The following is a 72,089-nucleotide window of genomic DNA, read 5'->3' on the forward strand; positions in this document are numbered from 1 at the left end:
TTAATAGTTGATTCGCATGAGTATAAGAATTGGTGGAATCCTGAGTCCTAGTATCTCTTGATCCTGTGACAATTTTGTATATATTTTTGTTTTTAAATCTATTTAAGTCCGAGCAACGAATCCGTATTTACCGCAAATTTAAGACTACAACAAAATGGCGCCGCCGACGCGGACTTGTATATAGATTTGTTTTTAGGTTTAATTTTTTTTTTTATTATTATTTATTATTATTTGTTCCTTTTTACGTTTCTTTTTGTGTCTTTGATTTACAGGTTCGAAGTGGAATACTAAGGACTTGGGAACAAAAAGCTTAAAGCTTAAAGATAAAAGCTAAAAGAGAAGAAAAAAAAAGACATAATTTTTTTTAGGATTTAATTTTTTTATTTTTTTTGTATAAAGCTTTTATTTATTTTTTTTTTAGAATTTGTAAATAGGCTTTATTTTTCATAATTTTTGTAATTTTTGGACTTTTTATTTGGACTTTATTCTGGACTTTTGGACAATTATTTTTTTTTTATTTTTAACCCTACGAAGGGTATTATAGAAAAAAAAATTATATAAACTGTGTGCAGGGAAGGACGACGATTACGATATCGTCTCGGCCCCTCGGGTTCGTACATGACATAGGAGTCGTGGCCCGAGTCGACTTCAGCGGTTCATCGCCCGTCTGGTACGGGAGGTAAGTCCAATCGAAACACCCGCGAATCTCCTGCAAGCGGGTTACTGTCTGCCTTAAGGTGATAATTGTTTGAGGACGAACCAGACTGTCTTTATTTTCCTAGTAAAGGGCAAGGCCTGGCCTAAAAAAGATAAGGGTTCGGATTTCATCACCGTTCCCTTCTTGCCCGCCTTAGGAAAACGAAACCTAACGCGAACCCAAGCTTAAAATTTGGAATAGAACGAGACCAATAGGGTAACGAGCTTAATAGGAAACTCGTTCGAAAAATATTGGTTGCTCTTTAAGCACATTTCAAAGTTCATGATGGTTTCTGTGAGTTGAATGCGTGACTGCGCCGCCTTGTGATAGCGGTGAGGCCTTGGGTATCAAAGCTCCCTGAGCTTCCCTCGCCTCGATTCAACTTACATTAGCTCGGATTGATTCCAGAGGGGTGTGCTCAAATTGTAACGAATTCCTTTTCGAAGGAATAGAAGCTGGTCTAGAAAACAATCTAAGTGGAGCCATCATGCTTTTTGTTTGCTAGATTCTATAGGTTTGATTTGGTCGAGTCGGACTTGTTTGTGATTGCGTAGAATTCCCCTGCAATTAAGAATGTCGAACTGGTATGATAGAAGCCAATACAATGAATATCGACCTGAATTTGATTATGGACATCATCAGTATTATGACCATAGTGAGAATAGTGACTGGGGACGCCAACCTTTTCAAGGTTATGGTTCATACCATGGTGAGCCCAATTACTATCCGCACGCGCATCAGTCATACGAGCAAGAAGATTATAGTACTAGTTCTTCGTCTTTAGAGGATACAATCAAACTATTGAAAGTAGTCCTTTTATGATCCTTCAGTTCCTATTCCTTCTCTAGAAGAGACTCTCAGGAATTTAGCTGAGTCATCACGTCAGTTAGCTGAATCGACGTATAAATTAGATGAGGTGAATAATGTAGTTATGGACGAAAGAACTGCAACAACAACTGAATCTGTAGAAGATATCCTCAATAGATTAACTCAAAACTTAGATCCTACACTAAGGGAACTTTCTTTGGAAGAGACCCTTGAGAGGATAGCTGAGTCGACACGTAGACTTGAGTTAGAGACGAACGAAAGTATTGCTCGAAATAACTTGAATTGCCAATATAGTGTATCCAATAATACCCTTGAGAATGAAGATACTTTTCACATAATCAAGATAACGAGGTTATAATTGGTAACACTACTTATTTAGATAAGGTTCAATCATCTTCGTACTATTATGATGATGAGGATAGTAGTGATGAAGAATCTGAAATATGTAGGCATAGTAATCAGGAATCTAGTAATCCAATTGAGCTTTATAGTGATTATATTATTTCTACTTCAAATCCAAATAATTTTTATGATTATTCACCTATTCAAAAGGACGAGGATTTGATTAGGGATACCACCGTTTTAGACGATGTAGTTTTTCCTTTTGATTACGAAGCCGATAGTGGTTTAGAGGAACGGGTTCATTTCGAAAATACTGTTTTAGAGTCTAGCGACTTAGAAACAATAGTCTTGGAAGAAGAAGATAGACCCGTAGAGATGAGTAAAGATGCACTACCTGATAATAACTTAGAAGAATCTCTTGAATATTTTAAGGACTCTGAAGATACGGAAATTCAAGAAATAATTAGAGGTCTATCTAGAGAAACTGAAAACTCTAAGTTTGGGGGTGATTATCACTTCCCTAGTGCCTTACCTTTAACTCTCAGAAAGTCCCCACACTTAGGACTTGACATCAATGCCTCAACCATTTTACAAGATTACTTTCATACTCGTTTTCCTGAACCTAGTGATGTCCATAAGGAAGTTCAGTTGTTAGAAACCCATCCTCTGGTTGATGAGGTTAGACCAGGCTATGATACTAAGATCGACTTTGTTTTCCCACCAAATATTTTTCAAACAATTGTGGGAACGTATAAATTTCAAATGTGTCAATTATTAAGTTCTGAGACTAAACCTAATTACTTTAGGATATTAGAATCGACACATTTTCTTAAGAATGACCACTACTCTCACTGTGGTCAATTATGTAAGTCAAACCTGATTGACTTAGAGGATCCAATTATTTAGGTTATTATTTTGTGCTTCTAAGTTCTTATTTAAGTATTTACAGACTCTAGACCTAATAATTCGGATCTCAATTTTGAGGAGTTGCAGCCTAAAGAAATATATTTAGACCCTTTATAGAACCTGACCTGAACCAAAATTAGATATAGATATCTTAATCAGGAAACTAGGTAAGGGCATGCTAGTCTTGTACATTTTCTTGGTTCACTGCAGTTTTCTTTTGTCAGCTCTTTTTGGTGTTAAAGACCCACAGTTATTCCGGCTACTGTTATACGGTTCGAGTTGACTAATACTTTTCTTAGTCTGGCTGAAGACTTTAAACTTAGCAATTCTTGGGAGGTAACCCAATCTCATGCAACCAGGTAATATCCTTCCGTAACTCTTTCACTTCAAATGGTAACAGTTTCTCCTTGTTCATGCTTTTTTTCATCTTTAGAACATTGAGGACAATGTTAGGTTTAAGTTTGGGGGTATGGGAGAAACTTTTTAGTTGCAGTATGAATAAATAAACTCCAAAGCCTAGAAATTTATGCTTATTTAGGATGGCACTAACCAATCTAAGTGGATGGAAGCATTTGATCGTAGGAGTTGAGGAACCAATCTGATTAGATGGAAACATCTAGAAGAGTCTATTCATAAAAGCACAGAGCTCAGGTGTTAGAAATAACATGATAGTTTCACCATATCTCGTTGAGTCCTTTTCACTTCTATTTTTATTTTATTTTGTTTTTAAATTATGTTTCTCTAAGTGATTAGGTGGGGCTCACGATTCAAGTTGTTACCAATGCTAGGGTGAATTAGAGTGATTGAGATACAAAAAAAAAAAAAAAAAAAAAAAAAGAAAGAAGAAAAAGTGAGAAAATATTGAGACCACACCATTTGACCAAAAGGAATAAATTCAATAAAGTCGACCACTGGTACCCTTGTATATGCCAGTTGTGTTGATCTAGAGTTAGGTTATCGACCACTGGTTCCCTTGTATATGCCAGTGTGTTGATATTAGTCAGACTAATATCCCAATCCATTAGGATAGGTTCATTTTGGCGGAGGCCTTCAGACAGATATGGGAAACGCCGTTCACTTAGTAAACATCAAAACCATCTATGTTTTTCTATATCCATCTCTTAATCTTTCCATGTGATTAGTTTGACTCCGAATATGATGTCCATAGTGCAACTATCTGAGTAGAGCTCTGTCACTTTATATGAATTTTAGTATGCTTGAGTGCAAACTCGTGTACAGCAATTGGAATTTCGCATCAGGGTACTTCTTCCTGTAGTCAATAAGTATGCCAACCAAGGAGATTCTTTAGTGCCTTACAAGGTTCGTTGTAGATAGATAGGGTTTGGAGTATAAATGTTTTGTGGGTATATCTCTAGTAAGCCCTCCCGAGACTATAACTCGGCCACTAGGGACACCTAGGGGTTTAAAGGCTTATTGCATACGCTAAATGCAATCGATGATGCCTGCGACAGTGAGTTAGGATTTTATTTTGTAGTTTTGATTTGCTCGAGGACTAGCAAATAATAAGTTTGGGGGTATTTGATAGACGCATTTATGTGTCTAATATATCTCAATTGTATATAGTGTTAGTGCTCGATTCTATACTTATTTGGTTATTTTATTTATTTGTAGGTGTTTTTAGAAGAATAAGGATTTGCGGCGAAATTGGCTGAAAATGCGGCGTTTGGACCTCCATTGATAGAGTGCCGGAAGCGCCCCAGAAGTGTACCGGAAGTACCCCAGAAATACCCTGGAGGAACCCCGAAAAAAGTGCGGAAAATGCCCCAGAGGACACTTGCTATACGACCCCTTATTTTGGATAAGGGGTAACCTAATTACTAAGGGGAACCCCATTTCAAGGCACATGCTAAAGGGACTCCCAGTCTGGTTAAGGGGACACCACATTCAAAGTTCAAATAATGGAATTTGGCGGGAAAACTAAAGTTCACGTCTGATAACTTGCTGTTGGATTTCTGGGCAGTTTTGAGGGAGATTAAATCCCTGAAATCAATTGGGCTAGGCCTGTTAAGACTAAACAGACCGTATGCAAGTGATTTTATCGATCAACTTGGGCTGGAATGGCTGGGAGAAGCGATCAAAGTCCAAACAGGATACGTATTGTTCTGTCCAGTTTCAAGGATTTGTATGAAAGATTTTGTGAGAGTTTTACGCTGGATAGTTACGTACTAGGTCCTGTTCAAGTCTTGATAAGAGTTTGGTGGAAAGTTTATAGCTAACAGACGCGTACGAATAACTTTGAGCAGTATTTTCCGAGACTTTGGAAGAAAGAAAAAATAGAGATTCTATCGGGATTTCTTTGAGATGTGAAGTATATAAGAGGTGGAGAGAAGTGAGAGAAGATTATCAAGAGTTATGGGTCGATTGGGAGGCCAGCAGAGAGGCACAGGAGGAGTTGCAGGAATTGTACCTGCTGCTGCTGCTGCCATTAACAAAGCTCGAAGAACACGAAGAACACACCTGCAAAGACAGTCGTTATTTGAATAGTGGAAAGACTAGCGGCCGTGGGTCTTAAAAGAAGGCGTCAATAACAGTCTTATTTTCGCAGCGTCAACAACAATGGTATTTTATCGTTCTTTTCTGGACGCCGTCTGTGGGTCGCATAATCACTGTTTTCATTCTTTTCACTCTTTTAATCAACTTTTTGAGCATCAAATATTTATTTTTAGAACATGATTATTATGAGTAGCTAAACCCCATTACTGGGATGATGGAGGAAACCATTCTTTATGCATGAGTAATTCTATTTAATTCTTTATGACTATTTGCACTATTATGAGTTGTTTTTATGATTTTTCTTGATTATTTGTGATTTTATCTGATGATGTATGCTTAGTCTAGGAACTCTTGATGCATCATGCTTATGATTTACATCTAATACTTTACAAAATCTGGTTTTGGCAAAGAAAAGAGTCGATATTTGTTATCATTATAAGCTATAATTGTCTAGAATTAATAGTTGATTCGCATGAGTATAACAACGGTACCTCATCCGGCTTTCTTCCTCGATATGGACCGACATTTAAGTTTCTAGTGTGTCGGGGAGGTTTGGAAGGAGGAGTGGGCATGTGTTTCTTGTCTTTCTTTTTACTACATTGGTAACATACACAAAAAAGGAACAAATAAGTTCAGTATTTCATGCTATCAGAACAAGGGTCGTCACCCTTTTGTTTAAAACAAAAAACGACTCTTATACCTAATAGAACGAGTCTAACTAATAATGTGACGACCCTATCAATTTTTTGGACAGTGAGTATTTTTGTTTCTGTACAAGGGTCGTCATCTGTTACTATATAGAGGTAACGACTCAAATCTAAACCAAAAGAATTCAATCACTACGCGCTTATATATAATGACGACCCTACCAATTTTTAAGACAGAGAAACTGTTCTTAGCAGAATTAGGGTCGTCAAGGGATTCGGTTACAGAGTTAACGAGCCAAATCTAGGACAAAAATTTGTAGTAGAAGAATTAGGGTCGTTCCCTATAACATCATACAAATTAACGATTTTTCATAGAGTATACATGTAGATATATGGTCGTTATGTTATAACATCATACAGATTAACGATCCAAATCTAGGGCAACAAATTGTAGTAGCATAATTAGGGTCGTTCACTAGAACATCATACAGTTTAACGATTTTTCATAGAGTATACATGCAGAAATAGGGTCGTTATGTTATAAAATAATACAGAGTAACGACCCATTCACTGTAACTGAAAAAAATCGGTTCGACAACTCAATTTCACAGTCAAAACTGAAGAAAATATCAAAACAAAAGTGGGTTTTGGTCACTTACTTTCTAATCGGCGCCATTTCTTCTTCTATTTCTTCCCGACTTGATATTTGCTTGGTTTTGAGATTAATCTTCAATTTGGGTTTCTCTACCAACTTAGGGTTAGCAAACTTTCCTTTGTACTCATTGGTTCGAGCCATGTTTGTAGAAGAAGTTAATTGTCGATTAAAGTTTTTCTTATCGACGATTACGACGATGAATCGACGAAGAAAAAAAATTGGGTCGTCAATGGTGGAGAGATGAGAGAACTCGGTTATGGAAGGAAAGGGGAGGGGAATGGTTTTTGATTTTTTTTTTAGAAACTGAATTGGGGGCCTTATATTTATGTTAATAGGTTTTTAAGTAGTAAGGGTAAAACAGTATTTTCGCCCTCTTTTTGGAACCCCTATAATGTTTGGTGTGGGTATAAATTGGTCAGGGACCCTAATCGTTTCTAGGAGCCCCCAATTAAACGAGGAAGTATAAATGCATTCCCCAAAATTCCTCGTTTATTTTCACATAAAGCCATTTATTTTATCTACTAGTTAATAAACATAAAATAAGTATGCGACATAACTGTACTATGTAGAGCTTTATGATAGGAAAGCTGACACGTTTTACATCTTTACCAAAACCTACAAGTTACAACCCAAATACGAAATTAATTACTCAAAAAAAAAAAATCAAACACAAATAAAAAGAATTAGCCACTCTTATGTCTGGCTATAGTCCAAGACTCCAAATCTAGTTGCATCATTAGGTGTATAAACTAAACGGACGATGTTGTTGCTTTTAAAAGGTCATGGTGCCTGAGAAGTGCCTCGGGAGATGGCTCACGCCCCCGGAACAGAACAAAAACCTATAAGAAACGAATGACGAGAATTACTGATTTGCAAAATTAATGCATAAGGATAATAACTTTTTTTTTGAGAACAAATGTGAAATGTACAAGCAGAGCCGATCCTGTGCGTTTTAGGGCCTGGTGCGAACTTAACCGCAGGGACTTTTTACGTTCAAAATTTTTTTTCTCCCCGACAATTTCGAATAGCAATGAGAATACGAAACTAAGATGATTCATATACATATATAGCTAGGATAAGCATAACAAGTTCTTTACGGTTATAAGCATTGATTTTGTACATATTGTCTAGTTCAACACAAAAATAGGGTCCAAAAAAAGATTCATATACTAAGATGATTCATATACATATTTTTGTAAATGACTTCAACTTCTCCCATCTGTGAGTTAGTTAACCAAAATCTATGTACCTGAAAGATATATAAAGACTAAAGTTGTTAGCAAACCAAAATTACAAATGGAAGACTTTAAAAAATTAATATCAAATTCGAATATGACGTGCATATATACCATTCAGAAGATCATCAACGAAAATTTACTTCACTAAAGAAGAGTGGTTGATTAGCCTTATGAATCGATTTGTTATCCCAAATAGAAGATAATATAAAACTAGGGTAGTTTGGTTCTGTTCGAGAGAAATTGGGAATTCTAAAGAAATTTTCCCCTAACAGATGATAGAAGACGTGGAAGAAATAGTTAAGGCAAGAATAGAAAAAAGACGTGGGCCTTGGCTAATAGGGAAATAAGTTATAACTTGGGCTTAGTTTTGTGCATGAAAAAAGGCCTGGGCCTGAGATGGGCCTGGTGCGTCGCACCTCCTGCACCCCCTCTGGCCCGGCTCTGTGTACAAGGATCTAGCATCACATGATTTGCAAAATCGATGCATTATACTAAGGATGATAAAGAGTACCACATACAAAAAATAAATTAGGAAAAACTGCCTTAGACACATATATTAGTATTTTATACCTAAACCACAAACTAACCTAAAGTGGCGGGATTCCACCTCCAAGAGCAAGAACCGTGTCACGGAACTTGTGACCAATCTCTTTGACAGCCTGTTGCAAGACTTTTTATCAAAAAAACTTTTACTTCTTAGTTGATGAATTTCCTCCTTTTATCAAAAAAAGAAAAATAAATGAAGTAACATTAATGTTCATACATGCCACTGATAAAAACTCTACCGCAATTACCTTTTCATTGTCCAACCCAGCATTCTCAAATGCTGAGAAAGCATCAGCCGATAATACCTCAGCCCACTGTCAATTTTGATCAATACAAGTAAGTTTAAGAATGTAATGGAAGGTGTAAAAATTTATCTTACATTTTTATATCATATTTCCAATCTACAAATGCTTAATGCATCCAGAAAACTACCCTCCGCATCAACCATATGGATCACCATTGAACCATACAGATGCAATGTTAAAAAAAAAAATTGACCGAAACTGGTATGAGAAACTTATTGAATATAAAGGAGGGAGACATCGTGTCAAAACCTCCGTGGCACATAATAAAAGAACAATTCTTTTTAATATAAGAAGAATAATGCTATGCTTCGGGAAAAAAATAGTGCTTGGCAAAAAACTCAACCATGGGGCATGAGAGTTCCTCTACATATATCTTGATATTCTTTTGGGTTTACGCGTTTTATTTTGTTTAATTTCAAGGTTTTAAATGCAATCATTGTTTTATTTTGGCACCTAGTGCACCCATCCTCATGGAAGCTATCTTCATAATTACTTCCCGGCATATATGTCTAACGGGCTGGCAACCAACCTAGTGCACATAAGATGACATATAAAGTTATTTTTCGGGCTTTAACATGGGACGGGTGCATATGGTGCACACGAAACGGGTGCCACAATTGTAATGACAAAGAAGTATATATTTCAGCTCATCAGAGCCAAAGGTAACCCTAATCCAGATAACATATTGATTTCTCAGATAACCATGAGCTTAGATTGTGAAAGAATGACAAGAATGAGTTGAGCAGAACAAAAACAAAAGTTACTAGATAACTGTAGTATCCTGCTACATATCCATCATCTCCACCTGACTTTTCCAAAAATAAAATACTTAGTATCAGCGTTTAATACAATGCAACTAAGGAAATGAACTCAAATGAGTTAACTTCTGAACCTGCAAAAATATGATCGAAAGCACAAAGGAACCTGTCCTCTGGAAGTGGTGTTATAACTTGAGTTTTCTCTCTCACTCTGTGATAAACATCAAAGATGGATACTGAACCACCAGGAATGTACTTCGCATGCAGCTCCAGATCAGCACTTGCATATAGTATCTGCGAACAACAAAAATCACGTAAAAAGAATTACACCTTTCTCTATACCTGATTGTCATATGTAAGATAATATAATATGAGCATTCTTTCCTTAAACTATGGGGCAATTTTACAGTTTTACCACCAACAAGCTTTAAAGAAAACTTCTTGAAAAGAAATTGAAAGAAACTTCTAAGGCCGTGGAAAATAAGAAATGGAAGCAGTCAAGGTAAGGTACCTAAGGGTCTATATAACATAGTTCCAAAACTCTAAACTGTGTAAACAACTAAACCAATAGTATAACAAAGACCTCATCTGCGCCAGAGAAGATCTAGGCCACTGATAGGTGTCTAAAACACCTAATGTACTATGTAGTAGTTATGCTTTCTTTGCTATTTTTTCTTGTGAATTTTGTATTTTACGTTTGTTTTGAGTGTTTTAAGTATTTTGGAGTCGCACGGAGGAAAAGAATAAGAAATCACCCAATTTGAGCAAAAAGGGCAAAAATATCATTTCAGGGGCGAACACTATCTGGAGTCCCGTCAATATTAAGGGGCCGCTGCTACCTGAAGCTGTTGTTATCCGAAAATGAAATCGAGAGACTCAAGGATTCAGAAGGAGATTTATGGAAGATTGAGATGGGAAAGAATAAGAACTTGCTCGATCTGTGAAGGATGATAACATAGTGAAGACTGGGTCATAAAGGAATTGGAAGATGGATTTTTTAATGAAACTGATTTGGGTTTGGTGGTGTTGTTTCTAAGATGGGTTTGAATCTGATGAAGCTACAATAGATGAAGAAAGAGATGGATTTGGTTCTGTCAAAGAAGGGGGTTCTGAAATTGGATTAGGGTTATGAATTAATAAAGAAGAACAACTAGTTGTTGCCATGGATTAGAAGGGTTTTTGGTTGAATCTGTGATGGCCAAGATGACAAGAAATTGAAGGGGTTTCTGTGAATTTGTGAGATTGTGAAGCAGTTATGAAGAAATAAAGAAAATGGGTTCTGGTGGCTAATTGCTGTGAATTGAAGAGAGGGGTGTTTGAGAACAAGGATTGAAACACATAGGGAAGAATTGATCTCATTCTTAAGCTGTTATGACATACAAGGAAAGAGGAGGACATGGTGGATGAGTGCAGGTGAATGATGGTGGTCTAAGGCTGTTGTTGATGAAGGTTGTTACTGCAAATGAAGTTACAATAGATGTATGCTAGGTTCCTTAACAGGATAAGACCAAAAAAATAAGCCTGAAATTGGCCTGGAAATACACCTGAAACAGAGAAACTCTGTCGGATTTTCTACCCTGACGTGTCGACTCGGTGCCGGCGATGACCGTTCCAGACGAGTTCGATGACCGATCCATCCATGTGACTCAGTAATTCAGCCGATTAAGACCGAGTCAGAGCAGCTGATTCAGTAGCTGACTATCCTACCTTGACCCAAATGACTAACGGGCTGACCTTCTTGACCGTTTAGTTTAACAAAACAGTGACGGAATATTCCTCATGCAGTGAAAAATCTCAGGTTACCGGCGGCGACTTTTCAGACCGGATTCCGGTGATCCCGAGAACTTTTCAGGCAACCCAAATTTACAGATTTTTGTGTGGATTCTTCTCATGGGTGTGAATACTTAGATTTAGAAGATGGATGGAAACTTGGAAGATTTGGAGAATTGGACTTAAAATTGGAAGCTTCAAATTGGGAAAGTGGTGTTATTATGGAATGAGGATTCTTTTCCTACAAGATTTGGAGAGCATTGAAGCCTATAAATAGATAAGTCCTCTACTACTTTTGACACCTCTACACACACAACACTTGTGTTTTTGCTTGCTTTCAAAAATTCTTCTTTTAATTATTTATGTGAACTTTAAAATTCTCCCTTTAATTATTTGTGTGAATTTCAAAAAACATGAGTAGCTAATTTTCTTATTGATTGAGGATGAATTCCTAGTTCTTAACATATTTTGAGTTTTGTTTTTAAATCTACTTTGAAGTTTTTTACATGATTATCATTTGTTTTTACTAATAGGAATGTTTGTACATTCATGGTTGATTGATAGATTGTTTAGGTGGCCAACTAAATTGATTTGTTAATTGATCTAAAGCTAGTAAAAGTTAGGGGATAAGTAATCGTTTCTTGACTCTTTACACAAGTAGCAAACACGAGACCTGGCGAAGGGATTCCGTGGAGCAATTATGTGTGGAAACAACGTTAGCAAGTAGACCTTGAGCTAAGAGTCTAACTACTAATATCAACCTAATAAATTCATAAATTTTAATGCGTTTAACTAAATTACATCTTGAGTGATCTACTACTAGGTGATTTGGTGAATAGAGTCCGGTAGTCGAGAACTTCCATATTCGGTGATACTAGGGATTTAGGGGTTTAGCACTGAGCTAGCTGCTTTACCTACGGTTGGTGATAATCTGTGACTAATAAAAAGTGGAAAAGAACATAACTTGATTTATTGTTTTGCAACGAAGAAAGATTCTTTGATCTAATCTCTCTTATTGATTTCAACTTAAACTTTTAATTGCTTTATTTACTTTCTTTTGTTTTTAAAATCTAAACCCAATCCCCCCTTTTTGTGACAACTAAACAACTAAACCTCTTGCTCCTCGTGGGAACGAACTTGACTACACTATATTAATTGTTAATTAGGTGGAAAAATATTAATTAATTTGTTGTGGTTACGACACGCATCAGATTTTGGCGTCGTTGCTGGGGAGCAGCGGACGATTTTAGTTGTTTTATTTTTCTTTTTGCTTTATTATTGCTTTGTTAGATTTTATATCGTATCTAACTTATTTTTCGAGAATCTTGTTTCAGGTACTATATCTTTGGTGAATGCTTAAAGAGGGCAGACTGAGTCCAATTGGTATACGTCTTCGATCCGGCACTCAACTAAAGGACCTCTTTCGAGCGGTTAACACTCCGCTTCCTCCTTCTTCATCTAGTGAGTTCGAAGATTCCAATATAGACGAAGAAGAAATGGTTGATCGTACACTCAAGGATCTAGCTTCTCACAAGCTCAATACACAACAATGGTGTATCCAAACTAACTCAACCTTCGAGATCAAGCCGGGGTTGATTAGAGAGTTACCAAAGTTTCATATCATGGTGAATGAAGATCCAGACAAACATATTATGGACTTCTATACCATAGTCATGGCCATGCTTCCACCGGAAACTAATGCGGATGGAGCAATGTTGAAAGCTTTCCCGTTCTCTTTGGCGGGAAATGCTAAGGAATGGTTGTATTATTTGCCTTCTGGAAGTATCACCACATGGAATGGGATGACGAAACTTTTCCTCGAGAGATATTTTCCTGCATCAAAATCTACTCAAATTCGCTAGGAGATTTGTGGGATGAAGCAAAATGTGGGAGAGTCATTGTATGAAGTTGGGAACGATACAAGAAATTGGTGGCAAGCTGTCCATACCATCAATTCAGTGACGTCATGATACTCCAATACTTCTACGAAGCTCTCCACCCAAGTGATAGATCTCATCTTGACGCTGCAGGTGGTGGTGCATTAATGAACAATACGTTGACCCAAGCTAGAGAGTTGATTGAAAGTATGGCTGCCAACTCGTAACAATTCTACACAAGAAAAGAACCAATGGTTAGGCAAGTGCATGAAGTTAGTGATTCATAATCATACCTTGAACAAAGGATGGGGAGCATAGAAAGGGTAATGCAACGAATGGCCGCGGTAATTATTCCGGATGATGAGACCGAACAAGTAAATGCTTTATATCCAAATCAAAGGCCAAGGTATGATCCATACTCCAATACTTACAATCCCGGTTGGAAGGATCACCCTAACTTTAGTTATGCCAACAAGCAAGCGGCGGCTCCTAATCCATATGTGCAACAAGGTGGTTTCCAACAATCACGCTTCCAACCTCAACAATTCCAACCACAACAAGTCAAGGAGCGTGATTCTTCGAGTGATGACAAGCTCAATGCGTTAATGCAAGGCATGCAAGGTCTTACTATGTTTACAACAAAGCCAACAAAAGAATGAATCGGCCATTAAGGCTTTGGAAACCCAAATGGGACAATTGGCAACCGATGTGCATCTATTGAAATCTCAAGCATCCACAAAGCTTCCTTCACAACCATTTGTGAATCCAAGAGAGAATGTTAATGCGGTTACGTTAAGAAGTGGGAGACAAGTGGAGAGTCCAAGTCATCATGAAGCTAGTGAAGAGGTAGTCAAAGACAAGGAGGAAGTCGCACCAAAGGAGAATTCAACACCACCAACCAATCCAAGGAACCGGTTCCTAGTTTCACTACTCCACCTCCTTTTCCTAGTCGCTTTGCTAAGTCCAAGAAAGAAGCTCAAGACAAGGCACTCATGGATATCTTCAAGAAGATAGAAATCAACATCCCATTCATCGAGGCCATCAAGACAATGCCAAGGTATGCTAAGTTCATGAAGGAATTATGCACAAAGAAGGATAGGTTGCTTGATAATGAAATTACTAAAGTTGGCGAGAGTGCGTCGGCTATGCTATTGAAGAAGATGCCTACAAAGTGCACGGATCCCGGTGGTTTCACGGTGCCAATTACTATTGGTAAAAAGGTTTGAACATGCTTTACTTGACTTGGGAGCTTCCATAAGTGTAATGTCGGCCGATATATATGACACCTTGAATCTTGGACCTTTGAAAGAGACAAGAGTTATTATCCAATTAGCAAACAAGTCTAACATATATCCTAAGGGACTTGTAGAAGACGTGCTAGTGCAAGTGAATGAGCTAATTTTTCCGGTTGATTTCTTCGTGGTGGATATGGACAACAATGAGAATCGGTCATCTACTTCTTTACTTCTTGGGAGGCCATTTATGAAGACCGCAAAGACGAAGATTGACGTTGACAAGGGTACACTTACTATGGAATTCGATAAGGAGATAATACACTTCAACATATTTGAAGCCATGCGCTACCCAAGTGATGTGCATTCCGCTTACTCCATTGATGTGGTTAGTTCGTTAGCGCAACAAATGGTGGAATTGAGTCAAAAGGACGAACTTGAGGTGGTGTTGCAAAAGAGCATTGAATTGGACGTCCACGGCTTGTCTAATTTGGATGTTGAAATCTCCAAGGAATTGGTGGAGATGTGTGGTGCCTTGACGGCATTGCAAGAAGCTAAAAAGGGTAATGTTTCATATATTTCTTTACCCATGGATGATGAATTACTTGTACCATCTATTGTGAAGGCGCCTAAGCTAGAATTGAAGCCACTTCCGGAACATTTGAAGTATGCTTTCTTGGGAGATGAAGATGAGCTTCCGGTGATTATTGTAAAGAACCTCACACCGGTACAAGAAGACCGTTTGCTTAGATTTTGAAAGAGCACAAAACGGCTATTGGGTGGACAATTGCGGACATCAAAGGCATTAGTCCATCCGTGTGCATGCATAGAATTCTAATGGAAGAGAACGTGAAGCCGGTACGTGATGCTCAACGTAGGCTTAATCCTCCCATGATGGAGGTTGTGAAGAAAGAGATACTCAAATTGCTAAGTGTGGGGGTGATCTACCCAATATCCGATAGCAAATGGGTTAGTCCGGTACAAGTGGTACCAAAGAAGTCCGGTGTTACGGTTGTTAGAAATCAAGACGATGAACTTGTTCCTACAAGAGTTCAAACCGGTTGGAGAGTGTGCATTGATATAGAAAGCTTAATTCCGCAACTCGAAAGGATCACTTTCCTTTACCTTTCATTGATCAAATGTTGGAGCGGTTAGCGGGGCTTCTCATTATTGTTTCTTGGACGGTTATTCGGGATACAACCAAATTGTTATTGCACCGGAGGACCAAGAGAAGACCACTTTCACTTGTCCGTTTGGAACGTTTGCATATAGACGGATGTCGTTTGGTCTTTGCAATGCACCGGCTACTTTCCTAAGATGCATGGTTAGTATATTCTCGGACTATGTGGAGCGCATCATCGAGGTATTTATGGATGATTTTAGTGTTTATGGCAATTCTTTTGATAGTTGTTTAGACAACCTTGAACTAGTTCTTAAACGATGCATAGACACAGACCTCGTCCTTAATTGGGACAAATGTCACTTATGGTAAACCATGTCATAGTACTTGGTCACATCTTGTCCTCTCGAGGGCTCGAATTGGACCAGTCAAAGATAGATTTAATAAGGAACTTACAATATCCCACTTCGGTGAGGGAAATCCGTTCATTTCTTGGCCATGCAGGTTTCTATAGGCAGTTTATCAAGGATTTATCCAAAATCTCCATGCCGATGTGCAAGTTATTAAAAAAGGAGGTACCTTTTGACTTCAACAAGGAATGCAAGGATGCCTTTGACAAATTGAAGGCAATGTTGACAAGTGCGCCAATTATCAAATCACCAGATTGGAATCTTCCATTTGAATTAATGCGTGATGCTAGTGATTATGTGGTTGGAGCCGTTTTGGGTCAAAGAGTGGACAAATTGTCCCATGTTATCTATTATGCATCGAGGACCCTTAATGATGCACAAATCAACTATTCTACCACATAGAAGGAGTTATTGGCTATAGTTTTTGCATTGGAAAAGTTTCGATCATACTTGGTGGGCACAAAGGTTATTGTATATTCCGATCATGTCGCACTTAAATACTTAATAAAGAAGAAAGAAGCTAAGCCAAGGCTAATCCGATGGATCCTATTGCTACAAGAGTTCGACATAGAAATTCGAGACAAGAAAGGTGTGGAGAATACCGTTGTGGATCATCTCAGTAGACTTGTTATGTCTCAAGAAGAACTTCCATTACAAGACCGCTTTCCGGACGAACAACTTTTCTCCTTGGAAAATTCTACACCTTGGTACGCGGATATAGTGAATTACTTGGTGACAAGGAAGGTACCTAATACAATGTCTAACTTCCAAAAGATGAAACTTAAGAAGATAGCCAAGCAATATGTGTGGGATGAACCATACTTATGGAAATATGGCGTGGATCAAATGATACGAAGGTGCGTGCCTAATTCCGAATTTCAATCTATTCTCTCTTTTTGTCACACTCTTGCTTGTGGTGGCCATTTTGGTTCTAAACGTACCGCTCTCAAAGTTCTCGAGAGTGGATTTTATTGGCCCACCTTGTTTGAAGATGCACATGTTTTTTGTAAATCGTGTGATAGATGTCAAAGAAAGGGCAATTTAGGTGCTCGAAATCAAATGTCACTCACACCAATCCTCACCGTTGAGATTTTTGATGTTGTGGGGAATCGATTTTATGGGCCCTTTTGTCAATTCAAATGGAAATTTTTATATACTTCTTGCGATGGATTATGTTTCAAAATGGGTGGAAGCTAGAGCCACCAAAACTAATGATTCTCAAGTTGTTTGTGATTTTGTAAGAGAAAACATATTCACTAGGCATGGTACACTAAGAGTGGTGATAAGCGATGGAGGCTCACATTTCAAGAAGGCTTTCCACGCTCTCCTCAAGAAGTACAACATTACACACAATATATGTACGCCTTATCATCCACAAACTAGTGGACAAGCGGAAATTTCAAATCGGGAAATCAAGTCCATTCTTGAGAAGACGGTGAATACTACAAGGAAAGATTGGAGCTTTAAGCTTAATGATGCACTTTGGGCATATAGAACGGCGTACAAGACACCAATTGGAATTCTCCATATCGGTTGGTTTATGGTAAAGCTTGTCATCTTCCGGTTGAACTTGAACATAAGGCTTATTGGGCGATAAAGAAGTGCATCATGGAATATGACGAAGCGGGGAAGCAAAGAAATTAACAACTACATGAGCTAGAGAAGATACGTAATGATGCTTACGAGAGTGCCCGGATTTACAAGGAAAAGATCAAGCTTTTTCATGACAAGATGATTTCTCGGAAAAGCTTCGAAGTGGGACAAAAATTCTTTTTATATCATTCTCGCCTTAAACTATTTCCTGGAAAGTTAATGACCCGTTGGATTGGACCATATGTTGTTACTAATGTTTTTCCTTACGGTGCAGTTGAAATTACTAGTCTTAGAGACAATTCGGTTTCCAAGGTCAACGACCATAGATTGAAGCCATACTACGAGAACATCGTATATGTGAATGTGGATGAACTTTCAATTTGAGGATTCACTCCCTCTGGAGGAGTAATGTGGAGCAAGAGCTAAGTCGGGCCGTCGACTTTAAAACAAGCGCTTAATTGGAGGCAACCCATAGGTTTTGTATTTCTTATCCTTATCCTTATCCTTTTGCTTTTTATTTTCTTTTTGTTTCGTTTATTTATTTTTCTTGTTCCATATCATACTAGGATTTCCCACCTTGACTTTACTTGGACGATTCAATTATATTTAGGACAATGTAAGTTTTAAGTGTGGGGGAGTGGTAAAGCATTTATTTAAACAAAAAAGAAATTTTTGCATAAAACTTCCAACTTTTAGAGATTTTAGAGTCACTAGCATACTTCTAGGTATATTTACATAGAGAATTATGACCGACATAATTGAACTTGGAAGTGTTAGGGAACTACGTTCGGATTTCTTGCTTGTTAGAGTGTTAAATAATGTATTTAATCATGCCGGTGATGCATATTAGGAGCAGGTAGACATGTATTATTAGAGTTGCTGATCAATCATTAGTGGAGACTACCCTATTTATATCATGCGAGGCACTGACCAGATTTCTTTATAAATAACTAAGAGCTTTCTTTTGAGTGTGTGTCACCGTACGTTAATTCCGGGTAGAATGGTGAGCTACCCAACCTCCCACCAATAGAAGCACTACTCTTTGATCTCTTGAGTGCTAATTTTGTCAATCATGAGGGTGACGTCTATGGATGAAAGCCTCCTTCTTATAGTTTGATTTGCAGTTAGCACCATTCTCTCTCTCGACAACAACGGATCCATAGAAACACCATCATCATCAACAAGGGAGCGACATCAAAATCTACAAAGAAAGTTGAAAAAGTTCAAGGTTTACAAGCAACGGAACAAGAAAAGAGAAAATTTCAAATCCAAGTAAAGCAACTAGACAATGAGCGGTTTTTACATATACATGTTGAAGACTTATTTACAAGAGCAAAGAAAATCAAAAGGTGAGAATTATTGAAGTTTATGATTTCGAGACGATACAAGTTGTGAAGAATCAAGCGGTAAAATGTTTTTCCCACGGCTATGGTTTGTTTTTATTTTCACTTTGTTCTGTATTTTATTTCTCTTATCTCTAAAAAAAAAGGTAAAAAAAAAATGATGACAAGAGATATTTTTGTTTTTATCTTTTATTTAAAAAGCAGTGGGGAAGGAAAAATCTATAAGGAAGTTTCAAGCGACAAGGATTTAAAGTAAAGAGTTACAAATTGTCAAGGAATTACGAAGTTCGAGAGTTTATCATAAATAGTTGAAGCCGAAGACGAAGACCAAAAAGATGAAGACGAGAAGCGAAGACGTTTCTATTGGATGATGTGAGAGTGGTGTTAGCATAATTGGCAATCGGATGTGAAGGTAAGTAAGTAATCTCATCCTCAATAATAATGGTTGATTTCCTTTCTTAGAGATCGTCAGAAAAATGGTTTTTCAAAATGTTAAAAGATGTGGGTTTTTAAAATATTTCGGAAGTTATCCTTCCCACCATTCAACGTGTTGCAGGAATTCTCTCTTCATTCCTACGTGCACACATGTGAGAACCGTTAAAGTACGTCTTTTGAGTGCAATTTCATAAAACCCTTTTTGGTGAGGCAGAAGTCGAGGCGAAATGCTTACTGATCGCTTCTCAAACACGCATTCTCTCATATGGTGTGGTTATTTCTCACTCAACATTTAAGAATGAGGATATGCTCTTTGGTATTTCTAACTTCTTATTACTAGCATGCAAAAACTCTATGTCCTCATAACTCTTTGGATGCTTGGGACGCTGTAACGCTTTGAAGTTGTAAGTTTTAGTTTGATTTGCTCGAGGACTAGCAAAGTTTAAGTGTGGGGGAATTTGAAAGGTGTCTAAAATGCCTAATTTACTATGTAGTAGTTATGCTTTCTTTGCTATTTTTTCTTGTGAATTTTGTATTTTACGTTTGTTTTGAGTGTTTAAGGTATTTTGGAGTCGCACGGAGGAAAAGAAGAAGAAATCACCAAATTTGAGCAAAAAGGGCAAAAATGTCATTTCAGGGGCGAACACTATCTGGAGTCCAGTCAATATTAAGGGGCAACTCTTTTGGAGGAGCACTATAGACAGGCCAGCTGAGGTTAAGGGGGATGTTAGCTGGGTGGATGTTCTACAGTTGGGTGTCTAAATCCAGACCCACCTCTAATACCCTAACCCTAAGTCGAGAAGGCATTTCTTTTCCCAAATCATTAGTATCTGAAATTGAGAAACAAAAGCAGCTGTGCTGCTGTTGTCCGAGATATTGGAAGGGAAATCAAATAACAGAGAGCTGAGATTTTTGGTGGAACGAAACAGGGAGAAATTAGAGATTGAGAAGGAACTGCGGCCGCTGCTACCTGAAGCTGTTGTTATCCGAAAGTGAAATCGAGAGATTCAGGGATTCAGAAGGAGATTTATGGAAGATTGAGATGGGAAAGAAAAAGAACTTGCTCGATCTGTGAAGGATGATAACGTACTGAAGAACTGGGTCATAAAGGAATTGGAAGATAGATTTGTTAATAAAACTGATTTGGGTTTGGTGGTGCTGTTGCTAAGATGGGTTTGAATCTGATGAAGCTACAACAGATGAAGAAATAGATGGATTTGGTTCTGTCAAAGAAGGGGGTTCTGAAATTGGATTGGGGTTCTGAATTAATGAAGAAGAACAGCTAGTTGTTGCCATGGATTAGAAGGGTTTTTGGTTGAATCTGTGATGGCCAAGACGACAAGAAATTGAAGGGGTTTCTGTGAATTTGTAAGATTGTGAAGCAGTTATGAAGAAATAAAGAAAATGGGTTCTGGTGGCTAATTGTTATGAATTGAAGAGAGGGTTGTTTGAGAACAAGGATTGAAACACAGAGGGCAGAATTGATCTCATTCTTAAGCTGTTATGACATACAAGGAAAGAGGAGGACATGGTGGATGAGTGCAGGTGAATGATGGTGGTCTAAGGCTGCTGTTGATGAAGGTTGTTACTGCAAATGAAGTTACAATAGATGTATGCTAGGTTTCTTAACAGGAGAAGACCAAAAAAATAAGCCTGAAATTGGCCTGGAAATACACCTGAAACAGAGGAAACTCTGTCGGATTTTCTACCCTGACGAGTCGACTCGGTACCGACGGTGACCGTTCCAGACGAGTTCGATGACCGAGTCAGAGCAGCTGATTCAGTAGCTGACTATCCTACCTTGACTCAGATGACTAACGGGTTGACCTTCTTGACCGTTTAGTTTAACAGAACAGTGACGGAATATTCCTCCTACAGCGAAGAATCTCAGGTTGCCGGCGGTGACTTTTCAGGCCGCTTCCGGTGATCCCGAGAACTTTTCAGGCAACCCAAATTTACAGATTTTTGTGTGGATTCTTCTCATGGGTGTGAATACTTAGATTTGGAAGTTGGATGGAAACTTGGAAGATTTGGAGAATTGGACTTAAAATTGGAATTAGGTTCAAATTGGGAAAGTGGTGTTATTATGGAATGAGGATTCTTTTCCTACAAGATTTGGAGAGCATTGAAGCCTATAAATAGAGAAGTTCTCTACTACTTTTGACACCTCTACACACACAACACTTGTGTTTTTGGTTGCTTTCAAAAATTCTTCTTTTAATTATTTGTGTGAACTTTAAATATTATCCCTTTAATTATTTGTGTGAATTTCAAAAAACATGAGTAGCTAATTTTCTTATTGATTGAGGATGAATTCCTAGTTCTTAACATGTTTTGAGTTTTGTTTTTAAATCTACTTTGAAGTTTTTCACATGATTATCGTTTGTTTTTACTAATAGGAATGTTTATACATTCATGGTTAATTGATAGATTGTTTAGGTGGCCAACTAAATTGATTTGTTAATTGATCTAAAGCTAGTGAAAGTTAGGGGATAAGTAATCGTTTCTTAACTCTTTACAAAAGTAGCAAACACGAGACCTTGCGGAGAGATTCCGTGGAGCAATTGTGTGTGGAAACAACGTTAGCAAGTAGACCTTGAGCTAAGAGTCTAACTACTAATATCAACCTAATAAATTCATAAATCTTAATGCGTTTAACTAAATTACATCTTGAGTGAGCTACTACTAGGTGGTTTGGTGAATAGAATCCGGTAGTCGAGAACTTCCGTATCCGGTGATACTAGGGATTTAGGGGTTTAGCACTGAGCTAGCTTCTTTACCTACGATTGGTGATAATCTGTGACTAATAAAAAATGGAAAAGAACATAACTTGATTTATTGTTTTGCAACGAAGAAGGATTCCTTGATCTAATCTCTTTTATTGATTTCAACTTAAACTTTTAATTGCTTATTTACTTTCTTTTGTTTTTAAAACTAAAACCAATCCCCCCTTTTTGTGACAACTAAACAACTAAAACCTCTTGCTCCTCGTGGATACGAACTTGACTACACTATATTACTTGCTAATTAGGTGGAAAAATATTAATTAATTTGTTGTGGTTACGACACGCATGAGCCACTAGAAAAGTATGCCTCAAAAATTATTCAGCACCAACTAACCTAGCGAAGGTTTAGTGACCCTGCACGGAATGTCCTTGCTGCAAGGAGTTTCAAATAAACTTCATCTAGGAACGCCTCCCCAGTCTCATAATGTTTCGCAATGCTCAACAGAGTATTCCTGTAGCACTAGGTAAAGGAAATCGTAAAGAACGATATGGCAGATCACCAGCAGACCCACTTGAAGGAAATAGAAGAAAAAAACTGCAATAGATCATGAAAACGTAGCTGTCATCCCTAATCAGTAAGGTAGTACATATGGTTTATATTTCGTCTCCCTACATTAGAAATGAAGTAATGCTCATTGTAACTAAGCCATTAACTGTAATATCATAAATATCACAGTGGTTAGTGAGAATGACTTCAAGGATTTACTATCACCTCTGGTAACACCAATTCTCCATGAACTGAGACGGCAATTCAACAACATCCCATTGTATACCCCGCATACCAGAAACTGATACATGGGTCTCCATTTATAGACTTCCCAACCAAGCCTTTTCTTGAACTTGTTATTGGTGGATTTTTCTTCGACGGGAAGCCCTAATATCTGATATGCATCATCGGGTGTCAATGCCATCTCACCAAAAGGGAACAAAAATGTATGGGTTTCGCCGTAAAACCTCTCACTGAAACTTGATATTGAATCCTTGTCATATGCAATCACAGAGTTCACAACGGCAGTATACAAAGCACAGTTTTCAATAATCTCCTTGACTCTTCCACATTCATCCTTTATATCCCACAACGACATTTTCGCATAATAAGATTGCCTTCTGAAAAGACGTACAACATTTTTATGATCCTACAAAATAATAAATAAGTAAATATAAAAAAAAATTAAAGTTAAAATCAACAAATCAAATATTAAAGCGTAGTTGACATTTTTACAATTGTTTTGTAGATGGTACGAGCCCAGCTTCCTTTATATCCAAATAGAACTTCGCAGCCATCTCTAGGTTCTCCTCTCGCCTTACCACCACGAAGACGTTCTAGCATCAAATGTGTGCAGGGAATGTGTCTCGCGCTCTCTGCAACTGGCTTCCCATCCTTCCGTGTACGCGGTCTCACCTGCTCTTCCAATATCTCCTCATCATCACCATCAACATTCTTACCATCATTACCTTCATCATCCTCTTTCTCCTCCTCCTCATAATCATCATCACCACCAACACCCTTACCATCATTACCTTCATCATCCTCCTCCTCCTCCTCCTCATCATCATCATCACCACCACCACCAGCACCACATAGTCCAGAACTACCATTACCACCATCGTTATCATCGCCATGAATCTCTTCTTGTTCCATAATTTCTTCCTCATCGCTACCGGAAGCAGATACAACAGGGGTGGAAGAAGGTGACGAGTCCGACGAATCATTATGTGGGTCTCTTGGTTCGTTCATAGACAACGGTACCTCATCCGGTTTTCTTCCTCGGAATGGACCGGCATTTAAGTTTCTAGTGTGTCGGGGAGGTTTGGAAGGAGGAGTGGGCATGTGTTTCTTGTCTTTCTTTTTACTACATTGGTAACATACACAAAAAAGGAACAAATAAGTTCAGTATTTCATGCTATCAGAACAAGGGTCGTCACCCTTTTGTTTAAAACAAAAAAAAACGACTCTTATACCTAATAGGACGAGTCTAACTAATAATGTGACGACCCTATCAATTTTTTGGACAGTGAGTATTTTTGTTTCTGTACAAGGGTCGTCATTTGTTACTATATAGAGGTAACGACTCAAATCTAAACCAAAAGAATTCAATCACTACGCGCTTATATATAATGACGACCCTACCAATTTTTAAGACAGAGAGACTGTTCTTAGCATAATTAGGGTCGTCAAGGGATTCGGTTACAGAGTTAACGAGCCAAATCTAGGACAAAAATTTGTAGTAGAAGAATTAGGGTCGTTCCCTATAATATCATACAAATGAACGATTTTTCATAGAGTATACATGTAGATATAGGGTCGTTATGTTATAACATCATACAGAGTAACGAGCCAAATCTAGGGCAACAAATTTTAGTAGCATAATTAGGGTCGTTCACTAGAACATCATACAATTTAACGATTTTTCATAGAGTATACATGCAGAAATAGGGTCGTTATGTTATAAAATAATACAGAGTAACGACCTATTCACTGTAACTGAAAAAAATCGGTTCAGCAACTCAATTTCACAGTCAAAACTGAAGAAAATATCAAAACAGAAGTGGGTTTTGGTCACTTACTTTCTAATCGGCGCCATTTCTTCTTCTATTTCTTTCCGGCTTGATATTTGCTTGGTTTTGAGAATAATCTTCAATTTGGGTTTCTCTACCAACTTAGGGTTAGCAAACTTTCCTTTGTACTCATTGGTTCGAGCCATGTTTGTAGAAGAAGTTAATCGTCGATTAAAGTTTTTCGTATCGACGATTACGACGATGAATCGACGAAGAAAAAAAATTGGGTCGTCAATGGTGGAGAGATGAGAGAACTCGGTTATGGAAGGGAAGGGGAGGGGAATGGTTTTTGATTTTGTTTTAGAAACTGAATTGGGGGCCTTATGTTTATGTTAATAGGTTTTTAAGTAGTAAGGGTAAAACAGTATTTTCACCCTCTTTTTGGAACCCCTATAGTGTTTGGTGTGGGTATAAATTGGTCAGGACCCCTAATTATTTCTAGGAGCCCCCAATTAAACGAGGATGTATAAATGCATTCCCCAAAATTCCTCGTTTATTTTCACATAAAGCCATTTATTTTATCTACTAGTTAATAAACATAAAATAAGTACGCGACATAACTGTACTATGTAGAGCTTTATGATAGGAAAGCTGACACGTTTTATATCTTTACCAAAATCTACAAGTTACAACCCAAATACGAAATTAATTACTCAAAAAAAAAAAAATCAAACACAAATAAAAAGAATTAGCCACTCTTATGTCTGGCGATAGTCCAAGACTCCAAATCTAGTTGCATCATTAGGTGTATAAACTAAACGGACGATGTTGTTGTCTTTAAAAGGCCATGGTGCCTGAGAAAGTGCCTCGGGAGATGGTTCACGCCCCCGGGACCGAACAAAAACCTATAAGAAACGAATGACGAGAATTACTGATTTGCAAAATTGATGCATAAGGATAATCACTTCTTTTTTTTTTGAGAACAAATGTGAAATGTACAAGGAGATAGCATCACATGATTTGCAAAATCGATGCATTATACTAAGGATGATAAAGAGTACCACATACAAAAAAGAAATTAGGAAAAACTGCCTTAGACACATATATTAGTATTTTATACCCAAACCACAAACTAACCTGAAGTGGCGGGATTCCACCTCCTAGAACAAGAACCGTGTCACGGAACTTGTGACCAATCTCTTTGACAGCCTGTTGCAAGACTTTTCATCAAAAAAAACTTTTACTTCTTAGTTGATGAATTTCCTCCTTTTATCAAAAAAAGAAAAAGAAATGAAGTAACATTAATGTTCATTCATGCCATTGATAAAAACTCTACCGCAATTACCTTTTCATTGTCCATCCCAGCATTCTCAAATGCTGAGAAAGCATCAGCCGATAATACCTCAGCCCACTGTCAATTTTGATCAATACAAGTAAGTTTAAGAATGTAATGGAAGGTGTAAAAACTTATCTTACATTTTTATATCATATCTCCAATCTACGAATGCTTAATGCAGCCGGAAAACTACCCTCTGCATCAACCATATGGATCACCATTGAACCATACAGATGCAGTGTTAAAAAAGAATTTGGCCGAAACTGGTATGAGAAACTTATTGAATATAAAGGAGGGGGACATCGTGTCAAAACCTCCGTGGAACATAATAAAAGAACAATTCTTTTTAATAGAAGAAGAAAAATGCTATGCTTCGGAAAAAAAAGTGCTTGGCAAAAAACTCAACCATGGGGCATGAGAGTTCCTCTACATATATCTTGATATTCTTTTGGGTTTACGCGTTTTATTTTGTTTAATTTCTGGGTTTTAAATGCAATCATTGTTTTATTTTGGCACCTAGTGCACCCATCCTCATGGAAGCTATCTTCATAATTACTTCCCGGCATATATGTCTAACGGGTTGGCAACCAACCTAGTGCAGATAAGATGACATATAAAAGTTATTTTTCGGGCTTTAACATGGGACGGGTGCATATGGTGCACACGAAACGGGTGCCACAATTGTAATGACAAAGAAGTATATATTTCAGCTCATCAGAGCCAAAGGTATGCCTCAAAAATTATTCAGCACCAACTAACCTGGCGAAGGTTTAGTGACCCTGCACGGAATGTATGCCTCAAAAATTATTCAGCACCAACTAACTAGAAAAGTATGCCTCAAAAATTATTCAGCACCAACTAACCTGGCGAAGGTTTAGTGACCCTGCACGGAATGTCCTTGCTGCAAGGAGTTTCAAATAAACTTCATCTGGGAGCGCCTCCCCAGTCTCATAATGTTTCGCTATGCTCAACAGAGTATTCCTGTAGCACCAGGTAAAGGAAATCGTAAAGAACGATATGGAAGATCACCAGCAGACCCACTTGAATGAAATAGAAGAAAAAAACTGCAATAGATCATGAAAACGTAGCTGTCATCCCTAATCAGTAAGGTAGTACGTATGGTTTATATTTCGTCTCCCTAAATTAGAAATGAAGTAATGCTCATTGTAACTAAGCCATTAACTGTAATATCATAAATATCACAGTGGTTAGTGAGAATGACTTCAAGGATTTACCATCACCTCTGGTAACACCAATTCTCCATGAACTGAGACGGAAATTCAACAGCATCCCATTCTATACCCCGCATACCAGAAACCAGACTCTCGTCCTCTTTGGTGAGCATATGTCGGAGTGCATGGCCAAACTCATGAAAAACAGTCTGAACCTGCATTGATTGCAACCAAATAAGACGCATTCATATTATTATATAGCCCTGTATTCGTTATAAGGGTATATGCAAGAACAGATGCAGCTAAATAAAATAAATTGGCTGGATGGAGTTTACCTCACGGAATGTCATAAGGCTTGGTTTGTCCCCTACTGGTGGTGATTGATTACACACCACATATGCAACAGGCAATCTAGCGGAGGCACCATCAGTTGCGAGAGCACGACTTCGTGCAACAGCATCACCCACCCATGCCCCTCCCTGTTTTTCAGATGGACGAATATACGGATCGAAATAAAAGTGCGCAACAGAATTACCTAAGGAATCTTTGACCCGGTAAAATCTAACATCATTGTTCCAGACCTGGAAAAAGTAGACCATATATCAGTTAAAGTGGACAAATAACGCAAACAAAGAGGAAAGCAAACGAAACGTGGGAACAAGATATTACTGGAGCCAGGCCATCGGCTGCCTCAATATCAATTTCAAACAGTCTCTTTACCAGACCAAAGAGACCATCCATAACCTTTGGCAATGAAAAGTATGGGCGCAACTCTTCCTGTGTAAAGTAAAACAACAGATAATGTAAACACACCATATAAGAAATATAAGATTTGTTGGCATGAATGCAATACACTTTGATATCGATGTAAATTGTCACAGAAAGTCTGTATTGGATTAGAAGTACAAAACCACCATAATCACACTATTACAAGGGAGATATCAGTTTCATAATAAAAATTAAATGCAGATTTTCGGTGTTTCATTTGTGTTTATTCCTGCAATAGTATGAAAGCCAAAAAAGAGTACTGAGCTTCTAAATAAAATGGCTGGCATAACCCATTATAGGCTTACCTCATTTATGTCATACTTCCACTCGCGCAGTCTCTCAGCCCAAAAGTTAATATCCCAGTCACGCAAATCATTGGCTTCTACAGCACCCTGCTCTCCTGAGAATTTTTGAAGGTCCTCCAAATCTACAAGGAAAGAATATGTACACTTGGTTTAAAACCTTTGCCCACTTAACGAACACTTGCAGTCCCATCCTTTTACATAGATTCAAACAAAAAATATAGAATCTTAAACTAAGAAGAACGGGATACAGATGTTATGATACGTAGATAATTACAATCATTAACTGGATACAGCTTAATTATCATATATAGCTCCTAGCTAGCTACCACAAGAATAACTAGTAAAATGGAACTGCTGAATTTGAATTCACTCCAACTGCATACTTTCATAATGATTGGGTTACATAGTTTAATCCATTACTTAGGTAGTACTCTTCGACTGATACTAAATTTCACAGCACATAATTCAGGCCTTGAAACCCAACATGATTACCACAAAGGGAGCAATAGTCTCATGCAGTTGCCAAACCACGATACAACTTATAAAATCATATAAAATCCAGCAACCTACCATCCTCAATTTTGAAGAATTAGCAAGTGAAGTATGAATAGATGATGCTACCTTGTAGTGCTGCATTCCGTGAAGCAGTACGGATTTTTTATAGGAATTTCTCTGCTTTGTCAACAGTTGCCATTTTTATTGCCATGCTAACCTGAAGATAAAATGTGTTGGTTTATAACATTCTGATAATGAAGTGTCCTCAATAACGGATGACAAATCTTACCTCCCCATAGTTGTTGTAACCAAGAAGCTTAGCCTTCTCCAACCTAAGCTTCAGAATTTCGTCAATAATTGGGGAGTTGTCCGTCTCTCCAACAGAGGCACGAGTTATACGAGCACGATAGACTTCCTCACGCAAAGAACGACTCCGTGAGTGGTGCATAACAGATTGAAAACTTGGACGATCTAATGTTATCAGCCATGGACCATCTTCGGCAGTAGCTTTTTCATGCCCCTATTGAGAGAGAAATCCGGAAACTCAAAATAAGCTATAACAACTAAAAGGGAAGTCCATAAGAAAGTTAGCACTAAAACATAAGATACCTTGGTGGCTGCCATTTGTGCAGCTAGCGCAAGTGCCGAAGCAGGCAATCCATCAATATCTTTTTTATCCGTAATTAGCTTTTCAAAAGATTTAGTGGCATCCATAAGGTTCTCCGTAAACTTCTTGCTGAACTTCTCTAACTTCTGAAAAACCATTACAGTATTAACAACAGAAAATCACCGGCATGCAGTAAAACAAGTTATCAACACTAGCAACTCTCTTTAATATCTCACTAAACAAGTCCCCATGTACTGCAGGTGCATTCTTAGAATCTTAGTTGAATCAACAGGGATAGCAAAACCTTTTTGAGTTGAGATTAGAAGTTACAAGCAAGACATGAAAAGAAGGAATTAATAGAATACACCAATTACATGCATTAAAACAGACCTGTTGCACTTTATTGAACTGTTCCCTTTTATCATCTTCGAGCGACACACCATTGAGAACAGCCTGTTTTAGTTGGGCTGCGCAACAAATATAGAAGCTAAAAGTTTAGAGGACAAGTTATGCATGCAGCAGTATATCATGGAGTATTTATTAGTGTTGATGGAGCTGGGTAGATCATGAGTAACTCATAGGTATCCATACATTGTGGCTGAGAATCTCCGACAATCATCTCTATGTTTTAAAATTTCCAAACTCTTGCGTCGCCCATCTGTAAAAGGTTTCCTTATTTCCGCTATATTTTGTAAGAACAGTATACTAGATGCATTTTCAAGTAATGTTTGTTTCGCGAAGTTATACTTATTAGCAGAAAAACAGCGAAGATACTACACGTGTACCAACTATTTAACTGCCAAATTGAAAGCTATGAGTTTCGAACGGTGTGCATCAAAGATCCTACGCACATTATGAAGAAGTAGCTAAGGCTTCTGATGTTATCGATATATAGAGGTATATACATATTCACAATGATTACCTTGGACGATACGCTTACGAGAATCGCTAAAAGTATGCCAATCTGAGGACTCTTGGATGGCCTTGAATGCATTATAAACAGGTTTGCTTTGTCCCAGTCTAAGCTGAAAGTTGACTTTCTCTGGCTGCAAAACATAAGAGATACTGTTTCTTTTTGTTTTTTGTTCTGTTGTTGAAATAATTCATGTTGCATAAACTTGAAGAATCTTAACAAAATATTTATATATAGCACCTGAACTTCTTCGATAGCGGAACGAAGATCAGCAGAATCTTTAACACTCTCAAGATGGTGGATGATCCCCCAGACTAGTTGTAGCCGATCCAAAATCTTCTCCAACGGATCAACTAACTTAGGCCACGTTGGTTCTACTGATTTCTCTAATATAACCAAATCATTCTCCTACAATTTCCACCAATTAATTAATAAAAAAATCGTAAAGAAAAGAACATCAGAGTTAGTTACTTACTAGTTGTTTCAATAAAGTTTTAATTCCAGGCCGAACATGTTTGGCTTCAATAACATCAAAAGGAGGAAAAACAAAATCTTGCAACAAAGGATTATTTTGAAGTTCCAAACTTTCTTCTTCCGAAAACATTGCTGGAGGATTTTCAAAAGGGGAAACTGGGGGAGACCCAAAAAAAAAATATTCTCATTCTCAGGCCCATAAGTAATTTTGGGTACTGTGATACCCATAATTATTTCCGTGACACCCATAATTATATGAAATTATTAAAAATTTCTGCATGACGGATTATGCATCTGCATGACGGAGTTATGCATCAGGGGTATAATTGGCAAATCAACTTGGACATTACATATCTAAAAATCCGCACCTTAGAAATTTACAAATTTTATATGGTTGGAAATCTTTTAAAGAGAGATACGCAACGAGTACAAACAACAATATCAAATTTTTGTTTTTCATGAAAAAATCGGAGGTGATCATCGTTTTAGGCAAAATTTTCGAAAACTTGATACATAACCATTATGCAGCCACCAAAAAGGATGCATAACGCATTATGCAGACGCATAACGAATTATGCAACCATTTTCTCGACTACATAACAAATTATGCATCTGTATAACAAAGTTATGCATCTATAACAAGTCATGTACCCATTGTCTTCGCACCCTTCTTGAGTATAAAAAATTGATGCATAATGCAGTGTATATCCATATTTACGGATGCATATCATGTTATGCTCTATTTTCTCGATGCATAAAAGATTGTGCGACAATTTTCTCGATGCATAATGCATTATGCAGTCATATTTTCGGATGCATAACAGGTTATGCATCCATTTTCACGACTGCATAACATGTTATGTAGATATTATTGTAGGTGCATGACAAGTTATGCAACCTTATTTTTTGTTGGTTTCAATACTAACAAAAATGTTGTTGTATAACGTGTTATGCAATCATTTTTCGGACTGCATAACACGTTATGCAACAAATTTTGTAGATGTATAATAGGTTATGCAACCATTTTTTCACTGCATGATAGATTATGTAGTCACTTTTGTATCTGTAAAACAAATCATGCAATCATTTCTTTAGACACACAACAGAATTTTGGACATATTAACTGACCCAAACGTCACTGAACCAAGGTTAATTAAGAATATGACTCATCCAAATTCATCGCACTAACACAATCAGGTAATCCCATGCCTTCTAACCCCACTGGAATTTTTGTAACTTTATCTCTTCCATCAATTACTCGAACACCAGCAACAATAACTCAATCCCAGTCCCTGGTTAGCAGCTGAAACATCATCTAAAACAAGCTGTTAACCCTTAGAAGGAAGCCAGTAGCAGCATACATCTTTCACTGCCATAGCTCAACCAAATCACTACAGTTTCAGACCTCAGCTCCTATCTCTTCCATGAACATCATATCACCAACACAGACCCATAACAACACACGTTCTACAGCTGAAAATTAGCTCAAAAACTTGCAGTATCTCCTCCTAACCAAACCAGTTCAGTCTGCGAAAATCATCCCACCAGAAACCCTGTAAAACAGACCACCAACACCATTGCAGCATCAACCATTGTAGACAAACTCAACTAGCATCAGATGAGCTTGAAGGCCTTTTCTCGAACGTGTTGTGTGCCTAAAATGGTAACTGCAATTCCTCATTCATTCACAACCCATAAACACACTCCATTCAATCCCCATTATCAACATCAACATCATTATCTTCCCTGGTTCAATTAGTCTTCAGAAATCATTCACAAACCCTTGAAATACACACAAATAACAAATTATTAAGAATCAATACACGTTCTCCATTTACGTCTGTAAATCCCCCTGACAGCCACCATTATGACCTAACTTTGTATTTATGGTTGTAGAATGAGTTCACATCTGTACCAAGCCTTTTCAAATTTTATGACGTTGCTGACCGTTTCTTTGTTGTGCGATCGAACTCGAATGTTCACATGAATCCATGGCAGGGGAACCTTTCTTCTTCACTTACTCAAACCATAAATGTTGTAACGATTCAGCTAATTTCATCTCATGCTTCCATTAATCTCTTCCAGCAACTTGACCACTATCTCAGGAAATTCCATCGTGAGTACCAGCAGATTCAATCCAACAAATTTGTGACCATCAGACCGTCTTCATTCTCATCTCAAGAACTGTATGCAGCTACCATTCACCAACACGAATTTCGTAGTTTAAATCCCCATAGATCCAGCGATGATGATTTCCCTTGTCATTAATTTCGTCCGTGAAGAGAAAAGCCCTGAATTATGCTAAGATTATCAGTGTTTTGTGAAAAAATCTTCAATGGGTTTGAAGAGGAAAGTCTACTGATCGTAAATTTGTAACCCAAAATCATCTTTTATCAAGATTTTGAAACAGATCAGACTTGTATTGAAGAACAAGCCTTTGTTTTGAAATAGATTTTTCTGAAATTATTGTTCTAAATCTAGTAGATCTGAAAATGAAGAACAAGATAAGAGAGATAGGAAGAAGAAATTCGTTTCCCAGTTGATGTTGATGGCAGCTGATTTCAGTGCTTGGAAAAATAACAAAACAAAATTTTATAAATTATGGGTGTGAGAATAATTTTTCTCCAAAAAATGGGTGCACCCCTTCAGTTTTCTGTCCGTGGGTTTCTCAGTGGAAAAATCTGGGAGAATGGATCTCCCCGTAGTTTTCACTTTTCAAAAGCCATGAAATATATATTAAAGAAGAATAGATGTACAAAGTAATATATGGATGGAATCAAGAAGATGAAGAAACGAAAATTCGAGCATTAGATATTTAAGAGAAATAATGCATATATATACTAGAGATCTAAGAAAATTGCAAGAATTCTTGTCTTAGTAGAAAAGGTAAGTGCGCAAAATCCTAAAGTTGTTGTGGTACAAGTAGATAGTAGGGATTTTTTGATGGTTGGACTCTACCACCACAACCAAACCAAGTATTTGTAAAAACAGATGACAAGTATATTACTGGTCAACCATGTTTGACTTATTTGGTCCCACAGATAATAGAAAACGGTCCCCTTAGAGCGTCCACAATGGACGACTAAACCCAAATATTTCGTCCAGTGGATAGGCGTAGTGGGGCGGACCATCGATCAAAATTTGATCAAAGACTAAAACCTAGACCAGATTTGGTCGGCGACCAAGACCAAATCCAAATATAGTCGGGCGTTTATATAATGTACGCCCGCACCACAGGCGTATGTATAGTCCACGCACGGACACGGGCGTTTGTAAACCTTACGCCTGATGTAAGGGCGTTTATAAAGAGTTCGCATGTGCCAGACGAACTTTATATGTACGCCTCATCGGGCGTACATATAGTTAACGCCCCTTAGTTGGGCGTTGATATACTTTGATCCACTACCTTAATTTGAGATACATCACATGGGGCGGGCTTTATACCTCCGCCCCATTTTTTTTATTTTTTTATTTTTTTTATTTTTGTTTGAATTCCCCCGAGCGTAATCTTTATTAACGCCTGATTTCAGGCGTAATCTTTACAAACGCCCCATTTCAGGCGTTATCTTTACCAACGCCTGATTCCAGGCGTAAACTTTACCAACGCTCGATGTCCAGGCGAACTTTATATCAACGCGCGACCAAATTTACTCTTCTCCCTCTACGCCACACGACGGACTAAACTCAAATTTGATCTTTTTTTTAGTCTTTGGTCTTTGGTTTTGGTCGCACCACTGCAGTTGCTCTTACTACCACAAGGTCCACAACCAAACCAAGTATTTGTAAAAACAGATGACAAGTATATTACTGGTCAACTATGTTTGACTTATTTGGTCCCACAGATAACAGAAAACGGTCCCCTGTAGAATAAAACCTATCTAAATATGCAGGCTCCGGATCCTCCGTGCCTGGAATTCGTGAGTGCCCCTGTTCCAGCCACTTGGCAACTGACACGTTGCTAATTATAACTAGACCTTAAGATATTCTTCAAGAGAAGAAAAGGAAAGCCAAAAATTCTATTAAATTGGAGATACAATAATAACTAGATTTTGTGCACGTGCTACGCAATGGCTGAACCCAAAAACCATCTAATGTATCATCATTTTTTTTCTTTAATCATATTTTTGGTTTGGTGTGATGTGGCTTCGCCTCTCCCCGTTCCAATACATGTTTAGGATTGTTGATTCGGCGTGGCTCGGCTTCGCTCTGCTTCTCCCTGTCCCAATACATGTTTAGTTCGGTTTCTCTTCGTCCCGGTCCCGATGCATGCTTAGGATTTTTGATTTGGTGTGGCTTGGCTTCGACTCACCCCGTACGTCCAACTGCATACTTAGAATTCTTTATTTCGTATGGCTCAGCTTCGCCACACGCCCGTCACAATGCATGCTTATGATTTTTGATTTCGTGTGGCTCGGCTTCGCCTCGCCCCGTCCCAATGCTTGATTGGCTCGACTTAGCCTCGCCCTATCACTTAACATTTTAATTTGGTGTGGCTCGGCTTTGTCTCACCCCGTTCCAAAACATGCTTAGGATTTCTGATTTTGTGTACACGAAAGCTTATATTTCTCTATAACAGATTCATAGGAAAGTAACAACAAGAGTATATACAAAAGCTTATGTTGCTCCAAAACATACAGATTTATGGGGTAACATAAGGCTAAAGGAGAAAGTTTTGGGGTTTTAGAATATTGTGTGAGGATGAGAGTTTTCTCTTCTTTCAAACCTAATTGTTATCTCTAGGGGGAATTAGATCATCTAATTCTAGAGTATCAACTAGATGCCTCTTATAATCTTATAGTTTCCAATTTAATTGGGTAGAAATTGTAAGTTATTTGAGAAGAATCTCCATTATTAGGTTCTCCCGTTATTCAAAAGGGTAGAAGAAACTAAATTGGTTGATTATTTATCCTTTTCAAATTATCAATTTCAATTTATTTTCATTGTAAGCTTTCACTTCTCATCATTTGGTATCAGAGCTTTGGTTTGATTCTCAAGGGGAAAAGGTGGTGATTGGTGAAGATACTTGTTCTTGAGGTGAACACTACTAATCTCTTTATCAAGTATTTTGGGTTGATTTTTATGTTCTTTGATAGTATTTTCAAATTGGGTTTTTCAATCTTATGTTGATTTCACTATGGTTTACAAAAGAGAAGTTAATTTGGGTAGGATTCATTCAAAGGATGTGTTAATGAATATTATACATGAAATGTTTGATGATATGTATCTAAGAATGGGAGAAATTTGTGAAGAATATTATTGGAAACTTGTAAATCTCCATAACCAAGAAAGGATTCTACCTAATGATTGTGATGATGTAAGTGAACTAGATGTATCAATTTTAGTTGATGGATGTGAGGATAAACAAAGTGCCCACAAGGTGTTTGATAAAATGTCTCCACCAAAATTTGATAGTTATTTGAGTCATGAGGAAAATGAAATAGTGGGTGTTCTTCCAATCTATCAAGATGCCATGAATGTGGATTAAATATTTGATTATTTTACTACCATGGACCAAGTGCTATCACGTAAAAATCAAGATAAAGAAGAAAACAATTCTTTGTGTTCAATTTTTGATGAGGTAGTTAATGGTAGTGAAGTAAAAGATTTTGGTGTACCAAGGTATGATATTGAATTGGAAAATGCTATGTTAAAAGCATCTCAAGCACAATTTCAAGTATGTGAACCGACTACCGGAAGCAAGCATTTACTCAAGCTACAACAAAATGGGGAGGCAATATATATGAATCCAATTTGGGCTTTCATTGAAGATAAGTTTCATGGTTGTAGTCTTCGTGCAAGGTTGAGAGAGATGCTTGGTGTTTCTTTACTACTTGGGGATGCTCTTAACTATGACCACAAGATGCTATATTTGGTGAGTAACTACAATGGAAGGTGTAGAGGTAGAATTGTCTTCAAACAAGGAAAAAGTTCAAGCACTAATGGAGAATATGCTTTGGAGAATTCGTGGACGAATTTGTTCAAACAAGGGGAGTATGATGTATTTACAAACGAAGAAATACTTGGTGTGTCATTACTACTTGGGGATGCTCTCAACTATGACCACAAAGTGCTACATTTGGTGAGTAATTATAATGGAAGGTGTAGAGATAGAATTGTCTTCAAGCGAGGAAGAAGTTCAAGCACAAATGGAGAATACGCTTTGAAGAATTCGAGGACGAATTTGTTTAAAGAAGGGGAGGATGATGTATTGTGGATGTCCCATATCGATATTGAAGTACCATTTATAGGCCATCCTAGAATTACATTGAATATGCCAAGTATGCCCTTGGTGCTAGTATAAATTATAAAACATAAGGCTAAAGGGGGAAGTTTTGGTTTTAGAATATTGTGTGAAGAATGAGAGGTTCTCTTCTTTCAAACCTAATTGCTATCTGTAGGGGGAATTATATCATCTAATTCTAGAGTATCAACTAGATGCCTCTCATAATCTTATAGTTTCTAATTTAATTGGGTAGAAATTGTAAGTTATTTGAGAAGAATCTCCATTATTAGGTTCTTCCTTTATTCAAAGGGTAGAAAAAACTAAATTGGTTGATTGTTTATCCTTTCAAGTTATCAACTTCAATTTATTTTCATTGTAAGTTTCCGCTTCTCATCACACGGGCACAAAATCTAGTATATATAGTAGTACTTTTTATGAACTTCCTTTGTGTTATTCTGAACTAATGTGGAATCAGACTCCTGCGAAGCTTGCATGCATGGTTTTCGCTACATGGGTCAGAGTTAGAGTTGAAGGCCAGAAGTTACAGGACCCTACATACAATAGAAAATGTAAACTTATATTGTTGCAAGATATAGTAACGGAAATGTTATTCACCTCCCTATTCTCCACCTCCCTACTCTGCTCCCTCCAATCTACACCACACATGTAGGATTTGAATCACATTCAGATACAAGTAGGGTTCACCATTTCCCAGATATGGGATTTAGATTGGAGGGAGCAAAGTAGGGAGGTGGAAAATAGGGAGTTGAATAGCACCACCCATATAATAAGGGGCTTGTAGCGAGTATAAATGCTTAATCCGTAAAATGAAAAGTTAACATATTTCTTATTATGTATAAGCATTTGCTTGCTTTAGGTGGTGATATGCTTTTAAAATTTGGGCAATACTAAATGATACCATGAAGCAGAACCACAATAAGTTGCAACAAATTTAAATAATCGAATTACAATCCAAAATAGGATTCGTAAAACTGATACCGGTGCCACATGAACGTTTTCACTAACTAAAAAGAAAAGAGGTAAAGGGTGCATAAAAACCCATTATCAGATAACATATAACATCAGATTTAAGGTTTCCCCACGAAACTAATTTTGCCTTCAGATAAACCCGTCTCTAAATTTTGATCGCAAAGAATCATACTCCAGTTTAACATCTATGTAAGCAAGTACCCTACATATATGTTGGTACAACATTCTCAAAATGTACACTTTTCCATGGTGGAGCTACTCCAAATGGAAAAGTCCTCCATGTGCAATCATTACATGTGTCACTTTTGGCATTAGCCTCTCCCGAAAACATCACCTGTGAAGCCTATGGTTGCATGTGCCAAACTGGCCGTATTACCGGTTATCTATCTTTGCCCCTGAGATCTATCTCAACATGATGCTACCTTTCTTTTTTTTCTTTCTGTTTTTGTGTGGCCTAGTCCCGGGAAAAGAAATGAATTCCTTGAAATGGGCGTCTTGTTTTAAGAGGCGAGCTTTTAGATTAGGTGTACTGGAAGATATATGCAGCTGCATCGTTTAATAATATTTTTCAAATTTTAACTTTAATCTTAATAGATGAAAATGGAAAGCATATTTTCAGTTATGGTTTTGTTCGACCTCTACCATTCATTTACAGCGCGTAATGGAATCTTTACTCAGCACTCCCTCAATGCATATATATCTAAGATGATATTGTGATATTAGGGGAAGCTTAGTGGATTCTTTGTGCTTCTGTTATCGATCCTATTCAGATTCACAAGCCAAGCACACTGGCATAACCGTACTATTTGATGAGACAAATCTCATTTTATTGTAACATACTATCCAAGTGGATTGACATTCGTATGTCGTCTACTGTGTCGAGATGTTTCAGTTTGGACATTTCAATTGTATCTGCAAATTACTGTCTTTCATGAGTAATTGGGAATTTGGGATGTCTGGTCCAAAAAGTTAATACAGTAAATGAAGTTATTTACTCCAGACAGTCATTTTGAACCTGTCACATATATCCACTTAATAATGCAATATCCAATCCAATAATTAACAAATCTACGCATTTGAGTGAGTTCACGCGCTCCCTCTTCAGGAACCACGATTCTTTTAACATCTCCTCATAATCTCTCTCAATCGTCTTTAAAACCATTTTGCTCTTGCTATCAGATTCCTAGAGTAGTAGTATATTAGCATAAAATTCAATATTGTCCAAATAGTCCGCTCTATGGTTGGTGCAGTAATTGGCGTATAGTAATTTGAGATTGATCTTTCAAGAAGAAGAACAAATTTGAGTAGTATATTATCACAAATTTTGGTGCAGTAATTGGCGTATAGTACCATCAACTGCTTTGTTTAAGGTAAATTTCTTATCTTCTCTTTTGTATCATTATTTGCTTTCCTTTTGTGCTGCATCATCATAGCATCACAGAAAACAATGCACTCCGCCAAATAAGCTTCTTAGCTTCTATGCGTCTGAATACTCTTGGAATGCCGTAGATTGAACCCATTATAAGGCAGGCAAACTTCCTAGTTATGGGGATATTCTGGTATTTAAGTATGTTACACAAAGTGACCATAAGGTGAATTAGATGCCATTGAGAATTGAGACTATATTCTAACTTTTGAGGATGACGAGAGACTAACGCAAACGTGAAATCTGTTTGGGCATCGTTTTACACCTTTACTTATATGTAAATTCTATTACACTTAAAATGTGCCTTTTGTGTGAGCCGAACCCACATCTATATGGATAAAAACCAGATGCTTTGGTATTTGAGCATAAATGTCACTACCTATAGTTTCCTGCAATATCAATCATGACAGCCCAATGCCAGATTTTTCAGTGTTTGTATCATGAGGCAAGTCTAATGTTCCTGTGAAGTTGGTAACTTGTGGTGTGACCTTTAAGTGTTGAGAATTTAGAACATTGGGGAATTCTGAGTGGAGCTCAGAGATTCTCCAATGGTTGTTGTATGTGATTCTTATGTGGCAACATATTTAGACATTCTCAATCCAATTTTTCCTCAAGTTTAGGGGGAAAAAATAATTCATCTCCAATGATCTTACATGTGATCCTTCTTTGATTAAATGTAAATTTTATTTTTAGTAATTTAAATATTTTATTACAGCTAAGTATGATTATTTTGTATATTGGAATTAATTTTAGTGAAGCAAAAGCTTACTAGGATAGCTTGACATTGTCAAGGTGAATGTCATTCACCTTGACAATGTCTAACAAAAACTAAGCCATGTCATCTTCACATGGATTTTTAAGAAGTTGGGATTGGAGAAGGATTTTAGGAAAAATGAATGTCTATCCTATGTGGATTTAGACATTTATCTTCACACACATTCCATTAGAGAAGCTCTTAATTGCATATCTAGCCACATTCAAATGGTTGCTTGTCTTGGAAAACATTACAGCATCCATGCTCTAGTGAAAACAAAGCTCATTTGATCTTAACTACTGCTGTTATTGAGCCATTTACTAATCTATAGAGATGTTACTGCCAGAATCTTAGAGCATTGAACTCCCATGAGGAACAGCCCAACCACAGACTTAGGGAAACTACAATGCAGGAGAATATGTTCAGTAGTCTCGTGTTCAATGGCACCCTTTATTTTGAATAAGGTTTTGTAAGAGACATGTCCTATGAGGAAAATTCTTTTTGCACCCATGGGGAACCTTTTATACATTATGATTTTGAACTTGAAAGGTTCTAACACAATACATTTCATGTAGAAAACTCATTCTGACAAGATTAAGCTTCCCAAACAAGCATATTTTTTCTGATTTTTTGTTTTGAAACAAATCTTTTTCTTTTTCCACTTTGGGACAGGAAATGAAAAATAGAGAAGCAAATTTACATTTATATTATTGTACATCATCATTTCGTGTTGGGCTAGATGTCGGTCCTCCCAAAATGAAGCCGCCCTAGGCATATTCCCAGGGTTGGGTTTGTCCTGCCAATTGATATTTCTCGTTGGATGCATCCCACCAAGGCAACATTAACCCTTGGATCGCTTCAAGTACACCACTACAGCTAGTCCTGTCAACACCATTGTACCTGCCAAAATTCCAGTTTGAAGAGTCCCAAATCCAGTCTTTGTACCACTTGCTGTAGTGTCCAATGCTTTTTCTTGTAATTGCTTCTTTCTGGATTTAGGTGATTCAGAATACTCAAGGTGCAACCTTAAGACCTGAAAATTTTGTAAATGTTGAGATTTAAAAGACATTCTTGCATTTAAATGGATACTACCCACTCGTAGAAGCAATAAACATTTAGAACCCCTAAACACCTGGAAATAAACTCTAACGGTAACTTCTTTTTCAAGGAATAATTTTTATCGAAGAAACGCCGAGGCTAATAATTCAGCTATCATACGGAATATAAGAACTTTTTAGGGGGGGAAGTACTATTAAGTGCTGCACTTCAACACTTCAAAATTCACTACTCTCGAGCACCAAATGCAGCTACTTTCAAACTTGACTCAAACGTGATGTTGGATAGACTAAGACAGGAAACTACGTTCAGAACTCATCTCTCGATCAGACAGTTGAGTATTATAGGACATTAGCAAAACCAGGAATTTAATTATTTAGAGATCAAATATCACTAGGCAATCAATCAAGCTTCTCATAAAATGCCACTCCCCTTTAGAATCTATGGCAAAAAATAAACGAAAGAAATAAAAAGAAAGGACAAAGGAGCATCTGATTTGCTACGAAATAGTACAAATGAAAATTTTTGCTCGCGCGCGGCTCGATCATTTTTTATCTAGCAGAATCACATACCAACCATTTTAAGATCTGAACGATGTTTAACCAATCTAGTTAATTTGGGCAACTTTCTTCATTTAATGAATATTATTGCAAGTATCATCACAACCAACCATATGTTAAATGATTGGTTTGTGATGCTGCTAGATCAAAAACGCTCGAGCAGCGTGCGAGCAAAAATTTTTCCTGAATGTGCATGCTTGTTATTTAGAGGCGAGGAATTCCAAAAGCAACAACCTGAAGGAAAAAAATGGTTACCTTCAAACCCGTTGTCCGAGCGTGGCTAATAGCCGCAGCAAGGTCACTATCTGTTGTAAGCAGCACTTTATCTCCTTCATCATCTTCATACTGAAAATAAGAAAAATGAATTACATATATAATTGAATAATATACCCCAAACAAAGTTGAGAAAGAAGGGAAACATAAAACACCAAAAGTACCAAAAACTGTGGACGATCTTGATCACTGTCAGTTCCTATCCTCTGCATAACGGTAGATACAAGCTCCTCCAAATTCTCAGTACCTGTGAAAACTCAAAAACAAGAATTTTAAATTTTTTATTCTGTTACTGAGCAAGCTAAGGTTCCCACATGTATACAGTCCGGGAGAAAACATACCGCAATTGAGCCGATGTACACCACCCTTACGATCCTCAAATTTGAAGGCAAATGAATTTCCTAAACCAAGAGACGGATAAGACTTCCCTTGTTCTACACTATCTGACGCCATAAATGCGGACATTTCACTGCAGGAGATTGCAGCAGCATTAGTACCAGAAATAACCAGGTAGGACAGCCACTATATAAGTAGATGTTATTAAATGATACCTTTGCGTGTCATAATCATCTTCAGGTGGGTCTAAAGCGAGGGCAGAATCCCAGAACTTCTGCATCATTGTGGTTGCCATGTCATTGACAGCTCCAGAGCTACCCTCAACCTTCAAGAGGGAAATACAGCTTAATTAAGAAAGGTAGATTACACAACCTTTAACCTATTTGAGTACTGTCACCTAAATTATACATTGCATAATTTTCATTGCCTCATCCTGCTAGTATCATGAACATTGTAACATATGGACATTGTATTTGATTTTGATCGGTTACATGAGTACATGATTTCCAACTGTTAAAAGATCCATATGTAGCTTGGAGGTTAAGTATAAGAAAATAAATTATGCAATCTATGTTTCTTTAGCCTTACATCGAAATATCATTTTCTAAATAGTTATAAGCTAAACTTTAAAAGCTCAGGGCAGATGAAACTTAAGACACATGGGCTCTTCAGTCGGGTTTCATTTGGAAAGAGAAATAGCCATGAGTATTGTGATAGATAGTCACAAGAATTTAGATGGTTTCGTTACAAAAGCAGAAACGATCAAAAAGACTAAATCTATACCATAGAAATTGCGGCATGAGTTATCTGCAGAACATCGATGCACGCAACAACACACCCATCTGCAAAGTGTCACAGGGAGCGGTCACTCATAATTCAATTTTGAAAAATGCAAAAGATAGACCAAAGAAGAAGATAGCTATAATTTAAGACCAATTCTTACCTTTATCTACAACAGGAAGATGTAAAAACTTGCCATCATGCATTATATGCAATGCATCGAGAATTGTTGTCTCTAACGTTGCACATTCAGGGTCAGATGTCATAACCTTCCAAAGGAATACATAACAATGAGGTTATGCAGATCAAAATGCAATACTTGGAACAATTCTCAGAATTTATAAACTGGCCAAATGAGATACAACCTGGACAAAATTGTTGACCCGCCAAAATCACTAAGCTGTAAGTTTATAACCCAATCTAGGCAATACCAAGTAGTAGAAGCATTAGTACCTTTTCCACTAGAGTTAATTCAGGGGAAAGATTCTGAGCCACGACTCGCATAAGCACATCCTTCGAACTGCAACAGTGTAACAAATCAACCATAAAATTTGCAAGTAATACAAAGTAATAAAGCAGAAACTGCTTAAGTAACACGATTTAAAATAAAAATAATGAAAAATTAGTGGATTGAGACAAGGATAGTACGTAAGTATTCCCTGTGGCTTGTTTCCTGTTGTGATTATCACTGAATTGACTCTAAGATCTCGCATTTTTTTCGCAGCCACATAAACAGGATCCGAGGGTGAGACAATTGCAACCCTGGAAAACAAAGAAGATGGATGATGAAACCAGGTGAAACAAAATAGCAATACATTAAAAAAAATTAATAATAATAATACTGCTTAGACAATACAGAAAGAAACTGCTGCATTACAAAGAGTAGCATTACTTGGTGTTTTCAGTGATAATGGTAGATAATGAAGGCTTAAACATCCGCTCCCTGAGAGTTTCTATGAAAGCATATGGCCCTGCAACCCAAGTGTAGTAAACATAAGATTTGGTAATGACTGACATGTGTATAAAGCTAGTAATTTCATATATATAGCCATTTATTATGTGAATATATTTTGTAGAACAAAAATTTAACAAAGAATGGTAAAGACTTGGTAAAGACATGTGTATAAGATAATCTATTTTTAAAGCTAAAGACTTGGTAAAGACATGTGTATAAGTTCCACATGTTTCAACTGAATTGTACTGGTTCATCCGTTCTCTACCACTGCATCGCAGTGTGCTTTAAGAATTTTAGCTTGACCAGCATCACTAAGTTTTGAATTATATCACCTAGCTGCCATGATCAGGCATTTTCTGTGGAACACTTTTTGCCCAGCATTGACGCACTTCCAATGGATTTGAAATAAACAATACAAGATGATCTGACTATAAGGTTCGCGAGGTGAATGTGTTTGACATTTCATAATCACGTCTAAATTGCGTAGATATTTAAACTAAGACTTAACCCTACATTTTTTGCAGAGTTGTCCATTACAAAGTTGAATGCACATCAAAACTCCATATGACTACAGAGTCCGAGATTGAAAACATAAAACATGTACCAGTAGAGTGGTTTAGGCAAATAATCAAGCAGCACGCAGCAGCAAAAACAAAAACTAGATTGTTGGCAAAGAAAAACCAACCAGATAAATCCTTTCCCCACTGACGTTCCACCCCTCCCACAGCAGCTGCAATTGCACTACCTTGTTCTGCAGCCTTCTCCATCCTGGATATAGCATCATATAGACACTTTGTAATATCTAACAGTGCAATAACTTCACCATTTTCAACAACAGGAAGATGCCTGAATTTTCCTGAAAAAAGCAAGTGAAAGAAAAGAAAGCAAGCTTAAATGCAGAACAAAGAAGATGTTTTCTGAGTAGTGCTACATTGATACTAAGATTTAATACCAAACCTGAATCAATAAACAAGATTTAAAATATAGAGGTCCTCAACCATAACAAATAAGACAGGCTCCCCAGCTTAGCAAAGAGATGGTAGAGGGTAGAATTGTTAACAATCCAGAATGCGTATAACACTGGATTATTAGACAGACAGCAGTGTAGATATATCCTTGTGAGAAAGTAGACACTGATGCAGTGAAGACTTAAGGCCACACAGGGTTTAAATCATATAGCGTAACACAGACCATAGACATACAGTTGAAGCACTTAAGTACTTGCTACGCAACAGGATACATCTACTGCTAGCCATGAAGCAAGTGCCACACAATTACTCAATAAGCTCATCACAAGTCGTGACAATATTCGTACCTTCAGAACCAAGAACATCAAACAACATATTCTTTCATGTTGATACAACCAATCCACCCAACAAGGATACACATAAACTTAACCTCGCAAAAAGAAATACTAACCCTGAACCATCTTCTGCAAAGCCTCGATAGCTAATGAATCAGATGCCACAAATACTGGACTCCTTGTCATTACTTTGGAAACTATCGTCTGTTCCGGCCTTAACCCTTCAGCAATGACTCTAGTTGCAATATCCTAAATCCCAAATAAAAACTTATTAAACAACAAATAAACGATGACAAAAATGAAGCAAAAAACCGAATGAATCAAACATTTCTCCACCTTGTCAGTAACAATTCCAGAGAGTAAAGCATTAGCATCAGTAAGAAGAACTGCATCAACTCTACGAGCAGCCATCCTTCGACAAGCATCAGATACAGTAGTTCCTTCAGGTATAGTTAACGCTTTCGATAATCTCAACTTCTTCACCGTCCTTTCTCCACCAACAGACCTTATTCAACAAAACATAAATCCAATCAAAACACAATAAAAATCAATCAAAGAAATAGGGTTTTAGAAACTGAATAAACAAACTTACGATTGATGAGGAGGAGAAGTTGGTTTTGTAGAGTTCCCATTGATGCCGTTGCCGTTGCTGCTTCCGTTGTCAGTCAAAACAGCTTTTTTCACCGTCGATGGACCAGGACCACCGCGTTTTGTAGAGAGATGATTTCTTCTTGGTGGATTAATAACTTGACTGCTCATTTTAGGGTTTATGGAAATCGAATACACAAGAACGAGATTGAAAAAAGGTAGTATTCAAATTTCAAACCCTAAATGGATTTTCATAATTTTGAAAAATGAAACAAAACCCTAAATATAAGGAGAGAAAGATTCTTCTATAATTTAAATATTCGAAAATAAAAATACTAATAAATATGAGATTGGAAAATGGTAGATTTGGTATTGGATTCGGGTTTTACTTACGTCTTGCCTCTTTCTCTCGCTCTCTCTAAGCTCTGGGTGTTTAATGGTAATTACAGAGAGAGATAGAGAGATTGAGAGAAAGTGGAGGGTTTGTTTCCCACCTGATTTATGAGGTAAATGAAATTTTCAAATTTATCTTCTTGATTAAACAGGGGTAGCTTTGAACGGCGTGCTTTTAACGTCGTTCAAGAACACTGACGGAGACGGTGGGTTTAAGAATTTATATAGGTGTGGGTTTAATACAGGGATACTACCCGGTTCAAGGAGATACTAATTTAATACATGGAGTCATTTCTTGGAGATCTTATCAATCCAGCAGGATGGGTTGAATGTTTTTGTTTGTTGATGTTAATTTTTGGCCGTCTAATTTACGCTCTTTGACCGCCTCTTCTTTTCCCTGAAGCCAGAAAATAAAAGTATTAAGGAGCTAAGTGAACGTAGAAGTGCGCGCACATTCTGAGTGAACATGCCTTTATTGTTTGATCCATAATTATTTAAAAATATTTAAATGGATAAAAATACTCTTCCATGTTAATTTTTTTTTTTCGTAGCAGTTCATTCTTCAAAATGAACTCCTGTTAATTTTTATTTATTTTTTCAGAAATCACCTAAAAAAACAGAGTTCATTCCAGAAATGAACTCCATATAAAAACCTAAAAAAACAGAGTTCATTCCTAGAAATGAACTCCATTTAAAAACCTAAAAAAACAGAGTTCATTCCAGAAATGAACTCCATATAAAAACCTAAAAAAAACAGAGTTCATTTATGGAATGAACTGCAGCAGCATCACCTTCGTCGTTCTTCAACAACAAAGCACGAGTTCATCTTCACCAACAACATCTTCATCACAAATCTTCGTCGTCTTCATCATCTTCATCGTCTCCACCATCTTCAACAACACTAGTAGCAAGAAAATCAAGAAAATCAAGAAAAAAACTCGTTTTCATCGTCGTCTTTATCAAACAGATGCAGCAACAGATTAAAAACAAGAAAAAAACTCGTTTTCATCATCGTCGTCTTCATCAACTCGTGTTGTTTCTTTATCAAACAGATCTGTTTCCTCGTCGTCTTCATCAACTCGTGTTGTTTCTTTATCAAACAGATCTGTTTCATCATCGTCTTTATCAAAACGGATGCAGCAACAAATTAAAATCAAGAAAAAACTAGTTTACATCTTCAACAGCAGCAGCGATGAAGATGAACTTCAACAGTAGCAGCATCACAAACCAGAGTTCATTCTTGAAAATGAACTATGTCATCTTCATCTTCTTCATCAGCAGCAGCAACTCATCTTCATCATCTCCATCCTCTCCATCATCAGCAGCAACAACAGACAAAAAAACGTCAAAATCTTCATCACAAACCAGAGTTCATTCCATAAATGAACTCCGTCATATTCATCTTCTTTTATAGATCCGAAACTTACCCAAGCATGTGAAGATGATAAAGGTTCATCATCATCATAAATAGCAGCAGAATCTTCAACCTCACCGTCTTCATCATCAAAACAGAGCAAAACAGCAAAAAGAAAAAAGAAAAAAACGCAAAACCTTCATCGTATTCATCATCATTATCATCATCATCATCTTCATCACTAGCAGAGAAAAAAATAGAGAGAATAGAGAATCGTTCATCATCATCTTCATCACTAGCAGGAAGAAAATAAAAAAAAAATAAAAAAAAGAAAAAAAGAGAGAGAAATTCTAGATCTGAAAATATAGGAGAGAGAAAGTAAATCTGAGAATGATTTCTTCTCTCTTACTTTTTGACTATATATATGGTCCTTATCCAAAAGGGTATTTCTGCCACTACAAGATGACATTTACATCATCCATGACATCACTCTAGGACCAAACTATAGTTTTATGACCAAACAATAATTTATATTACGAAATAGGACCAAACAGACAATTGACTAGGTCAATTGGACTAGACTCTCTCTAATATATTATTCCTAGGACTATATGGTATTTCCTTGAAGAATAAAACCATTCGGTTTGCTGTATTTCTTCGTCCGGTGACTGATTATGACCGCGAAAATGATAAAACAAAATGGTTTTGGTGCTCTATGAATCAACGGGCACATCCAATGTAGAAATGCGGTCATTATTAATGGGGTTGTAAGGATGGCTCTAATGGAGACCCAAGATTCAACCATTTTGGGTCTCCCGCGTCATCAAATTCCAAGGACCAAGCTTTTTCTTCCGCTAAGAGTATCCTTGTCATTTCACTAAAACCATCTGGTTTGTTGTTTTCTTCATCCGATGACTGATTATGACCATTAAAATGATAACACAAAATGGTTCTGGTGCTCTATGAATCAGCGACACATCCAATGTAGAAATGCAGTCAATTTTAATGGAGTTGTAGCATCTCCAATAATAGTTAGAAAAATATCTAAGATACGTTGTTTCATTAGGTTTTCATTCAAAGAAAGTCTGATCAAATACTAAATCAAACGTAAACTTGGAAACTTATATGGAAAAATTGGAAAAGAGTATGGGTTTTTAGTGACATATTGACAATTTACTTAATGTAAATTTTCTAAATCTCTATAGTACTAATTTAAGAGAATATGCAAATCTTGTAGATGTTCTCCATAGGTGATAAACCTTCACGTGAATTATGGTTGTTCTGACATGAGTGTGGAGCAACCTTTTCCCATAAGAGATTATCAATTCTTTTGACATGATCTTTAGAGTTGATGGGTTTCATCTGAGACTTGGATACGTTGTATATTGCTGAATAATTTTTTAGACCATTCAGATAAGATACTTCTTTTAACACTTTCACAAGAGTATTTTGAAGTAACACTAGCTTCTTATCAATTGACTGAAAGTTATATTCCTTATGATCTTCCGTTCCAGATCGATTTGAAGTTCTCTTTGAAGTAGATATTGAATGATCAACAGTAGTAGTAAATAGAGGAATTCCAAGATTTTCTTCTACCTTGATGAATCTAACAGTTGGTAAACCTTTATCAAGAGAATTATGATCTATTTCAGATGTGACATAAGCTTATTGTCACCATCCGATAAAGTCGTGCGAGGAATTTTTGCATAATTTATAAAAGGGGGGTATCAGTATTGACGGGGGTGATACCAATCCATATGAAACAAAATGATCCTGACCACTGGATCAATGGACTTTCTTCATCAGAATAAATATAACAGATGCACTAGTCAGTGTCTTTTCTCGAAACTTTTTTTAGTAGGAGTTTATTAAGAACTTCTACTTTAACTGAGGGAGACATGTTCTTTTCTGCTAAATTGTTCAGTTGCATATCCTTCTCTCTGATCTCTTATCTAAGATAATTAGTTTTTGTTTTCAATTTCTGAACCTCGGTGGACAAAAGATTAATGGGCTTTAAGAGTTTTGCCAACTCTTTTCAGCATCTCTTTCAACATCAACATCAGACATATAATATGTGTTTTTAGTTATTTTATCTCGAGAATTATGAGACGTGGATGCAGCAACATATGCAACTTATGGATATCTGTAATCTTGTGATAGTTAACAGAATCATTCTTAGGTTCTTCCATAACCATATTTAGATTCAAGTCTTACCAGATTGGATCGCATCAAACAAAGATTGTTAGATCTTATCGTGTTTGTGATGCTTTGATACCAATTGAAATGATGATGGTACCAGGTACACCATAATATTTTAGATATCCAATATTCAAGACACACCTTGTGTGATCTAATATAGACATGAACTATCAAGAAGATGACAGCTACAAGATGCATACTTGGCATATAATGAAGGTCTGAAACTAAACCAACTATTGGATCAAACTAAATGTTTGATTAACATACAAGTGCGTTTACTTTATTATAAATACAACAATAATTTAATGCACAAAGTAAAATAAAAGCACACACAAGATCTTGTTAACGAGGTAAATGCAGAAAAACCTCAAGACCTAGTCTAATTTTGAATACTCTTAGAAATTAAGCCGGTATACAAAGATTACAACCAACTATGTATAGTTGAGACCAAGTAAACTAACTCTAAGTTACTCAGATTCTTCAGAATCCCTATGCCTACTACCAATCTGGTAACGCACGTGAATCCTAAGATAAAGTCAACTATCTTAAGCCGTCTCACCAGCTATGAGTACTTTTATCACTCAACACCTTTTGATTGTATTCTGAAACAGTAAAGGAGTAATCTGTTTCAGTAATCACTTTATAAATATCTCAGACAACAAGTTAATCAGAGATATATCGAGTTACAAAGGTTTTTCCGTTTAATCAATATAAACTCCTTTGTATCAGTTAGATCCACTAAAATATAATGATTATCAAAGATAATCAATCTTAGTTCACGATGACACAATATATCAAATTCCTGAAAACAAACACCAAGTGATAGATTGTCGTAGTATACAACAAGTTATAAAAGGTCTATCAAGATAAACAAGCTTGTCTGTTTCCAGTCAATCAAATATGCACGAAGTATCACAAAGATTATAATACCAAAAATTAAATATTCTAGTCTTCAAAGTACCTGCACAAACAACTTAAATCCCTTATGATCGATCATGCACAAGATGGACTATGTTAACAATGGATGATCAAAAGTCTTATCTTCGGATCTTGAATCAATAAAGCAGATCTGAAATCGTCGATTCTATATCTAGTTCGAGTTACCTTATATCAAAACACAATGATCACAAAACAAATAAACAAGGTAACATCAAGGTTGAACTATACCGTTAGTCAATCAAATCAATAATCGAAGACTAAAATAACAATATGATTTTAGTTTCCCGCTAACGGTAATATTAGATGCTTCTTGATCCCAAAGAAGTCTTTAAACAAATAACACGTAAGATATTTCACCTAGTTATGATACTTTCCTATCCAGTGAGTATTACAAGAATACTGCTAGTGGTCGTACCTCACACCAATTACAGAATGAAGTACGTGTGTCTCATGAGAAGTTTGCAAGAAAGACAAATTTTACTATTTATAATAACCAAGGTAGTTTGGACTCCAGGAATTTCTAAATCCGAAAATACTCAAAGATATGCAATAAATACATGTTTTCTATTTTGTATAATTCCAACTGTAATCCAACTAATATACCGAAATCTCTCATGAATGACAACTCAATATTTGCTAGCGTACAAGTATACTTTACTAATATAGTTACCAGAGATATGCTTTAATTACTAGGAAATTAAAAGACGTATAAATTCGGAATATCAAATAAGATATTTTGAAAAATTTCGGTTTAGGATGTCACAGTGAGTATCAAGGAAAATACTTGAACATTAAGTAATAAGAGTTCAACATATGCTCAAAATATTATATCGACATATTGTGAACTTTCCATATTAACCAAACTGTATTTTCGATAGTTATCCAAACCCTAAGTTTCTCCGAAATTCAGAAAAGTTGTTGGAATTTGGCCTGAAATGTCGCCGAAAATTAGCTTTAGGTGACCAGAAAAATATCGTCGGTCAAAGTAGTTTAGGTCTACTGAGTCAGCACCAAGTCAGCTGGTCTAACTCGTCTGACTGGTCTGAAATGGCCCAAGACTGTCAGCTTTGTGGAACTAACGGTGCAAATTCCAGCAACAAACTTAAGCATTACGCAACTCCTTCTCTACATATTTAATATTTCATCTTAAATTCATACATCATTAATCATTCATTCATTTATCTGCATCTTCATCACCATTCTGAAGTCTAATAGCAGGCTAGTCTCTGTATCAGTTTAATACAATATGTTGTTCAAATCTAGACGAGGTCTCGTGTAGTTGCACATTTTTTGACTACTACATCCAACAAGATCTAATGAACATAAATCATTGAAAATTATACATAAAAGATAAAAGTTCATAAAAGTAAAGATCAACACAAGAGTTTTATAGTGGTTCGGCCATTAAAAGACCTACATACACTTGGTTTTCACTATTATTTGTGGTGATACACAAAGATCCATGAATGAAGGTCCTCAAGGGACTTGAAACTCCATCTAGGAAGAAGAGGAGCTAGAGTATAGCTTAGAAAAAGAAGAGAGGTAGGAGGAACCCCTTTTAACCTATATCTCCTTCTCTTATATAGGCGGGTATTATACATCAAAATATACTACTTCCCTTAGGGCTGACTAGATGATGACTAGTTAGGATAAGGATTACAAAAGGTAGTATTATTGTGTAGTTGCTTGTAGTATTATATGGTGAACCCGTCTAGATCTTGCGCCACGTGTCGAGTTGATATTTTACTTTCACATTTTGCTCCTTTTCTTGGAGGTTATTCGAAGAAGAATTTTCATGAAAATCTTCTTTAGGTGTTGTTTTTGAGGCGAGATGAGTGGTCGGACAAGATTTTGAAAAGTATTGTTTCGAAGTGTGTTTGCTCCAAGTTGATCTTATGATCGTCCTCCTTTTCGCCTAGTCATGAGTGTGGATTCACCGAGTTACATTCGTTTTCACTGAAACATAAGATACAAAAGCAAACTTTACTTTATTCGTCTTTTTAAGGTGACGACCCTCTCCGTTTGTTGTACTATTTCTACCATTAGTGCTTTCAATAGCAATCGCGAAGTTGCTTCTTCGTCGTGCTCTATTATGGCATTCTCCAGATGTTCCTTAGATGCTTATGCGCAAGTAGGCTAGCACTTCATTGTGGTGCTTCGATTGTTTGTTGAAGGGATTGAGCAATAAGAATACTATTTATTTTAAAAGTATTAATACTTGCCCCCCTATTCTTATGTGAAGTTCCAAGACTTCCATCGCGCATCTTGATGGCATATATCGTCATTAGTATCTCCTAATATCGTCGTTAGGATTTGGTATAATACTAATGGGAAAACTGTAGTGACAGTATTGTGACTCCGAGCACGTCCTTCTGTACGTCATTGGTTTTCATGATTGCTCTTTGGTTAGCAGTTGTAAATGTAATCTTCTGGATAGACATCGCCTCCGTCTTTGAGACCGGTTCGTCGATACTCGTCTAATAATTATGCCATTGTATGCTATGTTCAGCTTTTGTTCACCTCTAGGCTGGATTTTAAGTGATATTCAGTTAAATTTATACTTTGACAATAAGCACTGTGACCAATTTTTTGGCTATTATGGGCTCTCCATGTGGGCTCCGAGATACATCCTTCATGGGCGTTTTTGCTAAGGTAACTTGGTCCTTTAAAGTTTCATTTTCTCCTTTTTATTTATCATCTTGCTCCTTGATGGAGTGTTGTTTTCTCCTTTGCTCATAATGTGTAGAGGGGAATTTCCCCTGCGCGCCTAGTTTCTCATCGTAGTCGTCATCGTATATCTAAGAGCTTCTCAATCGTTTGCAGGCCTTCTGAAGGATTCTCTTTGTACAACGAAAATAGAAAATTTTATCGTCAATCGTCATCGTAGGGTGATGACCCTCTTCTTTTGCTGCGCCATTACTATTAGTTGTTGTCGGGCCTACAGATTATAAGTTTTTGTTTGCTCCATTCTTTGGCACTATGACTGTTGGTGAAGAAACTGAGCATGGGAATACCATTTGCTCCTTTGTAATATGCATACTTGCCCCTATTATTATACTCAGTTCCGAGTCACAGGTGGTGCCCCTGCTTGATTCAATTCATCATTTTATTTCGCCTTTGAGTTTGTTTTTTAGACTTATCGAATTAGTAGTTGGTGATTAATTCCAACTAACTGCTGTAGTTAATGAGGTTGATGTTCTCCAAGCTCCCTTCGGGCCACCATGTTGCTTCCCGACACCATTGTGAAGGGTTGGTTGGGACGGATATCGTGCTCCTCCATTTGCGTTATGGTTGGGATGGACCTCGTGTTCCTCCTGGATAGATCTCGTCCCTGTCAGTGAGATTGGTGTATGGCTATTGGCCTAATAACTTAGAGATGAGTGTGCCTCGCTCGACTTTTGTTTGTCTCTTCCTTCTGATTGAATTTTAGTTTGTATTGTTGGCTTCTTGCTCCTGGGATATTTTATTATTTTACGCCGTCGGCTCGGTCTGACATTGTTTGCTCTATCCGACATTTGTTGTCGAATCGTTTTTGTTTTTGATGGCTCTTGTTGTTGGTCTTTAACCAAACGGGAGGACGAACTTCTTGATGCAGATAGTTATATACATGTATAAATATTTCATTTTTGTTGAAACGAATGTACTTATGACATTGTTTCATTTGTAGTTAAAGGTACAATAATGGCGCGTCCACCTCGTCATTGCTAAAATCACCAGATGTCATGGATTAATTTGTTTCTTACAGCTGCTCGCGTGGAGCTTTACATCGGGCTGCTGATGGCTCCGGCAAATATTGCATTTTTTGGAAGCATAATGGACTATAGGCAGCACAATATTCTATTTGTATATACCGTCCATGTTGTGACTATTATTGTGGTCTTTGACCTGTATTTTTAAAAGATATTTTTCCTTCATTCTTTTATTGTTTTAGGGAGAAATCTCCCTTTCTTCGTTTCTCCATATTATAACATCGTTGTGGATTTTACTCCAATTTGTCCATCCATGTTGCGCAGGGTCTTTTCTTCTCCGCCATGACTTCGTGAGTATGGATGGGTTGTTACTGAAATCGCCTTTTTATGAGGTTTGCATAATTGTAGCATCTCCGGCACGTCTTTGTTGCATCATTTTTATAGCTCGGTAATAAAATTGCTATCTACTTTCCTTTAATTGGATTTTTTAGGATGATTCTTCATCCTGCCCATCATTACTATATGGTGATGTTGGTGAGGTGGCATTTAGCTAAATGCACATGCCCCTGCCTACATATACCGTAATAAGTACTCCTTTGGGCGGTCGTGCCTCGCCTTGGGTTACTCCAGAATTTCAACTTCATAGAGTTAGATTACCTCCTTGCATCGGGTGGCCTTTCTGATAGCTTGGCATCGTACTGCGATCCTCCTTTAGCCATCATAGTGTCCCCTATGTTAACTTTTTGTTGTCTGCTTTAAGTATCGCTGATGCGATCATCGTATGGCAGCAAGGTAGGCTAATGCTTCACGAGCTAATATTTGCCTGTGTGTGAATGAGTGTGTTGAGAACGATAGAATGAAGTTCCACGTTGATAGTTTTCACTTTTTTCACCATGTAACTTGTGTCGGTGGGGTCCGACGTCTCACCACTTATATCCTTTAGTTATTTTGCCGGTTATGCTCGTGCATTGTTCGAGGCAATGTCTGAAGGTGTTGGTTCTCTCCGATAGGACATCGTTTAACGTCCGAGGTAGTGTGCTCTATAAGTAAGTTTTTGTGAATCCTCGTATGTGAGAGGCAACTGATACCTTTATTTTGGTACATAGGACGGCTTTGCCATTGACAAATTCTCTGTTTTTGTATTTAACATATGTTTGCTTTCGTGACTCTGAGGATGTTTTTCGTTTGTGCCATTAATCCAACTATGGGTGACAAGGTCAAGGAGTGATCAATTCCTTAACTGGACAGGTCATCTCTAACGATGATGGATTTGGAGTATAACGAATTTCCTTGCTCGCCTTTGTTATTTTAATCGTGTCCTGTTTAGGTTATACTTGCCCCTTGGTCAAGTGATCAGATGTCTGGGTCACTTGTTTTTTAACCATTTTTTGGAAGGCGATACGTCGGTTAGGTGATTCTTGTCTTAGCCAGAGACAAGTACCCCAATTCTGGATATCTCCTATTATGGCAGGACATCATCCGATTTCATGATCGTGATGGCATTACCTTAGGTCTGTTTCTATGTTAGGTAGATTAGGGTGTCCCCGCTTCATCTTGCTTCGCCGGACTAGATGGCATTGCCTTAGGTCTGTTTTCGTCTTGGGCAGCTTGGTATTGTTCCCGCATCATTCCTTGTAGAATGGAAGGTGTGACTAGCATCGTGCCATAATCTTGATGGGCTTTTAGATGAGTATTGTTTGGAATCCAAGTTTTCTAACTATATACAATGCAAAAAACCAAATATATAAACAAAACAAAAATAAATCCTAAATACGAAAAAAATTCAAAAGAAAAAATTAAAACAAATAAAAATAAAATGTTCAAAAGAAATGTTTATATTATTGTTCCAAATGGAATCCCATTCAAGGCATGTAGCCTTTGGTAGTTCGACTTCGTGGCCTCTTCTAGTGATTTGTATACTCCATATTTAATGGTATTGGAGGAATGTATCCTCCAAGCTATACCATATTTAATGGTCTCGAAGGAATATGTCCTCCGACTTTTGTCATTCTCGTTAGAGTGGTAAGGGACTCTCATGTCTCTTATTGGAGATGTCCGTTGTTGCTTGGGTAAATGACCTTCTTAGCAATATTTTCCTTTCATCAATTATATGGAGATTTTATCTGGCTCCCCTATTTTGCACGTCATTGTGGCTTAAATTGCAAGTATCGGGCTCGTCTGGCTCCTGTGAGACTCATTATCTCGGATAATGTGTTGTCTTATTGGGACGTCACTGTGTACACTGACTCATGATCGTCAATGCCAGCTTTTAGCTGATGGTGGTAGTAGTTACTTCATAGTTTGGCTTTCTCGTGGGGACTCCTTGGATTACTGAGCGATGTAGATCTAGGCGTGATTTCATGGGTGAGTTTCACCTTAATTTATTGGTAAGAATGAGCTATGGTTACTGTGGTTGTAACTTCAAGCATGGACTTCTCCTCTGGCAGCAGGATTGTGCATCATGGGAGTCAAAATTCATCGTGGAGCTAAATCGCTATGTTAACAATTACTTCGTCTTGTTAAATTAATCAGTGTACAGGGTTCTTCGTTATGAGATGCTTTAGTATGTAACTAACTGTTCATGCATAAATGGAGGTTCATTGGACACTGCCTTGATTTTTTATCTTGTTGTAAATAAAATAGAAGTGGGATTTAAACTTCATCCACCATTGTAGGGTGACGACCCTCTTCGCTTATAGCCGTCAAGCTACTATTTTCAGTTGCTACAGAATTTTTACTTCAAGTTCTGGGTGTAATATTTCTGAGAGTAGCATTTCTTTGATGCCGCATGGGTGGACTGCTGTTAGTGCAGCGAGCAGCGTAGACTGCGGTCACCATTTATCATATACGAGTAATGGTTCCTTTGATTTCGCCATCGGAGGGGAACTGGCGTCCTTCATGAGCTCCTGATTTCGTCTTAGCGTGGGTCACATATGGTTGTGCCAGAGTGTTTATAGTTCTTCAAGGATTGTTATGGTTGTAGCTGTTTACCTTCGCGCTCTAGATAGTTGAGATTTTAATTGATATGAGGCAGATTGTTGACTGCTTGCCTACAAATTTTACGTTCGCCGTCTTGCTGTCAGGGAGACAACTTGTTATAGAGAGTACGCCTTGGCATTAACTTTTCTCGTCTATAGTTCTGCGTATTAGCTAGTTTTTGGTATCAGGGTTGCTCCGCTCCTGGATTTTAATCTTACTTCAAGGTTGCTCCGCTCCTGGAGTGCTCACCACTGTTCGTCAATGATGGGAGTTTAGAATCGTCGTGGTTCATCGAGCTATCGCCCGGTGACTTATCACTTCAGTCCTACCATGCAACTTCTTTTTATGATGGCTTTATTATCGCCTTAAGATAAACCGTAGCCATTATCCATCTACAATTTATTTACGCCTTGGATTAAAAAATCCTTGATGTTTCCTCGTCATCATTAGTGAGGTAGAAGCCATTTTTCACTGGCTAATTTGGTGTGCATTTGTACGCCTGCACTTAATATGAGAGTTCGTCTCTCAGCTATGGTGGAGATTGGTGATTAAATCCAATCAACCACTCCTTCCTGGCTGTAACAGACTCCATTCCGCCACTGGTTTTATTAGCCTGACTGGCTGGCTCTTCTTCCCACATCTGGGTATCATGTCTTTGGCTTAATTTCTTAGTTCAGCCTTGTGAACTTTGGTTCTTACGTCTTACTGTGAGCTTACTGAGTAATAGCTTAAAAGTGGTTCTTGCATCATGGCTCAACTACTTCATTTTATGTTATTTCTTGCTTAAATTCAAAATAAGCTATTTTTTATTATTCTCCTGACATTCATTTGTGTCACGATGTCAAAGTCCTTCGTGCCTCCTTAGTTATATAGGGTGGCTCCATTGATCTGCTTAAGTTTTCAGTTCAATTAGCGCCTCTTTGTTGGGCTCCTCATATCTCCAGGGATCGGTCTGGTGTTACTAGACGATCTTTGTATTTCGTCATTCAAATCTCATGTGACAGGGCTCAGACTCCTTCTACTTCCACATGTTATTATAGTATTGACTGGTAATGAACTCCAATCAACTGTCTCTCCTTTTCTGCGAGATCGAGTGCTCACGCTTCTCGTTATCACTATTGTTATAAATTCAAAGTGATTGGTGTTTAAATCCAATCGAATATTTCGTCATGGCAGCGAAGCCTTGCACTTCCATTTCTCCTTAGTTTCGACTTTGTGCCTCTGGGACTCGCCTGGTTTCATGACCACTAGTATGTACCCTTTGTCTTTGTACATAAAAATGATTCATAGTATTCAGTCATCAGTATTTTTAATCACAAGTCTCCATCATGTGGATTCGACCATGGGATTGTCATTACTGTTTCATCGTTGTGAGGCTCTTCAGGCCATATCATCATCTAGGGGTATCGTAATGAATTGTCCCTCACGAATTGACCCGTCTGAGTTAAGTTTTGGAGATATGTCTGATGAGTCCGAGCGAGTCAATCTGTCCTCCTCGGATCGGTTCGTCCAATGTGGCTAAGTTACTCAAGATGGTTCATCCGATCTGAGTTGAGTGGAGCTGGTGAGACCGAGTTACCTCTCCGAGCTTTTACTCTGAGTCAGCATACTGGCGTCGTGATCCAGCTGATGATTGGATGAGTAATCACGAGTTTATTCGTCTGAGTTCTTTATGATAATGTAACATGGCATGGCTTCTTCATTTAGGGTTCATGCAGTTCCGTTCGTCTCGTAACCACAGTGATAAAGATTGGTGATTAACTCCAATCTATCATCTCGTCATGGAAGTGAGCCCTTACTCCGTCATTCATCGTCATGGTCACTTCGTAAGTGCATGCACGATTGGCAGCTCGAGTGTCTGTGGTTTCTCCATTCTCAGCACGAGTTATTGCTCCTCCGATGAGGTTAACAAAATCAGTTATTTGGCTCGTCAAGGTAGCGAAAGTTGGTATCACGGTCATCTGGTGGACAAGTTCTCCTTTCACCATTAGTCATCATGGATTGCAACCACTGGAAAGCTTGTCCTTCTGGGTTAGTATTTCTCAAGATAAAGCTCATCTTTTTTATCTGAGATTTTGTTTGCATGGGATCGGATGTGTCCTTTCCGTACATTCAATTGTCACATCGCACTGTTTTTTCTCCACCATGGACATTATGCGTCGTTCAGACCTCTGTGTTTTGGGGTTGTACTTCTCTGTTTGTCACATCAGGGTGGCAGCAATGCTGATTGCTTTTTCGAGGCTCCGTTAGGAAGCTTAGTTCCATAGTCTACAGAGCAGGTTGATATTTCTGGTTGACAAATTTTAATTTGCAAAAATAGTGATTGGTGATGAATTCCAATCAACTATTCCATCAGATGACTACCTCGTTCATCATTATTAGCAGCACAAGTTGGACTCTTCTTGGCACCATTTGGGACTTCGTCTTCACGAGATCGGATTGGTCCATCAAGGTTTTTCCTCCACAAGATCGAATAACCTCTTTTTTCCCTTAGGGTATGGTTCTCACATGATCGGGTGATCACGTATATCGCCTTTGGAGTTTACTTTCACGGGATCGGATGATATCATCTGCCGTAAGCACTTGAACTTCAGGAGATGATTCGTTTGGCCATCGGGATTGTGGTTTCCCTTCACGAGATCGGGTGATCTCAAGTATCATCGTCAGAATTGTACTTTCTCGAGATCGGATGATCTCTTTTGCCACCGGACTGGATGACCCTCTCGTCATCGGGTTTATGGTATTTGACAATAACAGATGAACTCTTTGGCCATCTCTGGTATTTTGCCTTTATGAGATCGGATGATCTCTCTATCACCAAAACAATGCCTTCACGAGATTGAATAACTCCTTTACTCATCGTGGTGCTGCTTTCATGAGATCGAATGATCTCATTTATCGCCTTTGGTATTTTATCTTTACGAGATCGGATGATCTCTTTCGCCGTTGGAGTTTTTCCATTGTGGGATCACCAGTTTTGTCACAAAACTTATGACTTCGGGAGATCGAGTGATCTCTTTCACCATTGGAGTTTTTCCTTCACGAGATAGGATTATCTTTCTAACCTACGGGATCATGCCTGCACGAGATCGGGTGATCTCTTTCGCCATTAGGTTCATGTCTCCATGAGATCGGATGATCTCTTTACGGCGACGGGATTTCGCTACTGACAGCACGAGATGAGCTCATATTAGCACCATTGGAGCTCTCTGTGATAGGGGTTTCACTCTCCTTCAACATGACAATAGAAGATGGTGATGAAATCCGTATAACTACTTCTCCGATCATGGTAGCGACATACGCTTCATTCATTAGCATGATTTGTTTTTTGCTTTGTTTTCGAAAGCTTTTTGCTTGAAAACTCTTAGATCTGTAGACTTAACATCAACTGATGTCTTGAAACATCGGAGAGGAAAACAATAATTACGTTTTCTTCCTTTAAGCATTGAAATCAACTGGATCTATTGTAAAGAGTAAGAACTATCACTAGAAGTGATGAAAAGAAAAATTATTTGTAGAATCTCAACCAAATCGGTGAAGAGATAAGTAAATTGAAGAAAAATTCAGAACTTCTTGATGTAGAGGATTAGAGTTGGCAAACGGGCGGGCCGGGGCTGGCTTGTGACCAACCCGCGGGTTACGGATTAATACAAGCCTAAGCTTGCGGGTTGAAATTCTTCACGGGTGGTCATTTCTCCAATCCACGCCCGTCCCGGATAAAGCTTGCGGGTTCACGGGAGCTCACGGGTTAGCTGGTTTTTGTTGAGAATCTCACTACTATTATTCCAGCTCATCTCGCTCCCATCTTCTCCTCTGTCTTTGTAAGGCAAACAACAACAACTTCCATCTCAGAACCGAGATCCATACAGCCAGCACAATCTCCACCAACTGAAATAACACCTCTCCATTCATAGTTGTACAACAATTGCAGCATCACTATTCAGTCTTCCATGTAAATCCATGACTCTTCTTGACTTGATTCCAAAGTAAATCAATCAACCCAAAACAACAAATCAGTTGTCATACAAACCACAATTTCATTGTTAGTAAGAGATAAAACACCACATATCCTGTATCATCAGCTCCATGCTCTTCTCACTGAATCTAGTCCTCAATCCATATCGAGAACCCCCAATTTCAATTGTTGGTGCTGTATTGATTTCACTCAATTGACCTGCTCGAGAATAACTCACAGTAAAACCACCACTGCTTGCATTTAAGCCAGCTAATTTCTTCTTTAAGGTCAACAGTCGATGCCATGCCAAGAACTTGTCAAACACCCATATAGTTTGCACCCCAAGCTCAACCTGATTCAGATCCAAATTCAATCACTGCAACCCTTATTCTGACCTTCTAAGAACCCTCATATATTAAATTTCAAGCTAGATCAAAAAACCCCAAACACCATCCACCGAGACCCCCAGATCTGTTGTTGTCGGAAGAAACGAAAATTGGTTGATATTTAAACTCCAAAACACCACAGATCGAGCTCAACTTCATTTCAAACTCGCACCATCTTCTTTCACTGATTGGCAGTGGTAACCATCTCTGAAATTGCTCAAAATCGATCTCTTTTGATTGTAACAGCAGCTAGGAGAAATGAGAAATGAAATTCCTTTACTAAGGATACGGAACAGACTATGCCTTGTACATTTCACAAAGAAATGTGGTGAGGGAGTTGCCACGTTGTCACTCATTGCTTACTCCGTAGTGGAGTTTCACGTGCTTGGTAAGCAAAAGCCACGTTGTCACTCTTCATGGGTTACGGGTTGTACCCGCGGGTTCACGGGCCGGGACGGGTTAACCCGTTTACTCACAAGCCGACATTTTTCCAACCCGAACCCGGCTTGTTTTGAAGCAAGCCGAGCCGGGTTCGGGTTTTCACGGGCCGGGCACGGGTCAACCCCCGGGTTTTGGCTTGTTTGCCAGCTCTATAGAGGATCGTTTGGAACTCCGAGTTTAAGGAACTCATTTTGTTCTAAGATGTACTCATACAAGTGAAGAACTTAGAGAAAAAATCTCAAAATAACAAATTTAAGGACTAGGTATAATAAATCTTTACACAAATCCGGGTTTCTAGCGCCAAAATGTAGTTGCACATTTTTTGACTACAACATCCAACAAGATCTAATGAACATAAATCATTGAAAATCATACATAAAAGATAAAAGTGCATAAAAGTAAATATCAACACAAGAGTTTTATAGTGGTTCGGCCATTAAAAGACCTACATCCACTTGGTTTTCACTATTATTTGTGGTGATACACAAAGATCCATGAATGGAGGTCCTCAAGGGACTTGAAACTCCATCCATGGAAGAAGATGAGCTAGAGTCTAGCTTAGAAAAAGAAGAGAGGCAGGAGGAACCCCTTTTAACCTATATCTCCTTCTATTATATAGGGGGTATTGTACATAAAATTACATTACTTCCCTTAGGGCTGATTAGATGCTGACTAGTTAGGATAAGGATTACAAAAGGTAGTTTTATTGTGTAGTTGCTTGTAGTATTATATGGTGCACCTGTCTAGATCTTGCGCCACGTGTTGAGTTGATATTTTACTCTCACATCTCGGGTTTTTTCTGCAGGTGCAGTTTTTCTCATTAACAAAATTTCTTGTATTTTTTTTTCGCGTTCTATTATTTATCTTTATAATAACACAAATAGTACCAAAATGAATCTAGATAGTTTACTTCCTTCTTATTTGAGATCAAAAACAAGACTTGTTTTTGTTGAATTCATATATTGAAAGATAGGTTACAAGTTTTGTACTTCTTAGAATTCGGATACGACTGGATTGATCTTGGATATCGATAATGGAAGATAAGGAGAAACACGTTATATACAATCTTCTACAAGGGCTTTTTTTTGACCTACTAATGATTGTATTAGGTTTTGTTCATATAGGTTGCCGAACAAAAAAGTCGGTGGTGTACTTGGTACCCCCTACTTTTCACATTTCAATCAACTGATCACATAACCGGTTGAAGATGGGTAGATCTCTTGGAGAAGAGGCTCAACAAATAGAGATGTACATCTCTTGGAGCAGAAGGTCAAAAATGAAGATGTCAACATTTTCTTCGTAAAATGTCATGTCATTGACTAAATATATACTTCTGAAAATAATTTAAGTACAGATAGGATCAAATCCTATCACTATAGGAAAGATAAACTCTACCATGTATTTAATGCATGTTTCTACAATTTAATATAAGAAGAAGGATGCACATGATAACCCAGTCAGGTTGTGTTGTGATGACCATGTAATAGCTCACAAGGACTTCGAGATCTTTTGCTTTATATTTTTGCTTGAATTTTACAGTAACAACCTTAATCCTATTTGACTATATAGAAGGGATAAGTTTGGAGGGTAAGAGTAGTTACCTGAAACAGCCATCTTCTTCACCTTTTTGATGCCACGTCTCAACTGGTTAAAGAGGGATTATATTTATATTCAAAATCTCTTGTTTATATTTCTAATAGTTTTATTTAAAAAAGAAAAATGAAGTGTGAGACAATGCAGTTGTGATGATGAGTCACTGAAGAGGTGTTATTCAAAGAACCGGCCTGTTTTTTAAAAACATACCTCTTCGTATCACTATACTTGAGAATAACAACACCCTTGAGAATCAGAAGCAGAGATTTATGTAGATCGGTAATTCTCTTATTTTCAAGTTTTGAGCAAAAATTCTTGAAAGAATGTCCCTTCATCTTGCAGTAATTTACCATCACTGGAAAATATGGAAAGGACTTTCCATATGCGGACGAGTATTTTGTAATTGTTTGTTGCTATGTTTCAGAGAATAACCTTTCCTACCACATAGAGAACACGTTTTCTGAGATCTAACAAGATCATATTTAACCTGCTTGAGTGGTGAAGTGACTGCTTTAAAAAGTTTTGTATCTTTCTCCATATCAGTAGACTGAGTATTCTGAAGATTCAGATTCCCCACGAGGCATGTGGAAGAACATGAACAAGAATCTTTCACTTGACCACAAATTGTTTTAGTAAACATATATTTTCTCAATCTCTTTAATCTTTATAACTGCTTGAATAAAATATTCTCTTGAGTCACTGAGTTTCATTCTCAAGAGTTAATATATTTCTAGACTTTCCTCTAGTCTATTATTTGAAATATCATCACTTTGTTCTTTCGATTGAGTCAATTCGTCAAGAAGATTAATTATGTCCGGGAGAGCAGAATAGGTAGAAAATTATTTTTGCGAACACGAATCAGCAATTGCACTCATAGTTCTTGGAACAAGTTTATCATGAGAGTTAATTATGAACTTGTTGTGCAACTGTCTTCTGGGATTGTTTGTAGATACGCTCTGTCGAGTTCCTAAAAAGGTTAAATTCCTGAGAGATAAATCTCCATACCATAGGAATTCTTAATTCTGGGTGGTACGTACAATGAGTCTTTCCTTGGTAAATTAAAAATCATGCTTTAACTCATTCATAACATGTTTAAATTGTTATAAACATAGTTAGATCTAACTATTTTTACCTGCTCTGATACCAATTGAAAAGGATATGGTACCAAGTATGGCACCAACATTTTTGTTCGGCAACCTGTACTATGGACAAGACCTAACGCAATTACAAGTAGGTCAAAGCAATGACCCTTAAAGAAGATTGTATAATAGAGTCTTATTTTTTTCTCTTCCACAATCAATATGCATAGACCAAAGGTCCGTGAACTTGATCATGCAAAATAATTTTTGGACGATCTCAAAAAAAAAATCCAAGATCAATCTTGTCGTATCCGAACTAAGAGGATCTGAATTCTAACAAGTATGAAACTTGCAATCTATCTTTTAGGATATAAATTCAACAAGAACCAGTCTTGTTTTTGATCTCAAATAATAAGAATTTAAACTATCTAGATTGATTACGTACTACTTGTGATATTCCTATTATAAAGATAAACAATATAAAAAAACACAAAATACCAGAAGTTTTGTTAACAAGGAACATGCACCTGAAAAAAAAACCGGTACCTCGTCCAACTGTAAACACCATACTATATTAAACCTCTAAATACATTATCCTACTATCATAGTTGAGACAGAACTAACCCTTCAAGCTGCAGTCGTGTTCCCTACGTCCCTTGAAACTCACAAGGTTCTACGTACTTGATTCCCTTAGATGACGTCCTTTACAACCTAAGAATTTCTTCAACATAAGTGAAGATTCTTAATACCAATCTTCCTCTAAAAAATAAGCCTATTTAACTTCCCTTTTGATATGTTTCAATATAGGTTTAAAAATATGTTTACAGTAAACGAAGTCCAGCAAACCTCATGAATCCGAAACACTAACACTCAGTTAGCTGAGAATCCTGGATTACTAGCCATCTATTAAGAACAATCAGATAAATTAATGAAGAGTTTAATATCTATCTTGAGGAATCACAAAGTCCGGGACGAGGAGAACTTTGTGATTTCTATATATCTCGTTCCTGATCCAACGTTACAAAAACCTCAAAGATAAATAAGAACAAGATCCAGATTCAAGGACTATCAGGTACAACATGGGCTGGTGGGGCTTCATGAATCCCTAAGTGAAGTTGAAAAGACGAGGGTACCTAAATATACCTCAATCTAAAACTTTTCCTACCTATAAGTCCTTTCTCCGAAAGTGATTGTCTATCGACTGAGTCGAGACAATACAATTAATCAGTTCACACTTCGTGTGATCGTCTATAGATACGAGATCGAAACAATACAACAACGAAGTATGTTTACTTGATAAAAAGGTTCGGACTTAACCAAACACAATAGGATTACTTATCAAGTAAATAGGAATTAATGTTTGTGTAATTTACTTTAAATTATAATAAAGACAATTATAATTGCGGAAAATAAAAGTAAATGGACACAACAAGATTTTGTTAACGAGGAAACCGCAAATGCAAAAAAAAACCCGGGACCTTGTCCAGAATTGAATACTCTCAGGATTAAGCCACTATACAAAATAAACCAACTTCGTATAGTTGAGACCAAGCAACTAAATCCATAGTTCACTTAGTTCCGTTTGTATTCCCACGCCTCCAACTTATGAATAAGTCACGTACTTGGAACAATTCCTTTGGTTCGTATTCCAAACAGTAAAGGAACAACAAATCTGTTTGGTAGCAACTCTCTTCAACCAAGTGATATGAGTTTGACAAAGGCTCTTCTGTTTATCTCAATAAACTCCTTCGTCAGGTCCTTAGATCTATCTTATTCTCAACTACCGAAGTAATTGTTAAGATTTTTCAATCAATACTTTTAATCACAAAAAATTGTATTAATGCCGATCTACACAACTAATCAATCTAATCTATCTCAAGGATAAACCGATTATAGTTGGATCCTCTATACCGAAAAAAGTATTGTGCACACCAAAGATTATGAACCCCAAATCAGAAATCTTCAATATCTTCTTTGTCTTCAAATCTTCTTAGATCTTCAATAAACACCTGCATACAACAACTTAAATCCCTTGTGATCAATCACGCACATAACGGAGTCTGTTAACAATGGATTATCACAAGACGTCTTTAGATCTACAAACAGTCTAAAGATCCCTGTCGAAACTTCGATCTAGTTTGAGTGAATATTATATCAGAAGAGAAGATTCTCAAGCATAAACAAACTAGGTGCAATCAAAGTTCAACCACCGTTAGTAAATCAAATCAATCGAAAACAAAAGATAAACCGCAATTATCTAGTTTCCCACCAACGGTACTAATAGAGCTTCTCAATCCCAAAGAAGACTTTAAACTAAGCGGCCGTAAGATATTTCGCCTAATTAGGTTACTCTCCTCTCCGAATAGGCGGCTTCACCAGTAACAACACAACCGAGGAAGTTTGCTGTCACGAAGGACTAGTTTGCTTGTAATGCAAACTTTCATATTTATAGATGTTTGTACCCTATTAAAATAGTGTACGTGCGAAGCGCACAAGCTATTTGATATCGGTAAAATGTGGGTTTATTGAGGAAACCCACATGGATTATTGAGGAAGCCCAACCAGACTTATTAAGGAAGTCCAGTGGTTTATTATTAAGGAAACCAAAAATGGCTTATTAAAGAAGCCCGGCTGGGTTTATTAAGGAAACTCAGTGGTTTATTGAGGAAACCAAAAATGGCTTATTAAAGAAGCCCGGCTGGGTTTATTAAGGAAATCCAGTGGTTTATTGAGGAAACCAGAAATGGCTTATTAAAGAAGCCCGACTAGGTTTATTAAGGAAACCCAGTGGTTTATTGAGGAAACCAGAAATGGCTTATTAAAGAAGCCCGGCTGGGTTTATTAAGGAAACCCAGTGGTTTATTGAGGAAACCAAAAATGGCTCATTAAAGAAGCCCGGCTGGGTTTATTGAGGAAACCCAGTGGTTTATTGAGGAAACCAAAAATGGCTTATTAAAGAAGCCCGACTGGGTTTATTAAGAAAACCCAGTGGTTTATTGAAGAAACCAAAAATGGCTTATTAAAGAGGCCCAATGGTTTATTATGGAAATCATTAAAGATAAATACAAATCTCAAGAGATAAATATGGTTATATTGAGATAACTGTGAATCTGGAGAAGATAGCTTAGAATCTCTCAAGATATATCCAGATCCATAAAGATAAACATGGATCTTCTTGGATAAATGCAAATCTTGACAAGATAGAGATGGATCTTTCAAGATGTGCACAAATATGATGAAGATAAACATGAATCTTCCAGGATATACACAAATATTGTGGAGATAAGTACAAATCTAAGTGGTTATTTAAGATAACTACAAATCTCATATGATAAAGGTAAATCTTGGTGGTTATTTGAGATAAACACAAATCATAACAACTAGATTTGGTTTCTGCCTATAAATAGAGGCTGAAATCCAACTCGAAAGGTACCCCCTCATTTTTCATCTACAATTCTGGAGAAATAAAGCAAAGACGGAGATTCGATCAACATACACATATCTCAAAGATTGTTGGGGTAATTAATTTTGCACCAACATCCAACATTGGCGCCGACTAAGGGGATTCGAGTGAAAGAATCGTGTTTTATCATTCAGAGAGGTGCGGAAGAATCTGCACGAAATTCCATGCAAAAATCAGCAGCACAAAAAAGAAAAAAAATATATTAGGGTTCACAGAAAAACCGTTGCAAACTTGAAGAAAGCGTTGCGAAACAGTTATAGAAATTGTTGCGAAAATAGTTGCAGAAGAATTAAGAATCAGAGATATTGTAACAAATATAGGTGTGGCAGAAAGCGTTACAAAGGCGTCTATCCTATACAGCCACATAGATCCAGCCTCAGGTACGCCTCTTCATCCAGAGGATCCAATCCGTCAGATCTATCGAATCTGGACCATAAGATCTATCGATCCACGGTCCAGCTTCAGGTTCACCACAGTTCGGTTCAGACCGAACCAGTTCAGTAACGGTTCAACAAGAACCAGACCTATTTGGTCCAACTAGTTGACTGGACTCGCCACATCATCATCAAAGTCAACTCGCCACGTTAGAGAAAAGTTCCACATCATCTGTACACGTCAGCATTCTATGACCAGTCATCAATGCCACGTCAGCTCTTATCTGCCATGTCAGCAAACTGTGCACGGTCAGCACTGCCACGTATGGAACAGCACGCGCGCTTCATTCAAAATCTTGTTTCGTCAATAACTTCTTTGTTTTAAGTCCGAATTGAGTGATTTTTGGCTCGTTGGAATCGCCTTTCAATTCACTAATACATGGAAGCAAAAAATCTAGTATTCAAGAAACTTTTATGTGCACTTGGAGCAACAACATGGTCGAGTTCGAGGTTCGTGGATAGCGATATGATCAAGTTTGAGGTTCGAGGTGAGTAAGAGATGAGGATTGCTTAGACCCTTCAATATTTAGCCTTGCATCACTTTGCAAGCACCTAAAGCCTCACCTTTCACGTGAGCACATAAGTCTTGCTTTTATCGCAAGCATAAAATCTCGCCTTGCACGCGAGTACAAAGACTTGCACCTTGGCAAGCACAAAGTCTCGTCTCAAACACGATCCCAACGCCCAATGTTGGTCCAAAGTCTCGTCGAACCATGAGCCCAATGCCCGATATTGGTACAAAGACTCGCACTCAACACAACCAACAGCCAGCCTGCCGAGCAGCGAGTGCTTCAGCCTTGTTACGTTGCAAGCAAAAAGCCTTGCCCCATAAAGCCCAACAAGGACAAATATGGACTTGGCAAGCTATGTATTTAGGAAGGAAAATTTCAGGTATGTATCACGTTTTTTAAGAATGGTAAACTAACATGAGCATATTTTGCATGGAAAACCATGCCGGATATGTACAACAGTGTGCCATGATTTATTTGTGCAGTTATGTACATTTCGCCGTCGCATGTAGCCTTAATCTTCTTAACTTAAGACTCAAGCACGCACATTACATTTTACTCAAGAATCGACTAGCTCTCGAGCATCACAAGTCCACCACGTGGAAAAAAGTCTTGCATCGCACGTGAGCAAATTTTTTGCAGGTGATTATAGTTGGGGGAGTCTTTGTAATATCTCTACTCACGCTTGGGGGCGAGTTACGTCATCAACGGTCGACGCAGAAGGATAAGGAATTTCTTATCCCCCAACAAGTTGGAGGTTAAGAGGGGGCGATGTTTGCACCGTGTATAAAATACACGAAAACCCCATTAATCAAGCCCGTAAAGAAGATTCTAGAATTTTCCAGAAGTCTTGTTGCCCAAGTTGCTTGCATATCAAGTTTACATCAAAATTAGGGTTACATAACACTATAAATATATGTATTCTAAACCCTAAGAGATATGGAATTTTAGGTTAGCTAACCCAGGGGAAATTATTGTATCCTATAATCAATAAATTATTTCTCTGTTCTCCGTGGATGTAGGCAACACTTGCCGAACCACGTTAAATTCTTGTATCTCTTTATTTTTCTTCAATTTGTTTCATAACCCTAATTTATTTAATCATCATCAAATCAATCGTTTTTTGCGCCTAGAATTTATTTTGGGTAAAAATAATAGACAAGGAAGTTTGGACACCAAGGAATTCCCAAAACCGAAAATATTCTCAAGATATTCATTAAAGATCAGATTCGGTTTCCATAATTCCTAGAAATGCTCTGTTCAAATTAATGATCGAAAATCTCTTTGGAAAATCTTTAACTAGTAAATGCACATTACTAATTCTCATTTTCCTAAAATAAAATTAACAACCTTAAATAAAAGATTCTTAACTTATTTATGTTTCGATCCTGGGATTTTCTTCCTTTAGCTATTAAGGAATAACTTTGAACAATTAAAGAATAACATTTACTGCACGTGTTCAAAGTACGTCGACATCCTTACTTTGTAAGTCCTCTTTCATACTTACAATCTTGAAACCGATTTGCCACACTTCCAAACAAGTTTATAATTGGTTCATATGACTTTCAAGAACTATGTGATTTATCATGAACACTCAATAACAAATCATGGGTTTAACGGTTCTACCAAAACAAGTTTCGGTCCTACCTCCATGTGAGTATTGTGCATAGTCACACTAGCTTTCCAAAATTCGGTTGACTAAGTACTAGGATCGGTCCCCACATATGTATGGTATCTAACTTGAATGTGTTGCACATGTCCATAGAATCGGTTCCCCTTTGCCTGAAAACGTGTTGCACATGTTCATATGATCGGTTCCCCTTTCTGCTATAAACTTGTTGCACCTCATACAAGGATCGATTCCCCTTTGTGATGTGTTGCACCTCTTACTAAGATCGGTTCCCCTTTACCCAGAGTTGGTCTTACACAAATCACAAACTCGATCATACCATCTCAGGTGATTACTTAAGATCGGTTTCACTAATAAAAGTCATACCAATACAAAAGTCAGGCCTTTGTGAATAGTTTTACCAACAACATAAACAAGCCATGAGCGGTTATACTAATCACACATATTGGTTGTTCAAAAGATAGGTAATGAATAAAAATACCAATAATGCCTGGCGATTTCCTTTTCGATTCACAAAACAAGTTCATGAATTTACTTCCTTAAAACACATGTAAAACATTGTTTCCTAGGATGAAATCTTCACCTCATACCCATACATAATCACATTTTTTAGAGCACTGCTCGGTCGAACTCGCATGGTTGCTATCTCAAGCATGTTTGTCAATGTTAGTGATCAAAAATATAAATCTTGATTTCTAGTCTACTATAGCTAAGTCTTGGACTAGGATAGAAAGTGTAGTTGAGCTCAAGAACTCCATGGAGATCATCATACAAGACGAAGAACTACTAAAGGAACTGGTGGAACTTCATCGACTAAAAGGTATGTGGATACTTGAACTTATCTGTCACTCAAAAGTCTATCTACTCTATCTCCTATCTTGAGACAAAAGTCGTTTTGCTATATAGACTTTGATTATACACACTTGTTATTTCGAGCCGAGTTTATCTCGCTTATCTATTTCTCGAAATATGTGTTGGTAAGCTTTCGCTTTGGCCAAGTTCATCTTTACCTAGTGACGAAAGTCATATTATGTTTCAATTACTTGAAAATGGCTTTGACGAAAAATAGTTTGTGAACAACAACTATATAACGTCTTCTAAGAATGTTTCAATGATTGAAATGAGAGTTTAGATTATATAACCATTGTTGGATATAATAATTGTGTGGTAACACATATATGTATAAGTCCTTATTCCTTGAACCAAAGTATGCGCACTTTGCTGCTCAAGA

At 37.4% G+C, this 72,089-nt stretch overlaps 1 protein-coding gene, 1 long non-coding RNA gene and 1 pseudogene across 2 annotated transcripts; all 3 read right to left on the reverse strand.

Annotated features, from left to right (window-relative positions):
- Positions 1–7,338: 7,338 nt before the first annotated feature.
- Positions 7,339–30,701, reverse strand: LOC113346371 (annotated as a pseudogene).
- Positions 25,259–25,993, reverse strand: LOC113346264. The gene is made up of 3 exons (XR_003358459.1): positions 25,847–25,993; positions 25,639–25,721; positions 25,259–25,406 (listed from the first exon to the last, which is right to left on the reverse strand). It is a non-coding gene; the product is annotated as an uncharacterized LOC113346264 (long non-coding RNA).
- Positions 30,702–40,450: 9,749 nt separating the features above from the next.
- On the reverse strand, positions 40,451–46,456 carry LOC113346425 (CBS domain-containing protein CBSCBSPB3-like). The gene is made up of 14 exons (XM_026589958.1): positions 45,820–46,456; positions 45,564–45,732; positions 45,344–45,476; positions 44,610–44,780; positions 43,862–43,940; positions 43,618–43,731; positions 43,423–43,489; positions 43,133–43,238; positions 42,973–43,031; positions 42,405–42,514; positions 42,195–42,322; positions 42,018–42,100; positions 41,836–41,925; positions 40,451–40,997 (listed from the first exon to the last, which is right to left on the reverse strand). The coding sequence occupies exons 1-14, from the start codon at positions 45,984–45,986 to the stop codon at positions 40,806–40,808; spliced, it is 1,668 nt and encodes a 555-aa protein (XP_026445743.1). The 5' UTR covers positions 45,987–46,456; the 3' UTR covers positions 40,451–40,805.
- Positions 46,457–72,089: the final 25,633 nt, after the last annotated feature.

Source organism: Papaver somniferum, unplaced genomic scaffold, assembly GCF_003573695.1.
Source record: "Papaver somniferum cultivar HN1 unplaced genomic scaffold, ASM357369v1 unplaced-scaffold_99, whole genome shotgun sequence".
Lineage (NCBI taxonomy): Eukaryota > Viridiplantae > Streptophyta > Magnoliopsida > Ranunculales > Papaveraceae > Papaver > Papaver somniferum.

Bases quoted from the DNA above. Each gene is read 5' to 3' on its own strand.
- LOC113346425 (XM_026589958.1), bottom strand. From the start codon at position 45,986: ATGAGCAGTCAAGTTATTAATCCACCAAGAAGAAATCATCTCTCTACA. The intron at 43,032-43,132 runs GTAAGAATTGGT...GACACTTTGCAG, and splicing joins TCTTCCTGTTGTAGATAAAG to ATGGGTGTGTTGTTGCGTGC. The intron at 42,515-42,972 runs GTATAGATTTAG...TCCCTCTTGAAG, and splicing joins CTCATGCCGCAATTTCTATG to GTTGAGGGTAGCTCTGGAGC.